At 41.1% G+C, this 61,813-nt stretch overlaps 6 protein-coding genes and 1 pseudogene across 10 annotated transcripts in view; 4 read left to right on the plus strand and 3 right to left on the minus strand.

Annotated features, from left to right (window-relative positions):
- Positions 1 to 3,839, minus strand: part of brap (BRCA1 associated protein) — a 6,245-nt gene extending 2,406 nt beyond the window's left edge. Inside the window, exons 1-6 of one of the 3 annotated variants that reach the window (XM_030769376.1) lie at positions 3,605 to 3,839; positions 2,935 to 3,090; positions 2,554 to 2,746; positions 1,948 to 2,137; positions 1,399 to 1,512; positions 873 to 1,021 (exon numbers count right to left, since the gene is read on the minus strand). In XM_030769376.1, the coding sequence (XP_030625236.1) occupies positions 873 to 1,021; positions 1,399 to 1,512; positions 1,948 to 2,137; positions 2,554 to 2,746; positions 2,935 to 3,090; positions 3,605 to 3,683 (881 nt within the window). In that variant the 5' untranslated portion in view covers positions 3,684 to 3,839. Of the gene's footprint in view, positions 1 to 872; positions 1,022 to 1,398; positions 1,513 to 1,947; positions 2,138 to 2,553; positions 2,750 to 2,928; positions 3,091 to 3,604 lie in introns of all 3 variants that reach the window. The other 2 variants (XM_030769375.1, XM_030769374.1) reach the window with 2 other exon arrangements.
- A 2,848-nt stretch (positions 3,840 to 6,687) lies between these two features.
- tor4aa (torsin family 4, member Aa) lies at positions 6,688 to 10,849 on the plus strand. The gene is made up of 2 exons (XM_030770108.1): positions 6,688 to 6,773; positions 9,632 to 10,849. The coding sequence occupies exon 2, from the start codon at positions 9,632 to 9,634 to the stop codon at positions 10,847 to 10,849; it is 1,218 nt and encodes a 405-aa protein (XP_030625968.1). The 5' UTR covers positions 6,688 to 6,773.
- Positions 10,850 to 11,613: 764 nt separating this feature from the next.
- Positions 11,614 to 17,355, minus strand: zgc:56235 (Voltage-dependent anion-selective channel protein 2-like). Of its 3 annotated transcripts, none has more exons than XM_030768248.1 (10): positions 17,275 to 17,355; positions 15,963 to 16,034; positions 15,737 to 15,786; positions 14,772 to 14,924; positions 14,552 to 14,604; positions 14,225 to 14,446; positions 13,705 to 13,855; positions 12,749 to 12,806; positions 12,476 to 12,537; positions 11,614 to 11,694 (listed from the first exon to the last, which is right to left on the minus strand). In XM_030768248.1, exons 2-10 carry the CDS (start codon positions 16,027 to 16,029, stop codon positions 11,641 to 11,643), a joined length of 870 nt encoding a protein of 289 aa, XP_030624108.1. In that variant the 5' UTR covers positions 16,030 to 16,034; positions 17,275 to 17,355; the 3' UTR covers positions 11,614 to 11,640. The 3 variants fall into 3 exon arrangements, with proteins under 3 accessions (XP_030624108.1, XP_030624110.1, XP_030624109.1); XM_030768250.1 differs by adding an exon at positions 15,381 to 15,383 and having other exon boundaries at positions 11,614 to 12,537; XM_030768249.1 differs by having other exon boundaries at positions 11,614 to 12,537.
- A 3,473-nt stretch (positions 17,356 to 20,828) lies between these two features.
- Positions 20,829 to 23,792, plus strand: LOC115807207 (apolipoprotein L2-like). The gene is made up of 5 exons (XM_030768079.1): positions 20,829 to 20,848; positions 21,591 to 22,213; positions 22,405 to 22,423; positions 22,638 to 22,736; positions 22,853 to 23,792. Exons 1-5 carry the CDS (start codon positions 20,829 to 20,831, stop codon positions 23,790 to 23,792), a joined length of 1,701 nt encoding a protein of 566 aa, XP_030623939.1.
- A 7,971-nt stretch (positions 23,793 to 31,763) lies between these two features.
- On the minus strand, positions 31,764 to 32,706 carry LOC115806354 (apolipoprotein L3-like; annotated as a pseudogene).
- A 1,245-nt stretch (positions 32,707 to 33,951) lies between these two features.
- On the plus strand, positions 33,952 to 37,702 carry LOC115807208 (apolipoprotein L4-like). Its single transcript, XM_030768080.1, has 5 exons — positions 33,952 to 33,971; positions 35,560 to 36,147; positions 36,347 to 36,382; positions 36,590 to 36,688; positions 36,790 to 37,702. Exons 1-5 carry the CDS (start codon positions 33,952 to 33,954, stop codon positions 37,700 to 37,702), a joined length of 1,656 nt encoding a protein of 551 aa, XP_030623940.1.
- Positions 37,703 to 41,575: 3,873 nt separating this feature from the next.
- Positions 41,576 to 44,870, plus strand: LOC115807209 (apolipoprotein L4-like). Its single transcript, XM_030768081.1, has 5 exons — positions 41,576 to 41,595; positions 42,729 to 43,316; positions 43,514 to 43,549; positions 43,758 to 43,856; positions 43,958 to 44,870. Exons 1-5 carry the CDS (start codon positions 41,576 to 41,578, stop codon positions 44,868 to 44,870), a joined length of 1,656 nt encoding a protein of 551 aa, XP_030623941.1.
- The last annotated feature ends 16,943 nt before the right edge of the window (positions 44,871 to 61,813 follow it).

Consider the following 61,813-nt stretch of genomic DNA (forward strand, 5'->3'; position numbering starts at 1 on the left):
TGTCACACACGCACACACACACGCACACATACAAAACATTCACTCAAAACTCTTAGTGTTGGCTATTCTTTTGTAATCCTTTGGAATGACAACATAGCATGGTTCATTTGCTATGTCAAGGGTCAACAGCAGCCAAAAGAACAATACCAACAGAACACACATGACAGGGATTTGTTTGAGTCTTTGCCAAAAACAAGAGTGAACAGAGACATGTCCAGTAAAGCTTTATGACATGGTGATGAAAAATCCGGAAGAGTTAAAAAAAAAAAAAAAAAAAAAAAAAGGGTCATATAGAGATGAATGACAGTGAACACACACACACACACACACACACACTCACACACACAGTTGTTTCTGGGTGAGTGAGGAAAAATTGAGAACAACAAATGAACACAATCTGAATTTAACTGATCATTCAAAACAAAACCCAAGTTCATAACGAGCAAGGAGGTGTAATTCTCTCAGCCTCGACTCCGGGGGCGGCGACACAGCCAGAACGCGTGACTTCACAGGCAGATAACCGCAGCCAAAACGTAGGGCTGACCAATCAGGACGCTCCTCGACTGTTCTCCCATTGGACAGTTGTGACTTTTGGTTAAAGTCATCTGGCTCACTACAGTACATGCCCTGGAGTACCCCGCTCCCCCCCGCCCCCGGGAAGCCTTCTAAACAGATTAATCTTTCGGTTTTACAAGAGGGAAACGAAAAGCATTTGCATCCTCAAACAGTGAACTCCAGTGAATGGACTAGAAACTAAATGAGGAGATGACACGAGGATTTACGTGAACCCCAGTGAACTTTTTTTTTGGTTTGTTCAAAGCCGTGTAAATGTTATACAGGTTTACGGTTATACGGCTAAGACCAGCACTCACGAGGCGTCCTCCCAACGCTGGAGACACTGGCTGTGGAAACTGTGGTTGCAGAGAGTGGTTAGAACCCCATTCACCGATTCATCCATGCGTTCCAGACACACCGTACACTTAGGCAGCTCCGTGAGGTCCATCACCGGTAAACTAGCCCCCTGAAATGATCAATAAGGCAATAAAGATGAACATCACCATCAACGGGCCGGGACATCAGAGTCAAATGATACCGTATAAAGACGATCGATAAAACAAACTATCATTTTTCTACAGACTCAGTACAAAAAAAAAGTGCTGAGTTGGTTGCAGAGAAGCGTTAAGGGAACAGGCCTGGCAACTGGAGGGTTGTGGGTGCAAATCCCAAACTTGGCAACTCACTGGTAATGCTTTCCAAAGCAAAAGCCTGAACCATATGGTTCTCACAGAGGCACGGACCCTCTGACATAGACAGCAATAACTATTAATAATTGTAAGTGCATCATTCAAACGAATTAAAGCGAAACAGCAAACAGCTGTTTAAACGTCCCAACTGTACCTCTTCAGATTTGATGACCTCTGCCCTTTCCACATACACTAGCTGACACACCGCCTCTTCGATGGAGTTAAACTGACGGCCGTTACATGCAGTGTAGAAACTGTCAGCCTCGGCCTGTGATGGAGAAAAAAAGACACAGAACATAATCTGATGGAGAAGTCTCAGTGTTACCGTGTGTCAATCAAGCCTGGATTTAAGACATGAATCAAACCTGTGTGACCTAGAACTTCAAAACTGGAGAAGCAAAATCTCCCTATTAGCCAGACAACTAGAGTCATAAGTCAAAACCATCCAATAAGAAAACAGCTAAGGAACCTTCCTGTCGGACATTTTTGGATTTTGGCTTTAACTCTCTGCCTAAAAGAGTAATCCTGCTTTGTGAAACATCCCACATATTAATGTTCAGAGTAAAGGCAAAACAACAAGGCATTAGCTTCTCATTGGAGAGAAAAGAAATTGGCCATATTTGTGTTAGGTCTCGCACTTGAGTGTGAAGAACCAGACAATGGTAACTATCTAACACCCACAACCAGGGCACTAGAACCATACCTGGGAACTAAACTTGACCAGCACCATGTACTGGTTGGGTGTGGAGTCCCGGATAATCTTCATATGCTCCATGACGTCGTTAAAAGGCGCCACAAACTTCATGAGGTCGTGACTGGTCATGGTGGCAGGCACTGTGAGGATACACAGCATGGCGCTACGCCTCACCTCCTCCGTCAAAGATGTCATCTTGCTGCAGCGGTCATACAAAATAAAAACCATTTCCCTTTTTGTTTGTCTCTATGTTTGCTTTCAACTTTTCGGGTAAACGTATAAGCATGCGCTGCGGTGATAAACAAACACAATACGTCATAAACTGATTTCACGTGTCTATAACTAGTAATTTCGTACTTTCTTAGTTTCCATTTACATTTGAATGTTTAACGTTCTTGGTAGTGTAATACTCTCGAACTGAGCGCTTGTTGAAAGTCAACAACGATATTCGACAGCTGCTTTAACTTACAAAGTTGAGACTTTGGGTCAGTTTGACCAATACAGGCTTTTACTTAACTCAGAACTTAATTCAGACTGAATCGCAAGACTTTCACCTTCATCAACACCCCCGCCCCCACCCCCCTGCCACATTTTACTGGGTCAGCTCTGACTCACTTTGTTTTATATAGATGCATGATTCCATGGACAATCTCTACGGATGGATTCCCGCTGAAGAAAGAGATCTGATCCGGCAGCTGCTTGGAGGGGGAGTCAGGAACAGTGCCCGCTTCTGAGGCCTCCTCAGTGCTCCTACTGCTCCGTCCATCCTGAGTCTCAGCGGCCTCCTCTCCTTCTCCCTGCCCAGGGTCTCCTTTAATTTAAAGAATTTAGTAAAAAACTTTTTTTGGGGCTTGAAGATAAGTGATTGTATCTTTAGTTAAATACTACTACTGCACTGCAGGAGTTTGATAAACGGAGGCTGGAGAGAGAATAGTTTTACTTCTCCACCCTTCACAGAAAGAAATGCGTGGAGATTTAAAATCCTGTTACCTGGGCTGGGAGCAAAGGATTCGATAACCATATCTGCCATGGCCCTGCTGCCAATATGTTGGTGTAGTATTGCCGCCTTCTCCAACTCTGTCTTGCCACTCAGGGAAACTTTGGCAGTGCCCAGGGCTTTCTCTCGAAATTCTTCTTCCGACATATCCTCATCTGTGAAGAGCGTGACAGAGAGAGCAGAGTGTACAGCGGCAGTATACTGACTGTTAGCTGCACCCCCTCCGCGTGCCAGGTCACTTAGCTACGTCACGATTCCCAGTGGCCAGCAAAACACCTCTCGCGTAGAGGGGGGTTAAAAAGGTGCCAGTCACGCTGTTAAAAGGGAGATTCTAGAACAGGTGAACAGAGTTCACGAAAAGAGAGAAATAGACCTGGGCTTTGACGACAGGTCGTCTGAATATGTAGCTACGCAACAGTCACTACCCACTAGCTCAGAAAAGGTGCTAGGTAGTGGCAGACCCCAAACAAATGCACTTAGCTAAGGCAGTTATGACTGATTCAGCTGTCAGTGGTTTCGGAGGCTAACCCTAACACTGGTTTAGTTCATTTAAAAAATATATCAATTCATTTAGTTAACTTAAGTAGTCTGCGTTTAGGTTGTTGTCATGCGAGGAACGCAACTTATATAACGTTAGCAGTGGTCCTGTTAGCTAAGACATACACTCACCTGCACAGTACTGAAAATCTTGTGGAAAGTGAGACTGGTCTGCTAGCTCCAGACGAATCACAACAAGTGACACACTCATGTGTTAACAGATAAATTGGCAATTTTTTTCTCTTAGAAAATCAGCAGGAGAATCTAAACAAAGGGCTAGACGACAAATAAGCCCAGGCAGTCAGAATGGTAAGACGTGACTGCATGCTAAACTAATCTAGGATCGAACACATCCCTATAACTCGGAAACGCACAGTTTCTCTCTTTTTCAGGCGCTGAGCAAAATTATCACATTAAAGCTTTAAGACAAGGCATAACACCACTGACGTGAACTATTAAAAAATATGCTATCTGAACTGAATCAACAGTGACGTATTTCCAAGATGGTCGTTGTGGACACTGTTTTCAAAATAAAAGTCTGCATCTAAGGGCGCGAGAGAGAGAGACTATATGCCTATTGACATACATGTTGCTGACGTACATTTGGTCAGTAAGGTAAAAATGAAGTTTTGACGGAATGTGCAAGGCTTGATATCTAAACACACACACACAAACAAAAACAATTTCAGTTGCAGGACTAACTGCCAGCATACCTTCTCTAACAGACGTGTCAGGCACACTGATAGTTCAACACGTGCTTTACAACTAATACATCTCTCCTCTGGTCATATTGAGTCACCGGGAACCCGAAGATAACAATCACTAAAAATATGTAATTTCTAGATTCTGTCACTCTTAACGTGACATGATGAAACATCATGTCTTCACAATAGATTAATGGAGCAGCTTTAGTGTTTGCACTGTTGTCACACCTGTTTTGTCAACTTTATAAATCATGTGTGGAGGGAATTTATGCCTGTAAAACAAAGAAAAGAGCAATGATGAGAATCAGAATAGTTAAACCTTACAAGTAATGCAAAAAGTATCTGCAAGTACACAGTCCTTCATAGCTACCCTGGTATTTAAAGCTGGTAGGTAAAAACATTGTTGTAAGTGTGCTTAACTGTTATATGTAGTTGTCATAAATAGCTATTGATGTAGTCAAATACGTGAATTCTGTCACCTGTCCATCACTTTAGTCAGACTGTCAAAGAATTCCCCGACTGTAGTTTCATTGAAGGCTGTAGCCCTTCCCAAAGATGTTGCCTCAGGCTTTTGGCAGGAGAGATCGTGGTGTGCCTTAAAATTCCTGAACCAGTCTCAACCTAAAAAAAAGTGGGCTATTATTCATTCCATCATGGCACTGTATTCAACCACTCAAGATAAGCTAGTCTATGCGAACCTACTGAGCCATGTCATTTCATGAACACCCTACCTGCTAAACCCTTCTCTTTCCAGCTGTTGGGGACAGGAATGTTGTTTCTTTCTGCCAATTCCAATGCCAGTTCACGGCATTTCTTTGGAGTAAGGCCATGCCATGGAACTGGTCGGCCAGCTTCTTTACATGGTCTGCGAGCGCCTTCTCCACCTCCTCTGTGAAGACCCTCTTTGCTTCTGCGGTTCCACTGTACCCCACTGTTTTCCTTGACCTCCTTCTTCTTTATGTACCTCTGCAGTGTTGACCTGTCAATATTTCTGCCTCTTGCCACTGATCTGATGGATTTTCCACCCTTGACATCGACGGCTGCTCTCTCCGTCTCCTTAAGGGGGAGTTGAGCCCCAGTTGGTTGTCCTCTTGGAGGTTCTTGGCATGATACCTTTTTCTGCAATGGTTAACATATGACAAACCAAGCCAGTTGTGTAACACTCAGTTGAAATACCATTTTAATACTTCAGAGACTTAACTGAACTTCCAGTGCCTTATGGTGGGGTAAGTTGAACCACTGGCTCACTTTGACCCCATAGGCTTTGGCTCACTTTGGCCTATAGCCACCACTTTGGGAAAAATGGCCCAGTTTAACAATGCGAACTTTATACAATAGCATGGTTTCACACATTAGCACATCACCAACATGTATAATACATTTTTTTAGACCTGCATAAATTTGCTTAGACATCACAGCCATTGTGCCTGACATGCAGAAAATGTACTTTTACAAGCCAAAAAAAAAAAAGTTTTTTGTGTTAAAAAAAAAACAAAAACAAAAAAACAAAACTTACCGCTTCTCTCATGTGTTTCTCTCCATCACAGCAAGATAGAAATGATAGGTGCTTCCTGAATTTATGGTCACATGACAAAACATGTGCACAGTTGCCTAGATACAGGGGGTGGGTCAACTTGCCCATTGGCTCATCTCACCCCACTCTCCCCTACATCGAAAACAGGACCGTTTCTTTCCTGTATAACTAAACCAAGTGAAGAGGCTCCACCCCCATAGATCTCTCTCTCTCAGCGATGGTTCTTTCAATCTCCTCTACAGCAAACACACTGTATTTTATTGCTTCCTGTTTCCATCATTTTTTGATTTTTTTTTTTGCGTTTTCCTTTTTACACTTTTGAGCAGGGAGATCAGGGTTTGCACTTCTCACGTCAAATATTTCCGCGATAATATGCGTCGGTTATAGCTTTGATATTTCATACAATATTGATAAGAATTGATAAGTTTGTTGGCATCAACATGAATTTTCCTCCCACAAAACAGCAGGAAATCCATTGGATTGTACACATTTTTTCACTTTGAATTGATTGAATTGATTATTATATTCTACAGTTAATGTGTTTGGGGTGGGGGGCCTGGGGGGGTGGGAGTGGTGTCTCAGTATTCCATATGAAAATGGCTTTGGCTTTTGCAAAACACTCAAACTTATGTTGATTGCATTTATAACATTTTATTAACCACAGTAGCTTATAATAATCATCATCATCATCATCATCATCATCAACAACATTACCGTTTGTCATCAGTGCAGTGAGTTTCCAAACGTCATTTTTTTATACACTGTTATATAGCTGGACCTGCATATATACATGAATGTGATGTTTCTGTGTGTGTGTGTGTGTGTGTGTGTGTGTGAGGGGAGAAGCAGGAAGACTTTGGCAGGGTTAAGTCAACACAGCTAGAGGCTGGGCGGGGGAAGATTTGGAGATAGGAGGAGTAAGCTGCTTTGCAGTTCAAACTGCGGTTCTGTCTTCATGTAACTTGGGGGAAGGAAGCGTAGTTTCTGTCTCACTGTCATGGGCCACGCTTAGTTTGAGATTTTAAAAGCAAATATTAGCTGTTTTCTGGTCTCGGCTGCAAAGGTAAGCAAACAACGTAAAAATGTCCTTTTCATCTTAGCCTCTTTTGTTCTTTCTCTGTTACCATTGCATTGCAGCCACGGGAACTGGCTGGTTTTTTTCTTTTTTTTGTGCATCTTAACTTCCCATTACACGTATCTTAACAGTTAAAGCAAGACTAGAGTCATCATTCACAGAGATATCAGATTACTGCGTTCAGTAAAGTCAGGAGAGTGGACCATAACCACACGTTCTTTGCAAGGCATGATTCTAGATATTTCTTCTCGTATTACCAAACTCTGCAATGCTTGTAACTTTAACATGTGCTGGCAGGACAGCATCTGTGTTGTACGTGTGACTGAGAGGGGTATAGTATTGTGAGAGTTCAACCGAAGAGAGAGAGAGGCACTTCCAGGAAGGAAACTGTGGCAGCTAGTGGAGGGAGAAAGACAGAATGTGAGGAATGCTGGCTGGTACTTGCAGGGAGGAGTGAAAAATTCTGTACTTCTGTGTCATTTGAAGTTTGGAAATAATTTATACTCCTGTTAGAAATTATATTTATTTATTTGTTTGTTTGTTTGTTTGTTATATTACTGTACCATGACTGGTCTGGAGAACTTATCTGCTTGTCATTATACTCATTCAGCTTATTCATGATACACCTTTTGTTAAGTCTCTTTATTTGCGGGAACAAAAGAGAGTCGTCAGACTCTCAGCCCTGTTGTTTACTTGTGTTACAGAATCTCTGAGCCCTTTTTATTGTTCAATGCAACTGTGATCCTCCCATGTTGACCTTACCCACAGTTAAGGCACGGTGTAATGTCTTACTCACAGTTAAGGCATGGTATAATCTCATACTCGCTGTTAAAGCAGATTATAACCTCTTACCCGCTGTTAAGGCACATCATAATCTCTTACCCGCTGTTAAGGCACATTATAATCTCTTACGCGCTGTTAAGGCACATTATAATCTCTTAGTCACCTTTAAGGCACATTATAATCTGTTACGCGCTGTTAAGGCACATTATAATCTCTTAGTCACCTTTAAGGCACATTATAATCTCTTACCCACTGTTAAGGCACATTATAATCTCTTACCCGCTGTTAAGACACAGTATAATCCCTTACTCACCGTTAAGGCATGGAATAATCTCTTGCAAGCAGTTAAAGCACGGTAAAATCTCTTATTCACCGTTAAGGCATGCTATAATCTCCTGTTCACCATTAAAGCATGGTATAATCTCTTGCTCATAGTTAAAGCACAGTATAATCTCATACCCACTGTTAAGGCAAAATATAATCTCTTGCTCACAGTTAAAGTGCAGCATAATGCCCCCACCATTTCTTGCAAAGTAACGACTTTCCCCCAGAGTCTGAGATCTGATCAGAACACACCCACTTTCTCTCTCTCTCTCTCTCTCTCTCTCTCTCTCTCAGAACATTTGCATACTGATAACACTTGCTCAAGAGTCCAGACTAACAGCTAACCCCGGACTTAGAGGAGGTGTTGCTTGCCTGGCAAAAAAATTGAAGAAGTCATTTTAACACATCTCCCTATTTAACCCTTGACTGTCGTGTTAGGCTGATAAGGTCATCTTCCTACTGCTATTTAAACATGTTTTGCTGTCGGCTGTTTGGCCAAGAAGTGAATACTGCTGCGCATCCTTGCAGTGCTGCTGGTAGAGACAGACAGGATGATGTCATGGCCTCTGGAAAGGATGATGAAACTCAGCGTTTCACAGTGCTGTGTGTGGGAACCCACAGTTCTTCGCATGTTAGGTCACTTCCTGTCCTGATGCACCTCATTCAGATAATCAGCTGAGAATCAAGCTGTTTATTGGCTGAGGGAGATGTGTTAGAACAGGAATAGATCTAAAATGTACAAGGTCAGGGGTCTCCAAGATAAGGAGACACTGATCTAACCGCCGCTGCAGTCCACGCAATATAGACTGTCAAGACTTCTGTGCCTGTTCAGGAAACCATTTGAAACAAACTGTTGTGAGCCTTGCTTTGCAATGACTGATCTGGCTGTAGATATTGTAAGCATACAAATGAAATGGTTGCATATCAAACTAAAACAGACTTACAGACAAACAGACAAACACTTTCTGCTTAGAGGATCATCAAGAGAAATTATATTAAACTAATTATTTAGATAAAAAGAATAAATAAATAACATTGGCACCTATATGTAGTTTTCAGTGGGCTGATGTAACCCAAGTTTCAAGTTTCAAATTTCAAGTTTATTTAGAGCCCAATAATCACTGTTTACAGTCTCAAAGGGCTTTACAGGCCATAACAGTCAAAAGCAAAACAGGACGGCACCCCTGACTTAATCCTCATGGCGGGAAAGAAAAAACTCCCCAAAAACCCAAAAGGGAAATGGGAAAATGGGAGAAATCTTGGGAAGGACCACAGAGAGAGGAAACCCCTTCTTGGCCAAACAGGTGTGCAATAGGTGCCAAACCCAGTGGGCAGTTACAATTACAAGAAACCCACCGTCCACCGGGAAGAAAAAGTGGAAATCATCTTTATTCCTCTTTTTTTCTGTCACCCGAAAACATGTTGTTGAAATTCTGTGCAAAATTAAATGAAATCTGAATGATAATTCTTAACATTTCTAAAGTCATTATATTTCATTGGAAAGACAAGAGACTGTTGTTGGGGCAAGTAAAACAGAGTCATGCTCTTTTAATAAACAAGCGGGAAAAAAAACATGTAGATATATATCACTGAACAAGAAACAGCAGGCCTGATGTGTTGAAATTAGGCATTGCGATGCTATTATTGTGCTCTGCAAAAAATTGCGGTTTTCTATTCTGTTCTTTGGTGCTTGTTGCTTTTAATTTAATACATGTTCATTTTATTCTTTCTTCCCACAGATGGGAGATGCCTCCGTCAGGCTAACGGAGGAGGAGGTGGAGGACTGTAAGGAAAATGGAGCCCCCACTTTCTCCCAGTTCTCCTCGCAGGTGCGCACCATGATGCGCATCCGTCAGAAATATCAGGCCATGAAAAAACGGCGAATGGAGCTGGCCGTCGCAGCGTCAACGCACACGATCGCCCCGCAGTCCAGAAGCCCGAAGATCTTCACCTTCGAGGGCATTTCGGCTCACGGTTCGAACCCGCCGCGAAAACGGAAGAGAAAGAAGAAGGCGCGGGTCCTGTTCCCCAGCGGCAGCCGCAAAGCAGTCCCCACCAGAGAGCACAGTCGGGCTAAGAACTGCCTGTTCCTGCTCTGCTTCATCGTCTTCCTTCAGATCTACAACGCCATCGAGAACTTAGACGATCACGTGCTTAAGTACGATCTCGAAGGACTGGAGAGGACCCTTAAGAGGGAGGTTTTCGGGCAACAAGACGCCACGGAGGGGCTCCTGGGACACCTGAATGATTATCTGTCAACTTACGTCCACAGTAAACCCCTGGTGCTGTCTCTGCACGGCCCCAGCGGTGTGGGAAAGAGCCACTTGGGCAGAGTCTTGGCTCAGCACTTCCGCTCCGTGGTCGGCGAACGGCTCGTCCTTCAGTACTTCGTGTTGCATCACTGCCCAAATGAAGAAGAAACACCACGCTGCGCCGAGAACCTGCTCTCCCAGGTCTACGAGGTGGTGACTCTGGCTGAGGAAGAGGAAAAGATCCCCATCTTCATCTTCGACGAAGTGGAGCACATGTCCGTCAAACTGCTGGACACGGTGCACAAGCTGATCCTCTCGCGCCATTCGAACGAATACCTGAACGCCATCTACATCCTCATCAGTAACCTCGGGCACGAGGACATCACCAAATTCATCCTTCATAACTCCTCCAGCACGACCATAGGGCATGTTCGCCGACTGAACTTGGAGCTGAGTCCGTTGCTACGCAACAATCTCAGGAGGCATCACTTGCTGTGGAAGGAGGCTGAATTTTTGCTCCTCACGCTGTTGGAGAAGAGCCACGTAATGGAGTGTTTTGTGGACGAAATGTCCAGAGAGGGATTCTACCCAGATCGCTCTCACATCGAGCGCCTAGCAGAGGAGCTCCCTTATTACAGCGTTGGCGGGCGCGAGTTTTCCCGTTCTGGATGCAAACAGGTGGTGGCAAAGGTCAACCTCTTGTGAAGGACACATGTCCACGACATTCGTGTAGGAGCAAATAAACAAATGAACCCGTGACGTGTTGCCAAAGGGCCGTCCACAGCAGTATGCAGAGTTTTCAGTACTGGATAAATGGCAACACCCCTCTAGGGTGTATTTTCAAATGTGAAATGACATCTATGCAATAACACGTTCTGTACTGTACATTCTTATTAGTGATGAATATGTATGTATTTTTTTTTAATTAAAGAAAAGACTGAATGTTAAAATAATTACTGTTACCATTTCTCCCCCTTTCTCATCCCCTTTATTTTAAACAACTTATTTTAATGTTTATTCCAACTGTTATATTGGATCTTTTGCTAATCAGAAGTTGCAATGACCTCTTGTAAGAAAGACCAACATATTTTTAAATCACTTTATTAGCAACCGTAAATTGTTGCCTGCTAAAAAACAAAAACAAAAATAATGATAATGAGGTACCATGTCCAAAATCAAGTCAACTTTCCAAAATACATTTAGAAATGAATATTAAATAATAATAATAATAAAAACATGATGAGCTATTGATAATTCTGTAGGCGTAAGGAACATTTACGTGTAACAGAATGAAATTATTGAACATTACAAGGGCTCAGTTCTGCCAAAAAACAACAACAAAAAAAAAAAGATTATACACTCACAGTTTATTCCTGAAATACGGGTAAAGCCATGCTTTCAGAAGGATAAAGCATCTCCGCGCCCCCCCCCCTTCCCCCCAGTGACCCGATCTGTTTAACCCTGACAGACCCGTTTGTCTTCAGATCCACACTCTTCTACAGCAGGGACAGTTCTGCTATGCTTATACTCCCAGCCACTGCAATGATATCCTACATTATGAAGAGAGAAAATGAAACCTCTGTGGGAGACAGACAGTATAATAACCGGGCAGTAAATGCACATCTAATCTCTTATGTATGCAGATTTAAATCTGTAGTCTACTGTGCCCCCCCATGCCTCAAAGCCACGGACAAGAACATTCCTTTGATGAGAGAGCGAAAAGGTCGGGTTCTCCCGGACAGCAGAAAATGCCTCTGTCTGCACAATGAACCGCCTGCTTGTCGTCTGCCGTAAATATTTACGATGCCTGGCTCTTGCCAAATCAACTAAGACAAATAACTGGCATGACTGGACATCCTTTTGAGTATGACCACTGTAATCTGTATACTGGAGTTTATTTAGGGGGGGGGGTTTCCTGTGAGACACGTGCCCCCTCTTTACACACTACTGACATCACAATGTAGATCATTAGGGAAACAGTTTGAAACATAAAAACAACAACAACAACAAAAAACAACAGTGGACTAGAGCTGACATCCAGTGGAAAAAGTCTGCCTTTGGTACTCAGATCCTCGCAATAACAAATATAAACATGGTGCTGACTTCTTTTTTCCGTTTGTCAAAAGTCCTGCTTTGGTGGCAGTGGGGGCGGAGGTGGAGGGGTGTGTGTGTGCGTGTGTGTGTGTGTGTGGTAGCTAAGAGAGCAGTAACACAGGGTGTGAGGACTAAAGGATCAGGGAGAAGACTCAGCTCTTCTTCACCATTTAGGTCTTTTCTCTCTCTCTCTGTTTTCAAATGACCTTATGCCTCAAGCTCAAAACCCAGCCCGACCTTATGCCCTCCGGTGTTGAAGTTCTTTCCGTCTATAAGGGCTGAGAGAGTGAGTTTCACTCCTGGGTGGGAGAAAAAAAAAAGAAAAAGAAAAACCAGGTTAAACACATTTAGGATTACATAGAAACAAGGGGGGGGGGGGGGTGTCTAGAACCTCATTACTGATTAATAATGCTGTTGCTATTCATTTGTATTCATTTAAACCACCACTGTGTATTGGAAACATGGTCGCTAATGTATTTTTAGATGGCAAAGACATTGTAAAGAGACTACCTGGCCTTAGATTCTGAGTGTAGCCTACTCCAACCAGACTGGCATTGTTCACTTTGGCCTACGAAAGAAAAAAAAAAAAAAAAAAAGTTGAGATGGAATGCATTATGTAATCTGAGGTTAAACTCCAGCACAGTAACAATCAAAGCATGAGCATTAGCATCCTGATACTTAACCAAAAACCAACCACGTCTGTCTTTCTCTCCCCACCCAAAGACAAAACAATGCCAGTAATGCAGCCGTGTGAACTATCAATTACATTAAGATCATGGGTCAAACTTCTCAACGCATCCAAGGCAAATGTGAAAACAAGAGAGGAATTTCAAAAGCCAGGACTCAAACGTGTTAGGCCAGCTGTCCAAAACTAGGACGTACCAGATCACGTTACAGAAACACAGTGACAAAGTCGTTTTTCTGTTGGGTGACAGTACCGGTATTCAATGAACAGAATGTTGCCCTTTTCCCTTTAAAAGCTTACATTTCAGATACGGTTTCCACGCTTCAAATCTGCGGCGAACTTAATTACATGAAGAAAACCAAATATAAAGTCTTCACTACAGACAAACTTTAACAGAGAAATGACATAAAGAGAGTGGGAGAAACTGCATACAGTCAAATACCAGCCCAAGATCCAGCCCAAGCTGCTCCCATAGAGCACACATATACTCACATAACCACTATATATAAACAGGAGAATTGGAAAGTTACGCGTCAGAATAAAAGTCCCTGATTACGGTGAAAGCGCATTAAGCTGTCCCCCTTAAGTAGAAATAAACTAATAAATTACAGATTAAGATGATAAAACATTGGGAAAAAACAAAACTATTCTCTGGTTATTACGTAACACAACAATATTGTACACGGAAGTTGCAAAAAAATGTAAACGACCTGATTTGTTTGTTTGTTTTTTTTTACTTTTCTTTTCTGTGAATAAGCTATTTGAGAAATGGCCCACTCACAGACAAGGAGGCATCCTTGTCCAGCTGGTACTTGGCGGCGATGCCAAACCGCGTGTTGTTGCTTCCAGCGGTCCAGGCCAGAGTGACCGCGGTCTCCAGCTCGTCGTTCACTCTCTGATAAATGGAGCCTCCAAACTCAGTCCCATCATTCCTGTGTCGCAGGGACAGCAAACGCTGGTAATGCATGCGCCCCAAGCAATTTTCCGTTCACACAAAAAGTCTTTTTTTGTTGTTGTTGTTGTTGTTTTGGGTACACACTGTATGACATCTGGGTATTACAATACTGTTTCACATAGTACATCACACAGCGTGTCTCTCTCTCTCTCTCTCTCTCTGGTATGTTAGAACAATCAATCATTCTCTTCACGTTTTAGTCTGCTCTTCTTTTGAGTCATAGAAAAGAGCAGTATAGTGTCTAAGAATCGCAAAAGCATGCTTATCGTATGACGTTTTAATGTTTGTTTCTTCTTTCATGCAATCAACAAAAAAAATCCGTGTTCTTTGTTACCATGCTACTTACACATTAGTGTGAAGCTGGAAGTCACCAGCCTTGTAGCCCAGTGCAAAGTTGTTCTGCACCAGTTTGGACTTGGCCGTGTCAAAGGCCAGCTGGTAGCCCGTCAGCCAGCCCTCGTAGCCCAAAACGGCGGCCGCGTGGATGATCGGGCCGTCAAAGTCCACATCGCAGCCAAGGTTCACGTAGTCCCGTTTGTAGGCAGTCTTCAGCTTCCCGCTCTTTTTGCTGGGGGGGCGTAAGGTTTAAATTTTAATTTTATTTAGACTGAAGTGCATGTCAAGCTTCTGTACACATACTAGTTTGGTGTTTCTGGACCTGAAGAGAACTCACCCTGTGTTTGGCACAAAGGACGTATCCAGGGCTACCTTCAGGCCCTGAGCTAACTGAGAGGCAAGCAAAAGAGACAGAGAGAGAGAGAGAGAGAGAGAGAGAGTTAGTTGGATATGCTCACAAGATTCTCCACAGCTGACTTGAGTCAGTGATCCTGACCAATACCAATATATCTGAATAAGAGATTCAAAGACAGGATCTAATGGGTTTATGTGCTGACCTGGTCCTCCACAGAGACTTCAGTAGCCAGAGTATTATCTGTGTTCCACTTCTGATTAAAAGTCAGTCCCAGCTCCTTCATCTTATACTTGGTTTCCAGGTGTCCACCTGCTTTTCCTGTATCAGTGTTGGTGGAACCAGAGGTGTTGAATTCCTGGGAAAGAATGCAACACGAAAAATCTTTCTCTTAAAGTGAAAGCAACAAACTGCATATGATGTCCGATAAAAAAAAAAAAAAAGATAACGAAAACTTCAGTCAAGTATGGATCAATGGAACGGAACGGAAAAGGATGCAGCTCAGGAGCCTGAGACAATGAATGAGAGGTTCACAAGAAAAGACTGAAAAGAGAAGAGAGCAAAGTCGTCACGAAGAGCAAACGTCCAGACAGCCAGACAGTCAACGAAGAGGAGGCGGATTCACATGTTACAGACGACCTGCACGACTCTCACAGGGAAACAGCAAACGACAAGAAACAGACAATAATGAAGCTGGCGTGCCGCATGTCTGAGGAGTGCACTGCATGACGAGACATCAAAAACACCGCGGATCAGACACGCAGATCGGGACTGGTCTCCAACCCACGCACAACGACTTACAAAAGAGCCTTACCATCTACGGAGGTGTCCGAAACGTTGCGAAAAAAAAAAAAAAGGGATAAAGGATATATTTAAAATACCAACACTCAAACACACACACACACAGTAAAGATCCCACTCATAGATTCAGGTTTGAATCTTCTTCAAGGACAAGCCGAGTGAAACATGTTAAATGCCAAATGACAGGTCATTCTACCAGTAGGATGGGGGGGGGGGGGGGGGCAAGTATGCAAAATCAAAGCTAGGGGAGGGGGGGGCGGAGTTTGGAGTGTAAATATAGGGAAAGCGTAATAATAGGGCAGAAAACCAGAGAATGAAGGGGACACTGAAGAAGAAGAAGAAAAACAAAAAAAAAAAACACTAACTCACCACTCCACTCTGTGACTTGGTTTTGAGATCCAGCTTCACAATCCCAAAGCCTGTGAGGTCGGCACAGAGTGAGCACAAATCAAGTCTCAAGACAAACTTTGCCTGAATAACTATTTTGCACATCAAACATCAAGTTGTACTTTTTTTTTTTTTTTTTTTTGAGGCAGGAGTAACGGAATCCATTATACAAGTTATTGGCTGGATCTGTGCGTCATAGACAACTCACCATAGCCCTTGCTGAAGATATCCTTTGCCGCTTTGCCCAGGTCCGCGTATGAAGGAGGAATTGCCATCGTTGCTGAGAAGATAAAAGACGAAATAAAGGACACACGGTGAAAGTTGAAATTCACACAGGATGACGGTCAATGCCGATGAAGCTTTTGTTTAAAAATCTTGCGCCGTAACAACAAGCACAATCCCTTGTTCACGCGCCTCCTTGCTGTCCCAAGATTAGGCTGCGTGCTTTGTTGGCAACTGACACTGATGATAATTACACACGCCTAATTAAAGCAGTCCCTAAAGATAAACCTTTTTTCAGCCCCTGGAGACAACCTTCACGTGTAGAGCAAGCAGCGACTTGAGAAGTAAATGGTTCGTGGGTGGCATTCTCGCACAATTGAAGCTTTTAAATAAGACTGCAATGTACACATATCAGTTCCGTTTTAAAATGTGAGGCTTTCCGAGTAATTAACAATTTGCAATAGAGAGGCGTCCAAGATAATATCGTCGTTTATTCATAAACATATGCAGAGCTGTTTACTTTATTTTAAATATTACAGATAAAGCGGCGTGAATAGTGCTGTGATTAAAGGTAGCCCTGCTGTTATGCAGCCAGAGAAGTCATTTGCGACACCTGACCAAACCGTCAACCGACGGCACTACTCCATGGATTAGCAGAGCGGCTGCTACATGCATAAATCCAAACAAAACACGCAACACAGACGTCCATGCGCACAATACTCCAACGCACTTAACCTGACAACTCTCATTTTAATTCTAAAGGTTCAGTGACATTGCCCATGGGTTGAGACATGGGTGCTGTCAGCAACTTCGATACGGGGTCAGCATCGGAGCTGATTTATATTGCTTCGGTTGCGACAGATAGCTAACAAGGCTTAGGTCATTGGTGGCTATCACCATATTATAATGATGATAAACAAATCAGCCAGCGTTATTAAGGCTCGACTTGATATGTGACACAGAATTAACGGAAACGTGCATAAGATCATTCAAACCTTCTAAAGAAAGTAGAAATTCACCTTGAGAATCGTTAAACTATCTGTGGTTTATTCAAATTATCGGTCTCTAAAGTTAAAACAATGTTCCTACTTTGATAGGTCAGCTAAAAGGCCTTTAACCTAAAAGCTTATACGCAATGTGAATGTCCTACCGTAGTGGCAGATAACCCCATGGGAAAGCCCGCAGAGATACTCAGCTAGCTAGCTCCCGAAGCTAACGGGATATAGCCATCTTAAGTTTGAAAAATACTACTGAAAAATGAGTAATGCTCTTATTCGGATTAACGTTCATTTTCATACCGAATTTTCGTTTGCGTCCAACTTCCACAAAGAATCAATGCACCACGGGGTCCCGATATCGGCTGCACTGGCTTAATTCGGCTTGGCAAGGTAGGGCAAATTGAAGGAGAAAAGACGGAGCTTGCGCAAAACTGAGGGGCGGGTGCATAGACATCTGCGGTATATTAAGCATCTGATTGATGATGGTTTTGTTTCGTAATCGGAATTCTGAAATCATCATTCATCCCAACGACTATTTACCGTTTACAGTAGATTGAACCAAGAGGTGGCAAATCTATTTGGCGATGTTTGAGTCGACAATTTTTAAAGCATGTTTAAAGCTTACATGGGACAGAATGTCTGTTAACAACGCAAGAAGTATAAATAACGCATGCATTGAAAAGAAACCAGTTAACAGTACAGGCTGTGGCTGAAATGTACAAATTTAATCGTATCCATTTGGTTTGTTGTTTGAGGCTTTAATTCTAATCATATTAATACAGACAAATACTGAGGTTCAATATACTGATATAGGCTAAAACATCTTTCCAGGCTGGCGAGGTTAATGATTTACTGAGCAAATATTACAAAGGAGCTAAATGATAATTTTGCAGAACGGCGACAACCTAACATCCAGAATGCTAGAGTCTAAAGAGATCAAGATGAAATGCGAATACAGGTGGTGAGAAAGAACAACTAAAGAAATGTAATCGAAGCAGATATTTTTTCTCTCCCACTCTTGAAGATGGAATGGCGCGGTCCTTTAAAAGTTGGTTATCCAAATTGTAATACTGCCTGACAGTGGAAGGGAGAGTCCTAACGAATTGCATAGCCTTTGGAATACGTAAAACACTTTTTCAAGACGACGTTTGTTGTTTCTATTCTCATTTACTAGCTTGCATTGCTTGGTAGTGATTATTCCAACTCGCCCTACGTCTACTATGTTTGTATCTATCACAGTTCGAATCGGAAAGCTGTTTTTTCATTATAAAGTGAAGCTCAAAGTTGGATGTGTCCTTGAATATATTTCGCGGTGGGAAGAATTTAGTCTGCTAACTTGTAAAATAATTCCCTCTCAATAACGATCCATTAGGCAGATGAGCTTACATAAAAAGGACAGACCTCCGTGTGAAACAAAATTTGCCAGTAGAGGTCACCGTTGTGGTAGCAAGTGTAAAATCACCACAACCAGAAAGCATAACTGAAATCGGGGATTCTATGACATTAAGAAATTACCATTCTCTACCAACAGAGGGCGGACAACTGATGCCTGACACTAACGTAGAAGCGTATTAGTTCAGACGGAAGAATACTAATATTTCTAGGAGTTTCATTCATATAAAAATCAGTCAAACTACGAGGGCTTGGCTGAATCTCCAAGGGTAAGGGGAAAAAAGACAAATATGCGAAATAAAACAATTAAAATGGCACACACCACAATCAATCCAATAAGACTGACTTATGAACAACAATCTGCGAGAGGTTGATTTGTCGTTCCATCCTTCTGCAGATGTCACCATATTAAATGAATATTCTTCTTCTTCTTCCCCATACGAGTATTTTACAGCAAAGCAGAGTGACACTTGGGTCGATCATCAGTGTGACACCAAGTCTGTGGTGGAGAATCGTAATGTTCTCATTTACAACTTTCATTTTATGAGGTCGTAATCAAATCCCTCCAGAATTATTCATGTCTTGCATGAGCAAGGGAAGGTGAGGTCGCTAATAGCAACTAAAAACGTTTTGATAAAGAGGCGTGAAATGATGAGACTTTGCTTTCTTTCTTTCTCTCTTTCTTTCTTTTTTTTTTTTTTGATAAAATTGGCCAAGGTGAAACCAATCTTCACAACAGATTACTGCGTCAGCACTCTGATGATGCACAAATTGTGGAGTAAAAATGTGAAACTATGACTCACTTTACGAAGCTCAAGCTTACTGACTGTACTTGTCAGTAAGCTTGGAGTATAAAGTAGTACATAGAACATTGTTCTTTGCCTGGTCGTTTTTAGTTTCTCAGTGAAACTTTCTTGCGAGTCACACTTTCCTTCTCTTTCTTCGTTAGATTCGTAGTCAGCAATAATGACTGGCAGCTTTACTGTAGAACGGAAACTTTACTGAAGTTGAAGCAGTGTAATACACGGAGAAACCGCTCTGAATTGCTAACTTGAGGCTGCATATCCACACACCGAAATTGTTTTTCCTTGTTACCTTACTGTGCCAAAGCATTATGGGCAATGTAATTCCCTTACACAGAATAGTTTTACTTTGTTGCCTTCAGTAAATCGAATTAAGAATAAATGAATCACATTATCATTTATAAGAAGTAAACAATAATTTATAAATAAAGCTGCACAGTACGTTCTCAAACAAAAGTTACAACACTCCCCTTTCATACACACTATCTATTACTAAAAGAATGAAACCTTAGTCCAAAGACAAAACTTTTTTACGTTATACGTTTTCCTCTCCACTAAAGCCCATCATTAGGACGTGCCTTAATGTACCCAAGCAAGTTAGGAACATGTCTGCTACACCTTGCTGTTCATCAGCGGCGTGGCGAACTTGGACTCGGGATTTTCGGGATTTTCACGACTTGTAAATGGACTCACACTTGACTTGAACACCTGTTCTTCCAGTAGAGTAGTTCTTTCTAAAATGGCTCATTGACAGCAACAGCAACAACAACAACAACAACAACAACGATAATAACAAATAAATAAATAAAGTGAATCTCTTGCTGTGTTTCTGTGTATAGTTTTTTTTCAGGTTATGAGATAAACAGAGAGTGGCATTCAGTAGTCTAACTACTACGGTGAAACAGTTACTGTCTACCTGGATGGAATGAGTCAGTATGACAGCATTTGGCCTCCTGTAGGTCTGTGCAGGATTGGTTTTGTATCTCACAAATGCAGAGCAGCATCACGCATCCTTTGGAGCAATTTGCTGCGTAGCTACAAAGACACTGTGCACCAGTTGCATTCACTGACTACATTTAAGTGCTTGGAGCAAGAAGACTCGTGTCTTCTATCTGATGATTTCTTCGGCTTGTAAGAAACCACAAACCTGACCGACTGTAAATCAGCTCTTGTGCATCACCCTGACTACTGTCGAATAGCTTCTGCTTCTAGCTGACGAGACAGCTAACATGTGTCTGCTCTGTACCGCAAGTCTGCAGAAGTTCTATTTTGATAACAAAGCACTGAGCCAGCAAACTTCAACTACATAACTGAGAGTTTTGCATCAAGGGAAATGTGTTTAGGCCTGGTGAAGAGAATGCTGTCTTGAAACGGAACCATAGTTACTGACTGAACTTGGCAAACCCCCTGCAGTCACTGGGGTGGGCTTTTAGGCAGGAGGTTAAGATGGAGAAAGCCCTTACTGATTTACTTTGTTAACCAGCGCCTTGACTTTTGAGACACATTGAACCCCTTTAACTTGTGACGGTATCGCAAGCAGTAAAAGGACAAAAATGAAAACGAAACTAGAATAGGGGGATTAGAAAGACACAGAACTCCAGTGGGAAGGGGTACTAAAAGTTTCGCAAACCGCATTTTCCGCGTACATCATGAATTCACATGGATTCCAAAACTGCAAGGTGAGACCAAATTTGTTGTTCCAGTGATGCAAAGCCCAATTTACTAATTTGTTAAGGCTTAATGAAATCGTGAAAGGTTCCGTCTCCGAAAAAAGCAGTTTATTGAATAGCTTCTTGAAATTAGTAACTTTAGACGTTTCCCCGCGCAAGTTTCCTCGATCTGTCTTTTGGGGAAGTTATAGAAATTAACTTTGATTCGAAGTAACTGCTGAAGTGTGAAAAGTTGTCGTTGTTTCATCGGCTTTCGTTCTGCATGTAGCCCCAAAGTCAGTGAAGACTCCTCTTCCTCATCAGCCATATGTACAAGTCTACTGACAAGCGTAAAACAAAAACGGTTTTCTTATTTAAATCACAAAATGTAATACCGCCATACTGCTTGATGGATTTTTTTTTAAAGGTGTATCAATAACACGAGTGGTGGTGGTGGTGATGAGATATTGAATTAGTATGTAGCCTACAGAGTGAGGATCGATTCTAATTGAAGAAAAATAGTGTGACTTCTTAATCTGAAACATTTTCTGTGAACGTCAGCCAGCATGCACTGTAGTCTTGATCAGTTCAGCTGGGTTTAGTCAGGCTGGTGGCAGCGTTCTGGAATGAGCTAGGCATCGCGATTTACATTCAGACCAATCAGTTTTTTTTTTATTCTCACATGGTTCTTAAAGTTAGGAAAATGAAAGAGGCATCAAGCATTTATTTGTGTCTGCTCATTTAAATAAAGAGGAATCTATTTTTTGTACAGAGAGGAATTCTGTGAGTTTTTGAGCCAGTATGTCTGGGAAACCCTCACCACCGTTGAAGTAGCTCGGGAATTCTGCGACAGGCAGCCAAAATGGTTCCTTCAGAGGGAGGTGGAGCTGGACATGATGCGAGACATCAAGGAGCGGCTGGATAAAATTGATTTAAAGTTTGACCATGTGAAGAAGGCTGAGGAAAAGACCAAGGCTTTTGGGGAGTATGTGTGGAGTGGACTGACTCAGGTAACAGCAGACTCCAGGCACCAGGCCCTGGAAAAGGAGCTGGGAACTGTTCTGGAGCAAACTCTGGAGGGGCTGAAGAAACTCCACCACTTTCTGGATGCAGTGGAGATCCTAGCAGTGACATCACTGTTTGTGTTTACTGAAGATAGTTTCCTGCCAAAGGGGGTGAGTGCTGCTGACGTGCGATCAGTGATCTCAGCAGCCCGACTGGCCTCTCCACTCCTGATCCACTTTAAGAGGGACCCAGCTGCCTTCTTTTCGCCTTTCCTCAGTAATGTGGAGGTCCTGGCCTTTCACCTGGACAAATACATGCGCATCTCACAACAGCTTTGTGAGAGAATGGAGAAAAGGTCAGAGCAAGTATTTAAATGTACTGTGACAACCAGTTTCTGATTTTGTGAAATCTATTGTAATTCATTCACACAAAATCTTAAAGTTCATGTACCAATATTTCTGTCTATAGAAGTACATTTTTTTCTGCAAGCAGAAATAGAATAATGGACTTTTTAATCTCACTCATCAAGGATAGTTCCTATTCTCAAAGTGATGTTGATTTTTGTCCTCTTCAGAGCTAAGACCATAATCTATTCTGGAAGCAGTCACAGGTAAGTGGCATTAAATGTAAAAGCAGTCAGAATCACTCAAAAATTACCCATAAAATTTCATAAATGAGTAATATTGTATGCAGTACCGTTGTCATACAATGTTCTTGGTCAATCCTTTGTTATTCGTATGAAATGGGGTAAAGACATTTTTTCAGATGAATGGTATGGCTCTCTCATGACTAATGGAATCTAAATCATTTTTAGAGGAAAGACTGCTCACCCTGAACTGAGAATCAATTTGGAAATGAGTGATGAATCTATTCAGAAAATGATAGACCATTTGAAACAACTGAATCAGATCAGGTAAGTAAAACTTGGAAACGTTGTTTTGTTTTGTTTGTTTGTTTATTTGTTTTTTCAATTATAACAACCATCCTGAACAATTGAGTTGCTAACATTCTCCTCTCAAACTCATCTAGAATGGACCAGGACTTCCGGATAACCCTCTTGTTTCAGGAGAAGGCTCTGAACTTCATTGGCCTCTTTAACCAGCGCTATGAGAGAATGCTGAAGTTCTTATCTGAACTTGAGGAAAGTGCTGAGCAGTTGGACAAGATGAAGAAAGGGGCCAGCATCTCCAGCGTAGCAGGAAGTTCAGTTGGTGTGGCTGGTGGAGTCCTGTCCGTTGTTGGGTTAGCACTTGCTCCTGTCACTGCAGGGGTATCTTTAGCCCTTACTCTAACAGGTGTTGGCTTAGGGGTTACGAGTGGTGTCAACAGTGTGGTCACTGGCATCACTGAGCTGGCAGTTAACAGTCGACATGGGAAAAATGCCAACGCTGTCTTCCAGAAATACATGGAGGATGTTCAGAAACTTCAGGACTTTCTGGAGCAGGTGGCCAACAGTGAAAATCCTGCAGTGGTGTCAGATCTGGTTAATGTTGTGTTGGGAGCAGGGAAAGTGCTTGCTAGAGCAGGGGCAGTGGCCAAAGGTGTCGATAGCATAGTGGATGCTGCCTCAGCAGTCAAAGTTCTCAAATCTGAGCAAGTTATTCAGAGTGCCGCTAAAATTGGGCTCCAGGAGGCTAAAGCAACAAGAAACATCCCCAATTTGGCGGCCGACCTGCCTGATATTGGACAACTAGCTAAAGGGACCCCTCTTGCCATGTCCAAATCAGCCAGATCTGGTTTCATTGCACTTAATGCCCTCTTCATTGGTCTTGATGTCCTCTTTATCTGCAAAGATAGCGTCAGCTTAGCGAAAGGAAGTAAGAGTGAAGTTTCTGAGCTCATTCACTCCAGGGTGGCACTGTTGCTCTCTGCGCTAGTGTCTTGGAAGAAAGTCAATGACTCTCTGTGCAGAGGGATATGGAGGTTCAGGAAGAGTCAGCGGATCCTCGAGGAGAAATTTCATCCATAGCTGTTAAGTAAAAATGATGTAAGAGAAAGGGTTGAGAAATAACCTATTTTTGAGTAATGATCATTCTCATGAGATCATTCTCAATACATCAGACATACTTTGGCATATCTTGCCAAAAGGTTACATTTACATTTAATTATGAAGCTCAATGATCAAAACATGTCACTGTTAGCAGTGGGAGTGCAGTGATTACTGACTGATCAAATTAAAATAAGTGATTACTGGATGATCAAATCGCATGATTGCATCTCACTTCCTTTATTTCAAATCAATACGGTTTTATATTTAAAAATATAAATGTTTACAGGTTTTTATGTACTGCACTTATGTCTCTATATTAGATCAAGTTTGATGTTTAACATGTGTACAATATCAGCTCTTTTTAGTGCATACTGTTTGTTGACAGTTTGGAACAGTTGTGATGCAGCATTTTGTCTAATTTTTGTCAGTTTTTGTCTTTTCACACTGAATAACGTAGTGAGACACATCAGATTCAGAATGCCTTGTAATATATAAAATTTGTTTTAATATGCGGCTTCCAATTTATGAGATCTTTTCGAAAAGAAATAATTATACTCATTCCAATCATGTAATGACCAATATGTTATTTTCTTCCATGATGAGCTGAGTAAAAGTTGTCTGAAAACCCTCATGTGGATATTGGTTCATGTCACATTGTGTGAAGGAGGCTGGACGCAAGTGCAGGTCAGTACTTTCTTTATTTAAACCAAACAGAAGAGAAGACTTCCAAAAGAAGGTTCAGAACTTCAGTCAAACGGGAACTCCAATGTAACACAGTGTGAACACCAAACAACACAAGACAACAAGAAAGAGGCAAACCAAGGAGTATTTATACCAAATTAAACGAGGCCTGAACAAACTAAGAACAGGTCTACACAATGATTGAACTAAAAGGGCGAAACAAAGAACGCAGAAGGCGACACTCTACCAAGACAAACTAAAAGAGGGGGAAACAAGAGGAACAAGGAGACAGAAACCAGACAAAAATGAACTAATGAAATGAAAGGGGAACAGGGAGGAACAAAAAGGGACAGGACTTGACAGCGCACTGCTTTTCTCTCAAATAAAGAAAGTTGAGATAAAGATGGATTTAAGACTTTTCATTCTCATCTTTTGCCTTTTTGTTACTCTCAGTGTGTGACTAAAGCGCCATAAAAGTTTCTTTAAAAAAAAAAAACAACAAGATTGTCTCCTTATTGTGGAGGTGATACTGACATGAACATACAAAGTAAAAATACACTTTATTCCTGGAACTGCATTTTTGGGCAAGAGTAGAGGCCTGTATTCCCACATGAATCCCTGATCTCCTGGTGCAGTATTTTGGGGTGTGGGACAAACACCTAGTGGAGACTGTGCAGGAGTGGCCAGCATGACTCAAACACTATTGTTTTTACTGTATGTCTTACTAATCACAACCTGTGCCAGTAATTATCCTTTAACCAGGCCAGTGTGACATTCCTTGGTATGGCCACTTTTATATACTTCACTTTGGGGTAATTTTATTAGTAAACTGTTAAACACATTCTCTTGCTGTAGGCTATATGATCTTAGAGCATCTGCAGAGAAAAAGGAAAGAATAGATTCAGAGTGCCTTCAACATGATTCAGAGTTGAAGTTAGGTAATGCAGTGTTGTGGCCTGCATTCTTCCAACTCTGTCTGGCATTTGGTAGTGTAAAATTATTGGGGTGAAACAGTTAACGTCTACCTGGATGGCTGGAATGAGTCAGTATGACAGCATTTGGCCTCCCGTAGGTCTGTGCAGGATTGGTTTTGTATGTCACAAATGCAGAGCAGCATCACACATCTTTTGGAGCAATTTGCTGCGTAGCTATGAAGACACTGTGCACCAGTTGCATTCACTGACTACAACTAACTGCTTGGAGCAAGAAGGCCAGTGTTTTCTATCTGATGATTTCTTCAGCTTTTAAGAAACCACAAACCTGACTGACTGTAAATCAGCCCTTGTGCATCACCCTGACTACTGTTGAATAGCTGCGGCTTCTAGCTGAGGGAACAGCTAACATGTGTCTGCTCTGTAATGCAAGTCTGCAGAAGTTTGCTTTTAATAACACAGTGCTGAGCCAGCAGACTTCAACTACATCACTGAGAGTTTTGCATCAAGGGAAATGTGTTTAGGCCTGGTGAAGAGAATGCTGTCTTGAAGCGGAACCATAGTTACTGACTGAACTTGGCAAACCCCCTGCAGTCACTGGGGTGGCCTATGAGACAGGAGCTTGAGATGGAGAAAGCCCTTATTGATTTACTTTGTCAACCAGTGCCTTGACTTTTGAGACATATTGAACCCCTTTAACTTGTGACGGTATCGCAAGCAGTTAAAAGGAGAAAAATGAAAACGAAACTAGAATAGGGGGATTAGAAAGACACAGAACCCCTCCCTTTTCCAGTGGGAAGTTATAGAAAATATCTTTTATTCAAAGTAACTGCTGAAGTGTGAAAAGTTGTCATTGTTTCATCGGCTTTCATTCTGCATGTAGCCCCAAAGTCAGTGAAGACTCCTCTTCCTCATCAGCCATATGTACAAGTCTACTGACAAGAGTAAAACAGTAACGGTTTTCTTATTTAAATCACAAAATGTCATAGTGCCATACTGCTTAGATGGTGGGGCACTGGGAAACTTTATTTTTAAAAGGTGTATTGATAACACGAGAGAAATATCCATGACGAGTCTAATCAACGAGTTGGTGTTAATGACGGTGAAAGGATATTGAATTCACAAAAAAAATAGCCTAAGATGTTTGCATGCTCCTTCCTAAAATCTCTGCTCTTTTTTTCATCTACAGGTGGAAACCTGATTCTTCACTACCTGGGTCCTATAGAAGTCACTATTTCAGATTAGTGATATTTATGCAGTAGGTGTGATAGATGTTTAAGATATCATCAAAAATTCAAGTGCATCCTTTTTGATATGAGAACCCCAAATTGGCTCACTAACCTGAGAATCCTGCCTCATAGCCCACCCCTTTAACTGCAGGGAGTTCGACAAGTTCAGTCAGTAACTATGGATCTGCTTCCAGACTGCATTCTCTCCAGCAGGTGTAAACACATTTCCCTTGATGCAGAACTCTCAGTGATGGAGTTGAGGTCTGCTGGCTCAGCACTGTGTTATTAAAAGCAAACTTCTGCAGGCTAGCATTGCTGAGAAGACAGTGTGCACATTTGAGTTGAGAATGTAAGCACCTTAAGCAGAAGCCGTTTGAAAGCAGTCAGGATGATGCAGAAGGGCTGAAAACAAGTTAGACAGCTTTTGCAGTTTCTTATTTGTAGTGGAAACCACCTCAAAGAAAACACTGGTCTCTCTACCTGATGCAGGCAGATGGTAGTCAAGTCCAAAACAAACCAGTGGTCCAAAACAAACCCAAGACCAGGACTAGTTGAGGTCAAGTTAAACCTGAATCTAAAAGGGCGCTGAGACCAAATCAAGACTGAGTACAAATGAGAGTGAGGACAAGTCAAGATCAACACAGAAAACAGTTGTCTTGAAGGATCTCCAGGTTCACTGCCCCCAAAAAAGCAATACTTCAGCTGTACCAGACACAGCCCTAAAAATGTACCTGGATTCGATCCTTGCTTAACAATGCTATGTTAGAATAGACCACTGCTAGACTGAATAAAGCTAGTTTATCCACACTTCATGCTTGGAAGGGACTTTGCTTATCTATTACAAATACTCTGTGCTGTTAAAATGACATCATCACCATTGTGATGTCCTTACTAAGACTTGTGTATATTTTGCGATCTGCCCCCTTGTTTATTTTCTCCTTTTCTGTCTTTTATCATAGATAGATAGATAGATATAGAGATAATATATCTTTTTTTCCTTGTTACATTTAACTATGTTTGTACATGTCTTTCTGGAAATATTAATAAAAAGTATAATCACAGAAAAAAAAACCCAAAAGCAAAACCATAAAAGGTTCTCCAGGGTTCTCGGCATTGCCATTGCGTTGTCTGAGGAAGGTGAATGAATAGCAGAGAGACCTGGAGGTAAAGGAGAACTTGGGGGTGGAGCTAACGAGGCTGACGTAGTTGGGGTAACCAGAGAAACCGTATGTGTTTGATGGACTTATGGTGGGGCATTTGGGGAAAAAAATGACCTTGTTGGTCTTGTGTGGTCAATCAGTTTGAAAAGATAGTCGGAACAGATTCAGTTCCAGTTATAAATCTTCTGAATTTTTCTCAATGCTTTGCATCACTTTCATGGGGAAAGCCTCCATCAACATGTGACTTATTTCAACGGTGAAAATCTGCAGTGTTTTGCCAGACGACTAAGTTGACTGATCTAACTTGTGCTGGTCACTGACTAGGACTGAATAACAAGGTATGCTCAGTAACAAGCATGAGCTCGCTAGTTTTGTACATCTGTGTTCAGGTTCCTCAGAAAAGTTTTCACCCTGACTGAGCAAATGCAGCATCCATTCTGAACGTAGTGCTATAGCACAGAAGACCTATCTACCACCCATTAAAAAAACCCAGGAGCAGTATACCTTCCTTTTCTCTGCAGATGCCTGAAAAGGTGTGTACGAGCATTGCACAAACAGGAGTGGCCGTCTGGATCTCACTGATCGCTTGTTTCCCACCTGCAGCACGAAATGTTAGTTACAAGCTGCAAAATATTGTGTCAGATCCTGAGGGCTTCACATAGGATTGTCAGCCTCTAGTTTCAAGTTTCCTGCTGGTACAGGTCCGGATGCTCCTGTCGAGTCCGTCAGACAACACCGACTTGCATTCCTGACTCTGTGTTCATCAAATACTGTTTTTGATTTTAAATGCAGTTCCAGATTTACGACTCTTTGAAGAATTACATGATATGGCAGGCTCCTTTATTTCTGAGCTCGTGTTCAGTGTTTTCTTTGCTTTGATGTAAAGTGTGCTTGTAAGGGTTGACAGGCCAAGACCCAATTGCAGACCCTGTAGAGGGGGGAAAAAATCAGGTTTATTTGAAAAATCAAGGGATCTCAGAAACAAAGTCCAGTCAAAACCAAAAAAATCCACAGAGCAAACAAATCCAAAACGTAAGGCAAAAGGTTGTTCAGAACTAAATCAGTCGAGGTCAAAGCCAGTAATCCACAAGGTAACAAACCCAGATCGCCAGGCAAACACAGGTCAAGGCAAACACGGTCAGAAATCACAAATGGCAGTAACTCCCAAAGACAGGAACAGGTAATAATGGTCACAATCTGATAAAGAACAGGGACAAACACAGGACTTTCATGCACAGAACAATTAACAGCAGAGACAGATGATTGGATGAAACAAACCAGGTAATAATAGGGATCGGGTGGGGGGGCAGGGACAGGAGTACACAGGAACATACAGAAGCACATGGCAATACCAAAACAAACAAAAGCACAAGGCATGACAATACAAAGAATGGCCAACAGGGCAGCCAAACTCCCCAGTCCCGGCAGAAGTACTGACAGTACCTTCACAGAGCATGTTGATGTAGATGGGCAAAACTTCACCATAAAGGTACAATCTTGGGTTTTTTTTCAAACAAATTTTGTATTGGAGTTTCAGGTTGAGAAATCAATCAAAAGAGAAAATGTGCAGAGAATAAAAAGCCCATGATCCTTCTTTTATCTGAATTTCCTTATGTTTATCTTAGAGGAAAGGACAGGATGACTCACTCCCACATAGTTCAGAAACCTCATTCTGTCATTCTTGCAACCGAATGCAACATGCGTGCTGTATAGAAATGAATTTGCTGACCAGCCCTGATCATTTTCTTATCTAGAATACTCCCTCAATTTTGAGCGCCTATACATTTCTTTTTGTGCAGTGCCAGTCATGCCATGGCTCTGGTCAGCAGGTAAAGAGCAAATAGTAAGACATCATATACCTGGTATTAATGGTTCCTTGAGACAATCTTGTTTTTTTTTTTCAAAAGAAAGTTTTATAGCTCTTTAGTTGCACGCTGAGAGATTAACGAAAAGGCAAAAGATGAGAACAAAAAGTCTTAAATCCATTTTTATCTCAACTTTCTTTATCTGAGAGAAAAGCAGAACACAAATATCTAAATGAAGGTTTTCAGACAACTTTTATTCAGCTCATCATGGAAGAAAATGACATGTTGGTCATTACATGATTGGAATCTGTATTTTTTTTCGGTACCACTTCACAATGAGACTCCCTTATAAAGGATTCATAAATGGCTTAGAATGGCATCAAAGGATTCCCTTACAAGAATCCCTTATAAAGGATTCATAAGTGGCCTACAATTAGGTTATTAATTAGATTGTAGACACTTTACAAACAATTAATGAACACTTACAAACAAGTTATAACACAGTTTTCATACATGGATGTGAGCTCACTATTTGGTAAGATCAAGCCACTGCTGCACTTTTGATCTATCTATTCTGTTAAATCTCCGATCTTGCTAGTTGCTTAGCTTACTTTATACTGTCCCTTTATCAGTGAGCATGTTAAACTGTCAGCTTCATCTCATTTTTATGACCATTTATATATTAGTTACTAATGTTTATAACTGCCAAAAGGGAGCCTTACTGTACAGTGTGAAACACATCACCATTTATTAATGAGTTGTTGGGTTTTCTCTTGAGCAATAACACTACCTTTTATTTTGCAGCAGCACAAACCAAGAAATAACATAGTTAATGTGCTGACATGAGAGGAGGGAAGTACATCATTCTCATTCACGCAGACAATTAAATTTACAGTACACCGATAACATTACACTATGACCAGAGTTAACAACACAACACAAAGACTACATGATGAACTAGATACATACACTTCTACTAGACGCAACGTAGGAAACATAAACTGAACAATAACAAACTGGGGCTGAACAACAGTCCATGATCCCAAGGCATGCTGGGAAGCTCTGCCCATCTATGCCCAGCATGCATCACAATATACCACTTTAATATGATAGCATATGTCATATTAAAACCTGTAATAATAATGAGGATGGCTGCTAATAGCATGCTGAATATGTCAAGTTAGATAATATTACCAAAGCCTTAGCGTATGAATCTGGTAATTTGATATGAAAATTTAATATGCAATAATCTGATATGCCAAATGAAACCTTTTTGACTGTCAAGATATGCTGTTGGTGGTTAAATACTAGTAACTCATTCACAAATATCTGATGACACTGAGAGGTATAAATGCTGGCTGATGGAGAAGACAAAGTAACCTAATTAACCGATGAGATCAGAGTCTTAGCAGTACGGATAAATGTGGGATCACTATTTGGCAAGCAACAGGTGACTGCTGCACTTTTTATCTAACATTTATAACAGCTTATGAATGATTTATAAAGTGTTCACGACCAATTTTATAAACTAATTAAAAATCATTCACAAACCCTTTATAAGGGTAGTCTTATTGTAAAGTGGTACTCTTTTTCTTTTTGAAAACGTCTCATAAATTGGAAGCAGTATATTAAAACAAATGCTATATATTACAAAACATTCTGAATCTGATGTATCTCATTAAGTTATTCAGTGTGAAAAGACAAAAACTGACAAAAATGAGACAAAATACTGCATCACAACTGTTCCAAACTGTCAACAAACAGTATGCACTTTAAAGAGCTGATATTGTACATATGGTAAAGAGCAAATCTGATATAGAGACATAAGTGCAGTTCATAAAAACCTGTAAACATTTATATTTTCAAATATAAAACCGTATTGGTTTGAAATAAAGGAAGTGAGATGCAATCATGCGATTTGATCATCCAATAACCACTCATTTTAATTTGATCAGTCAGTAATCACTGCACTCCCTGCTAACAGTGAGATGTTTTGATCAGTGATCGTCATAATTAAATGTAACATTTTAGCAAGATATGCCAAACTGTGTCTGAAGAACTGAGAACAATCTCATGAGAATGATCACTCCTCAAAAATAGGTTATTTCTCAACCTTTTCTCTTATATCATTTTTACTGAACAGCTATGGATGAAATTTCTCCTCGAGGATCCGCTGACTCTTCCTGAACCTCCATATCCCTCTGCACAGAGAGTCATCGACTTTCTTCCAAGACTCTAGCTCAGAGAGCAACAGTGCCACCCTGGAACGAATGAGCTCAGAAACTTCGCTCTTACTTCCTTTCGCTAGGCTGACGCTATCTTTGCAGATAAAGAGGACATCAAGACCAATGAAGAGGGCATTGAGTGCAATGAAACCAAATCTGGCTGATTTGGACATGGCAAGAGGGGTACCTTTAGCTAGTTGTCCAATATCAGGCAGGTCGGCTGCCAACTTGGGGATGCTCCCTGTTGCTTCAGCCTCCTGGAGCCTCATACTAGGTACCCTCTGAATAAATCCCTCTGACCTGAGCTTTTTGACTGCCAAGACATTGTCCTTTATGTATGTTAATAGCCACTCCACACACTGCAACAAATATGTTCATAACTTTCCCTAAAGAATCAACCAGATCCGGGTCCACTACAGGAACCTCTCTGTCGGCAACCTGCTCCAGACAGTCCTGAAGCTCCTGAACAGGTTTGATGTATCTCCGAAAGATGTTGCTGGCATTTTTCCCATGTCGACTGTTAACTGCCAGCTCAGTGATGCCAGTGACCACACTGTTGACACCACTCGTAACCCCTAAGCCAACACCTGTTAGAGTAAGGGCTAAAGATACCCCTGCAGTGACAGGGGCAAGTGCTAACCCAACAAGGGACAGCACTCCACCAGCCGCACCAACTGAACCTCCTGCTATGCTGGAGATGCTGGCCCCTTTCTTCATCTTGTCCAACTGCTCAGCAGTTCAGATAAGAACTTCAGCAATTGGTTTTTAACAAAACAAAACAACGTTTCTATGATATACTTACCTGATTTGGTTCAGTTGTTTCAAATGGTCTAGCATTTTCTGAACAGATTCATCACTCATTTCCAAATTGATTTTCAGTTCAGGGTGAGCATTCTTCCCATTGCAAGAAAATTGGTACTGCATACAATATTGCACAGTTATAACATTTTATGAGTAAAATTTGATTGATTCTGACTGCTTTTACATTTAATAATACTTACCTATATCTTGTTCCAGAATATGATATGGTCTTCGCTCTAAAGAGGACAAAAAACAGCATCATTTTGAGAATAGGAACTACACTTGATGAGTGAGATTAAAAACTCTATTGCTGTACTTCTGTTTACAAAAACGTTTTGTGTGTATGATTAAAATAGATTTCACAAAATCAGAAACTGCTTGTCACAGTACATTTAAATACTTGCTCTGACCTTTTCTCCATTCTCTCACAAAGCTGTTGTGAGATGCGCATGTATTTGTCCAGGTGAAAGGCCAGGACCTCCACATTACTGAGGAAAGGTGAAAAGAAGGCAGCTGGGTCCCTCTTAAGTATGACTGATGAGTGACAAATATAGATTAATGTTTTCGTTCTGATTAGTCATTTTCAATCTACCGTCTTTCATATCTTTCCTGATTTCTGTAAGGAACACCCTCTACTATTTCTGCGTCTATCCAGACTATGGGATCAGGGAAATGTTAACACCAGGAATATAATGTCTTAGTGTTTGCTTTTAATCCGCTGGCCAGACCGATGGTGTGGTTGGCACTGCGCAAAAAGAAATGTATCGGCCCATAACGTTTATTCAGTATCGTTGATAAGAAAATGACTGGGGTTGTTCGTCAAACTCATTTTTATACAATACTGCTTCATAAACTACAAATGGTCTTCATATAATATCACAAAAATAGCAAGACTAGAATTAGAAGTTCTTGCTGATGTCCTCGTTTGGAGTTACCGTTCCATACAGTCGGATATTTCTTACTAGGCTACTCTTCGTCTCGGCAGCAGTTACTGTAGCCCTGTTTTTTCCAGTCATGACGATTTTAAATTTCTCACATTTTCTCCACTTTTTGAGTTTTGCATGTTTAAGTGAGGTGGATGGAGAAAGCCCTTACTGATTTATCTTGTTAACCAGCGTCTTGACTTTAGAGACACATTGAATGTCATTAACTTGAGACTATATCGCAAGCAGTAAAAGAAAAACGAAAGTAGAGCAGAGAGATTAGAAGGCAACGGAACTCCTTTTCCAGTGGAAACAGGTATAAAAAGCTTCGCGCCTAAGCAGCAAATCACATTTTACGTATAGGCCTACACCATAAAGTCCCATGGATTCCAAAACTGCAAGGTGAGACAAAATTTGTTTTTCCTATGAGACAAAGTCCAGTTCACTAAAGCATTTTGATGAATAGCTTCTTGAAATCAGTAATTAAAGAAAAGAAAGGACGCGCAAGTTTCCCCGATCCTTCTTTGGGGGAAATTCTAGAAAATATCTTTTATTAGAAGTAACGGCTGAAGTGTGAAAAGTTGTCACTGTTTCGTTCGGGTATGGTTCTGCATGTAGTTCCGATGGCGGTAAAGATTCCTCTTCGGCACCAGCCTTATGTGCAAGTCTACTGACCAGCGTAGACTAAGGTCTGAGATGTCCTCGATAAAAAAACAACGGCAAACAAACAAACAAAAAAAATACTATTTTCTTATTTAAATCACAAAATGTCATAGTGCCATACTGCTTAGACGGTGAAACTTTATTTTTAAGATGCACTGGGAAACTTTATTTTTAAGAGATGTATGAATAAAACGAGAGAAATATCCATGACGAGTCTGATCACTGGTGCCTATGAAATCCACTTGGAGTTATTGTTGGTGAAGGTGGTGGAGACGGGATATTGAATTGACATGTACAGAGTGGAGATCGATTTTAAAGGTAAAAACAATGCATTTCCTTTTTTTGATCTGAGAATAAAATCGAAAGTACGAAAAACAAAGGCGCAGCACCTGGCCCGTTTTTTCCTTTTTGATCTGAGCATAAAATCGAAAGTACGAAAAACAAACCGTTATCTATTTGTTGCTTGGTATCGGATTCCTAAACGAATAACGAAATAACGTATCGTTTTTTCACTTAGGCTACCGATTTTGGATTCTCAGTTGAATATGAAAAGAACAAATGATACACTGATTAACCGGTTTAAATCGTCGAATGCTTCGCGGTGGGCAATAAAGGGAGAAAAGTGAAAAATAAGAAGCTGGAAGAGTTGATTTAGAATGACAAGGAACATCATTTCCCAGTGGGAAGAGGAATAAAATTTTCGAGCCTGTGTAGGGAACCACATATCCATGACTCTAGTCCTTGATGGCTATCTAATCCACTTGCGCTTAACCTTGAGAAGTGGTTGTTTAGATTATATTTTCAGAATTATTCTGGTGATGTTGTTGGTGTTCTGGTGGTGATAGGAAATTGGATTACTGTGAGCAGACGGAGGATTGATTCTAAATGTAGAAAAATACTGTGACTTCTTGTTTACACAGTTAACGCCGATCAGCATACATACATCATATTTTCACAATTTTCACAATTTGTGTGTGTTTCACGTTGGTAATTTGGATACGAATACGATGGATACGATTTTATGCGAATAGACAGAGGATCGATTCTAATTGTAGAAAACTAGGGTGACGTCTTTATCTGAAACATTTCCTGTGAACGTCAGCCAGTATGCACTGCAGACGTGAAGAGTTCTGTTGGGCTTCCTCAAATTGGTGGCGTCGTTCTGGAATGAACTATGGAGCATTAGTTACAAGTTCATAATGCATTCAGACCAGTCACAGGTTTTTTTTATTCTCACATGGTTCTTATAGTTGGGAAAAGGAAAGAGACATCACGCATTTATTTGTGTCTGCTCATTTAAATAAAGAGAATACTGTTTTTTGTACAGAGAGGAATTCTATGAGCTTTTGAGCCAGTATGTCTGGGAAACCCTCAGCAACATTGACGTTGTTCAGGAATTCTGCAGCGAACAGCAAAAATGGTTCCTTCAGAGGAAGAAAGAGCGAGACATGATGCGAGACATCAAGGAGCAGCTGGATAAAATTGATTTAAAGTTTGACCATGTGAAGAAGGCTGAGAAAAAGGGCAAGGCTTTCAGGGAGTATGTGTGGAGCAGACTGACTCAGGTAACAGCACACTCCAGGCGCAAGGCCCTGGAAAAGAAGCTGGGAACTGTTCTGGAGCAAACTCTGGAGGGGCTGAAGAAACTCCACCCCTTTCTGGATGCGGTGGAGATCCTAGCAGTGACATCACTGTTTGTGTTTACCGAAGACAGTTTCCTTCCAAAGGGGGTGAGTGCTGCTGACGTGCGATCAGTGATCTCAGCAGCCCGAGTGGCCTCTCCACTCCTCATCCACTTTAAGAGGGACCCAGCTGCCCTCCTTTCAATTTTCCTCAGTAATATGGAGGTCCTCGCTTTTCATCTGGACAAATACATAAGCATCTCACAACAGCTTTGTGAGACAATGGAGAAAAGGTCAGAGCAACTATTTCAATGTGATCTGACAACCAGTTTCTGATTTTGTGAAATCTATTTTAATTCACACACAAAAAAAAACTTTAAATAAGGTGCAGCAACATTTTCTGCCAACAGAAGTACAGTCATAGAGTTTTCAATCTCACTCATCAAGTGTAGTTCTTGTTCTCAAAATGATGTTGATTTTTGTCCTCTTCAGAGCAAAGACCATATTATATTCTGAAAGCAGACACAGGTAAGTGACATTAAATGTAAAAGCAGTGAGAATCAATCAAGTTTTACTCATAAAATGTTATAACTGAGCAATATTGTATGCAGTACCAATGTCATGCAATGTTCTTGATTGGTCCTTTTTCTGTAAAAAATGAAATGGGGCAAAGAAATTGTTTTCAGATGAATGTTGTGGCTATTTCACAAAGAATGAAAACAAAACTATTTCTAGCCGGAAGAATGGTCACCCTGAACTGAAAATCAATTTGGAAATGAGTGATGAATCTATTCAGAAAATGGTAGACCATTTAAAACAACTGAACCAAATCAGGTAAGTATATCTTAGAAACGCTGTTTTGTGTTCTTTTTTTCAATTGTAAAAACCCTCTTTGATTAATGAGTTGCTTACACTCACCTTTCAAACTCCTTTAGGATGGATCAAGACCTCCGGATAACTCTCTTGTTTCAGGGGAAGGCTCAGAACTTCACTGATCTCTTTAACGAGTGCCATGACACAATGCTGAAGTGCTTATCTGAACTTGAGGAAAGCGCTGAGAAGTTGGACAAGATGAAGAAAAGGGCCAGCATCTCTCGCGTAACAGGAGGTTCAGTTGGTGTGGCTGGTGGAATCTTGACCATTGTTGGGTTAGCACTTACCCCTGTCACTGCAGGGGTATCTTTAGCCCTTACTCTAACAGGTGTTAGCTTAGGGGTTACGAGTGGTGTCAACAGTGTGGTCACTGGCATCACTGAGCTGGCAGTTAACAGTCGACATGGGAAAAATGCCAATGCTGTCTCCCAGAAATACATGGAAGATGTTTGGACGCTTCAGGACTTTCTGGAGCAGGTGGCCAACGGTGAAGGTCCTGCAGTGGAGTCAGATCTGGTTAATGTTGTGTTGGGAGCAGGGAAAGTGGCTGCTAGAGCAGGGGCAGTGGCCAAAGGTGTCGATAGCATAGTGGATGCTGCCTCAGCAGTCAACGTTCTCATATCTGAGCAAGTTATTCAGAATGTCGCTAAAACTGGGCTCCAGGAGGATAAAGCAACAAGAAACATCCCCGATTTGGCGGCCGACCTGCCTGATATTGCCATGTCCACACCAGTCAGATCTGGTTTAATCACATTTAATGCCCTCTTCTTTGGTCTTGATGTCCTCTTTATCTGCAAAGATACCGTCAGCTTAGCGAAAGGAAGTAAGAGTGAAATTTCTGAGCTTATTCACTCCAGGGTGGCACTGTTGCGCTCTGAGCTAGAGTCTTGGAAGAAAGTCAACGACTCTCTGTGCAGAGGGATATGGGGGTTCAGGAAGAGTCAGCGGATCCTCGAGGAGAAATTTCATCCATAGCTGTGCAGTAAAAATGATATAAGAGAAAGGGTTGAGAAATAACCTATTTTGAGTAGTGATCATTCTCATGAGATCATTCTCAATACTTCAGACACACTTTGGCATATCTTGCCAAAATCTTACATTTACATTTAATTATGAAGATCAATGATCAAAACATCTCACTGTTAGCAGTGGGAGTGCAGTGATTACTGACTGATCAAATTAAAATGAGTGATTATTGGATGATCAAATCACATGATTGCATCTCACTTCCTTTATTTCAAATCAATACAGTTTTATATTTAAAAATATAAATGTTTACACGTTTTTATGTACTGCACTTATGTCTCTACATCAGATCAAATTTGATGTTTACCATGTGTACAATATCAGCTCTTTTTAGTGCATACTGTTTGTTGACAGTTTGGAACAGTTGTGATGTAGCATTTTGTCTCATTTTTGTCAGTTTTTGTCTTTTCACACTGAATAACCTAATGAGACACATCAGATTCCAAATGCCTTTTAATATATAAAATTTGTTTTAATATGTGGCTTCCAATTTATGAGATCTCTTCGAAAAGAAATAATGTAATGACCAATATGTTATTTTCTTCCATGATGAACTGAATAAATGTTGTCTGAAAACCCTCATGTGGATATAGGTTCATGTCACATTGTGTGAAGGAGGCTGGATGCAAGTGCAGGTCAGTACTTTCTTTATTTAAACCAACATAAGAGAAGACTTCCAAAAGAAGGTTCAGAACTTCAGTCAAACGGGAACTCCAACGTAACACAGCGTGAACACCAAACAACACAAGACAAAGAAAGAGGCAAACCAAGGAGTATTTATACCAAATGAAATGAGGCTTAAACAAACTAAGAACAGGTCTACACAATGATTGAATTAAAAGGGCGAAACAAAGAACTCAGAAGGCGACACTCTACCAAGACAAACTAAAAGAGGGGGAAACGAGGAACAGGGAAACAGAAACCAGACTCATCACTAGAGGGGGACAAAAATGAACTAATGAAATGAAAAGGGAACAGAGAGGAACACAAAGGGACAGGACGTGACAGTGGACTGCTTTTCTCTCAGATAAAGAAAGTTGAGATAAAGATGGATTGTGGACTTTTTGTTCTCATCTTTTGCCTTTTCGTTAATCTCTCAGTAGGTAACTAAAGAGCCATAAAATTTCTTTAAAAAAAAAAAAAACAGAACAAGATTGTCTCCTTATTGTGGCGGTGATAATGACATCAGCTTACAAAGTGACAATACATTTTATTCCTGGAACTATATTTTTGGGCAAGAGTGGAGGCCTGCATTCCCACATGAATCCCTGATCTCCTGGTGCAGTGTTTTGGGGTGTGAGACAAACACTTAGTGGAGACTGTGCAGCAGTGGCCAGTATGACACAAACACTATTGTTTTTACTGTATGTCTTACTAACCACAACCTGTGCCAGTGTGACATTCCTCGTTATGGCCACACTACTTTTATATACTTCATTTTGGAGTAATTTTATTAGTAAATTGTTAAACACATTCTCTTGCTGTAGGCTATGTGATTTCAGTGCATCTGCAGAGAAAAAGGAAAGAATACATTCAGAGTGCCTTCAACATGCTTCAGAGTTGAAGTTAAGATATACAGTGTTGTGGCCTGCATTCTTCCAACCCTATCTGGCATTTGGTAATGTAATTATTAGGGTGAAACAGTTACTGTCTACGTGGATGGATGGAATGAGACATTATGACAGCATTTGGCCTCCTGTAGGTCTGTGCAAGATTGGTTTTGTATGTCACAAATGCAGAGCAGCATCACACATCTTTTGGAGTTATTTGCTGCGTAGTTTCAAAGACACTGTGCACCAGTTGCATTCACTGGCCTGCTTGGAGCAAAAGTAGTCAAGTGAGTGCAATATCAATATTTCAGTCAATATACAGAATGCAATAGTTTCTATCTGATGATTTCTTCAGCTTATAAGAAATCACAAACCTGAACAACTATGTATCAGCCCTTGAGTATTATCCTGACTGCGGGTGAATGGCTTCTGCTTCTAGCTGAGGTGACAGCTCACATCCCAGCCGGCACATGACCGACCCTCAGCATCGAAATGTGGTTGCAATAATGTCAGTTGTTGTATCAACATTGAAAAAACGTTGAAACAACGTTTAATGTCAATGGCTGAAAAAATGTTAACACAATACTTATAAGTCAAAGTTGAAATTTCAAAGTTGAAAGATCTGTACGTTGAATTGACATAATGTCTTCAACAATAAGCAAAAGAAAATTGTAACAGCTGCTGTCCCTCATATTTATATCTTTTTCCAGGGAGCCTCAACTGATCACATTCAAGTTTTACTACTGACTTATTTAGATCTGCTCATTTCTGTGTTTATAGTATTGGGATAGAAGTATTGCAAGTTATGCACAGCGAGTTGCATTACATATAACAGTTGCAATGAAAACATATGACATGCACTGCAAATTCCTGATTCAGACAGTATTGTCATGTTGATCTAACTGCAAACTAGGTTATAATATTGTAGCGTCGGAGAGTGGTCGTTGGCCCCACCCCTTTTGTTCTGTTGGGCAAGTTTCACTGTTTGTTTGTTAGATAACGTGTTTGAAGTAGATGTGTGTTGGGGGATGTTTACCGGTGTTTTTGGGATATCTGTTTCTATGTTTTAAGTTTTTGTGTTGCAGATAGTAATTTGGGACATCACCATTTTGGTGAAGTGTAGTCACAGGTATCAGGGTGGTTGTTCTACATTAAAAAAAAAACCAACTTCTAGCGTTAGAATGTATAAGTGTCATCATAGCATCAAATTAGAATATCAATAGATATACAAATTTTTGCATTAGAAAGCAAACGAAGTCCAATTTCCAGTGAAATCTTTCTATTTAGAGATTTTGGAGCAACGTCGCGGTATCAAAGTAGATTCGATCTTTAATATCAACACATAATTCAATATTGACGCAACACCTTCAACCATGTTGAAAAGTAAGACGTTGAACGTCGCGACATCAACTTTGATTCGATTTTCAAGATCAATACTTAATTCATCGTTAATTTAGCGTCGAAGCAAGACCTTACATTCAACAAACTAGAGGCTGACAATCCTATGTGAAGCCCTCAGGATCTGACACAACATTTTGCAGCTCGTAACTAACATTTCGTGCTGCAGGTGGGAAACAAGCGATCAGTGAGATCCAGACGGCCACTCCTGTTTGTGCAATATTCGTACACACCTTTTGGGGCATCTGCAGAAAAAAGGGAGGTATATTGGTTCTTGTTTTTTTTTTAATGGGTGGTAGGTAGGTCTTAAGTAAGTATCGTTGATAAAAAAAAATGAGTGGGGTTGCTCATCAAACTCATTTTTATACAATACTGCTTCATAAACTACAAATGGTCTATATATAATATCGCAAAAATAGCAAGACTAGAATTAGAAGTGCTTGCTGATGTCCTCCTTTGGAGTTACCGTTCCATACAGTCGGATATTTCTTACTAGGCTACTCTTCGTCTCGGCAGTAGTAACTGTAGTCCTGTTTTTTCCAATCATGACAATTTTAAATTTCTCAAAACCCGTAACTGATTACACTCTGAAGTGAATGTCGACAGCACACATTTTCTCCACATTTTGAGTTTTGCATGTTAAAGTGAGGTGGACGGAGAAAGCCCTTATTGATTTATCTTGTTTACCAGCGTCTTGACCTCAGAGTCACATTGAATGCCATCAACTTGAGACTGTATCGCAAGCACTAAAAGAAAAATGAAAGTAGAACAGAGAGATTAGAGGTCAACGGAACTCCTTTTCCTGTGGAAACAGGTATAAAAAGCTTCGCGCCTGAGTAGCAAACCACATTTTCCGTGTACACCATAAATTCCCATGGATTCCAAAACTGCAAGGTGAGACTAAATTTGTTGTTCCTATGAGACAAAGTCCAGTTTACTAATTTGTAAATGTTTTTATGAAATCGTGAAAGGTTCCGTCTCAGAAAAAAAAACAGTTTGTTGAATAGCTTCTTGAAATCAATAATTAAAGAGAAGAAAGGACGCGCAAGTTTCCTCGATCCTTCTTTTAGGGGAATTCTAGAAAATATCTTTTATTAGAAGTAACGGCTGAAGTGTGAAAAGTTGTCACTGTTTCATTCGGCTATCGTTCTATATGTAGTTCCAAAGGCGGCGAATATTCCTCTTCTGCACCAGCCTTATGTACAAGTCGACTTCTGCACCAGCCTTATGTACAAGTCGACTGAGTTCTGAGATGTCCTCGATAAAAACAAACAAACAAACAAACAAAAAAACCGATTTTCTTATTTAAATCACAAAATGTCATAGTGCCATACTGCTTAGTTGGTGATGCACTGGGAAACTTTATTTTTAAGAGGTGTATGAATAAATCGAGAGAAATATCCATGACGAGTCTGATCACTGGTGGCTATCAAATCCCCCTGGAGTTGTTGATGGTGAAGGTGGTGGTGACGGGATGTTGAATTAATATGTACAGAGTGACGATCGATTTTAATGGTAAAAATAATGCATTTCCTGTTTTTGATCTGAGAATAAAATCGAAACTACGAAAAAAATTACCGTGAGCAGACGGAGGATTGATTCTAAATGTAGAAAAACAGGAAGCATTTAACGTCGGTCAGCATACATAAACCATATTTTCAGCATTCGTCTAGTGTTGCACGTTGGTAATTGGGTACGAATACGATGGATACGATTTTATGCGAACAGACAGAGGATCGATTCTAATTGTAGAAAAATAGCGTGACGTCTTTATCTGAAACATTCCCTGTGAACGTCAGCTAGTATGCACTGCAGACGTGAAGAGTTTTGTTGGGCTCCCTCAAGTTGGTGGCAGCGTTCTGGAATGAACTATGGAGCATAGTTACAAGTGCATAATGCATTCAGACCAGTTACAGGTTTGTTTGTTTTATTCTCACCTGGTGTTTATAGTTGGGAAAAGGAAAGAGGTATCAAGCATTTATATGTGTCTGCTCATTTAAATAAAGAGAAAACTGTTTTTTGTACAGAGAGGAATTCTGTGAGCTTTACAGCCAGTATGTCTGGGAAACCCTCAGCAACATTGAAGTAGTTCAGGAATTCTGCAGCGAACAACAAAAATGGTTCCTTCAGAGGAAGAAAGAGCGAGACATGATGCGAGACATCAAGGAGCGGCTGGATAAAATTGATTTAAAGTTTGACCATGTGAAGAAGGCTGAGAAAAAGACCAAGGCTTTCAGGGAGTATGTGTGGAGTGGACTGACTCAGTTAACAGCAGACTCCAGGCGCCAGGCTCTGGAAAAGGAGCTGGGAACTGTTCTGGAGCAAACTCTGGAGGGGCTGAAGAAACTCCACCTCTTACTGGATGCGGTGGAGATCCTAGCAGTGACATCACTGTCTGTGTTTACCGAAGACAGTTTCCTTCCAAAGGGGGTGAGTGCTGCTGACGTGCGATCAGTGATCTCAGCAGCCCGACTGGCCTCTCCACTCCTCATCCACTTTAAGAGGGACCCAGCTGCCCTCCTTTCAATTTTCCTCAGTAATGTGGAGGTCCTGGCCTTTCACCTTGACAAATACATAAGCATCTCACAACAGCTTTGTGAGAGAATGGAGAAAAGGTCAGAGCAACTATTTAAATGTGATCTGACAACCAGTTTCTGATTTTGTGAAATCTATTGTAATTCATACACAAAAAAACTTTAAATAAGGTGCAGTAACATTTTGTGCCAACAGAAGTACAGTCATAGAGTTTTCAATCTCACTCATCAAGTGTAGTTCTTGTTCTCAAAATGATGTTGATTTTTGTCCTCTTCAGAGCAAAGACCATATTATATTCTGAAAGCAGACACAGGTAAGTGACATTAAATGTAAAAGCAGTGAGAATCAATCAAGTTTTACTCATAAAATGTTATAACTGAGCAATATTGTACGCAGTACCAATGTCATGCAATGTTCTTGATTGGTCCTTTTTCTGTAAAAAAATGAAATGGGGCAAAGAAATTGTTTTCAGATGAATGTTGTGGCTATTTCACAAAGAATGAAAACAAAACTATTTCTAGCGGGAAGAATGGTCACCCTGAACTGAAAATCAATTGGGAAATGAGTGATGAATCTATTCAGAAAATGCTAAACCATTTAAAACAACTGAACCAAATCAGGTAAGTATATCTTAGAAACGTTGTTTTGTGTTCTTTTTTCCAATTGTAAAAACCCTCTTTGATTAATGAGTTGCTTACACTCACCCTTCAAACTCCTTTAGGATGGATCAAGACTTCCGGATAACCCTCTTGTTTCAGGGGAAGGCTCAGGACTTCATTGGCCTCTTTAACAAGTGCCATGACACAATGCTGGAGTGCTTATCTGAGCTTGAGGAAAGCGCTGAGAAGTTGGACAAGATGAAGAAAGGGGCCAGCATCTCCCGCATAGCAGGAGGTTCAGTTGGTGTGGCTGGTGGAATCTTGACCATTGTTGGGTTAGCACTTGCCCCTGTCACTGCTGGGGTATCTTTAGCCCTTACTCTAACAGGTGTTAGCTTAGGGGTTACGAGCGGTGTCAACAGCGTGGTCACTGGCATCACTGAGCTGGCAGTTAACAGTCGACATGGGAAAAATGCCAATGTCATCTCCCAGAGATACATGGAAGATGTTCAGACGCTTCAAGACTTTCTGGAGCAGGTGGCCAACATTGAACACCCTGCAGTGGAATCAGATCTGTTTAATGATATGTTGGGAGCAGGGAAAGTGGTTGCTAGAGCAGGGGCAGTGGCCAAAGGTGTCGATAGCATCGTGGATGCTGCCTCAGCAGTCAAAGTTCTCAAATCTGAGCAAGTTATTCAGAGTGCAGCTAAAACGGGGCTCCAGGAGGCTAAAGCAACAAGAAACATCCCCAGTTTGGCGGCCGACCTGCCTGATATTGCCATGTCCAAACCAGTCAGATCTGGTTTAATCGCATTTAATGCCCTCTTCTTTGGTCTTGATGTCCTCTTTATCTGCAAAGATACCGTCAGCTTAGCGAAAGGAAGTAAGAGCAAAATTTCTGAGCTCATTTGTTCCAGGGCAGCACGGTTGCGCTCTGCGCTAGTGTCTTGGAAGAAAGTCGATGACTCTCTGTGCAGAGGGATATGGAGGTTCAGGAAGAGTCAGCGGATCCTCGAGGAGAAATTTCATCCATAGCTGTTAAGTAAAAATGATGTAAGAGAAAGGGTTGAGAAATAAATTATTCTGAGTAGTGATCATCCTCATGAGATCATTCTCAATACATCAGACACACTTTGGCATATTTTGCCAAAATGTTAAATTTACATTTAATTATGAAGATCAATGATCAAAACATCTCACTCTTAGCAGTGGGAGTGCAGTGATTACTGACTGATCAAATTAAAATAAGTGATTATTGGATGATCAAATCACATGATTGCATCTCACTTCCTTTATTTCAAATCAATACAGTTTTATATTAAAAAATATAAATGTTTACAGGTTTTTATGTACTGCACTTATGTCTCTATATCAGATCAAATTTGATGTTTACCATGTGTACAATATCAGCTCTTTTTAGTGCATACTGTTTGTTGACAGTTTGGAACAGTTGTGATGCAGCATTTTGTTTAATTTTTGTCAGTTTTTGTCTTTTCACACTCAATAACCTAATGAGACACATCAGATTCAGAATGCCTTGTAATATATAAGAATTGTTTTAATATGTGGCTTCCAATTTATGAGATCTTTTCGAAAAGAAATAAATATACTCATTCCAATCATGTAATGACCAATATGTTATTTTCTTCCATGATGAACTGAATAAAAGTTGTCTGAAAACCCTCATGTGGATGTTGGTTCATGTCACATTGTATGAAGGAGGCTGGATGCAAGTGCAGGTCTGTACTTTCTTTATTTAAACCAACATAAGAGTAGACTTCCAAAAGAAGGTTCAGAACTTCAGTCAAACGGGAACTCCAACGTAACACAGCGTGAATTCCAAACAACGCAAGACAAAGAAAGAGGCAAACCAAGGAGTATTTATACCAAATTAAACGAAGCTTAAACAAACTAAGAACAGGTCTACACAATGATTGAATTAAAAGGGCGAAACAAAGAACTCAGAAGGCGACACTCTACCAAGACAAACTAAAAGAGGAGGAAACAAGAGGAACAGGGAGACAGGAACCAGACTCATCAGTAGAGGGGGACAAAAATGAACTAATGAAATGAAAAGGGAACAGAGAGGAACAAAAAGGGACAGGACGTGACAGTGCACTGCTTTTCTCTCAGATAAAGAAAGTTGAGATAAAGATGGATTGTGGACTTTTTGTTCTCATCTTTTGCCTTTTCGTTAATCTCTCAGTGTGTAACTAAAGAGCCATAAACTTCTTTAAAAAAACAAAAACAAAACAAGATTGTCTCCTTATTGTGGCGGTGATACTGACATCAGCTTACAAAGTGAAAATACACTTTATTCCTGGAACTATATTTTTGGGCAAGAGTGGAGGCCTGCATTCCCACATGAATCCCTGATCTCCTGGTGCAGTGTTTTGGGGTGTGAGACAAACACCTAGTGGAGACTGTGCAGCAGTGGCCAGTATGACACAAACACTATTGTTTTTACTGTATGTCTTACTAACCACAACCTGTGCCAGTGTGACATTCCTCGTTATGGCCACTCTACTTTTATATACTTCATTTTGGGGTAATTTTATTAGTAAATTGTTAAACACATTCTCTTGCTATAGGCTTTGTGATTTCAGTGCATCTGCAGAGAAAAAGGAAAGAATACATTCAGAGTGCCTTCAACATGCTTCAGAGTTGAAGTTAAGATATACAGTGTTGTGGCCTGCATTCTTCCAACCCTATCTGGCATTTGGTAATGTAATTATTGGGATGAAACAGTTAATGTCTACCTGGATGGTTGGAATGAGACATTATGACAGCATTTGGCCTCCTGTAGGTCTGTGCAAGATTGGTTTTGTATCTCACAAATGCAGAGCAGCATCACACATCTTTTGGAGTTATTTGCTGCGTAGCTTCAAAGACACTGTGCACCAGTTGCATTCACCTGCCTGCTTGGAGCAAAAGTAGTCAAGTGAGTGCAATATCAATATTTCAATCAATATACAGAATGCAATAGTTTCTATCTGATGATTTCTTCAGCTTATGAGAAATCACAAACCTGAGCAACTATGTATCAGCCCTTGAGCATTATCCAGACTGCTAGTGAATGGCTTCTGCTTCTAGCTGAGGTGACAGCTCACATCCCAGCCGGCACATGACCGACCTGCAGCATTGAAATGTGGTTGCAATAATGTCAGTTGTTGTTTCAACATTGAAAAAATGTTGAAATAACGTTTAATGCCAATGGTTGTAAAAATGTTAACCCAATACTTATCAAGTTGAAAGTTGAAATTTCGACGTTGAAAGATCTGTACGTGGAATCGACATAATGTCTTCAACAACAAGCAAAAGAAAATTGTAACAGCTGCTTTCCCTCATATCTATTCAGGAAAGTGCCATAATATCTTTTTCCAGGGAGTCTCATCTGATCACATTCAAGCTTTACTACTGACTTATTTAGATCTGCTTATATCTGTGTTTATAGTATTGGGATAGAAGTATTGCAAGTTATGCACAGCGAGTTGCATTACATATAACAGTTGCAATGAAAACATATGACATGCACTGCAAATTCCTGATTCAGACAGTATTGTCATGTTGATCCAATTGCAAACTAGGTTGTAATATTGTAGCGTCGGAGAGTGGTCGTTGGCCCCGCCCCTTTTGCTCTGTTGGGCAAGTTCCACCGTTTGTTTGTTAGATAACGTGTTTGAAGTAGATGTGTGTTGGGGGATGTTTACCGGTGTTTTTGGGATAACTGTTTCTATGTTTTAAGTTTCTCTGTTGCAGATAGTAATTTGGGACGTCACTATTTTGGTGAAGTGTAGTCACAGGTATCAGGGTGGTTGTTGTAGTTTAAAACGACAATTTTCAATGCAATCAAAATACCTTGATTTAAATTCTGAAGTATTTTTAGAGTTAGAATATATAAATGTCACTAAAAATACTAATTTTTAGCTTAGAAGGAAAATAAAATTCACTTCCCAGTAAAATTTTTTCATTGAGAGACGTTGGAGCGACGTCGCGATATCAATGAAGATTCTATTCTCAATATCAACACATAATTCAATATTGACGCAACACCATCACCCATGTTGAAAAGTAAGACGTTGAAACAACATCGCGATATCAACTTTGATTCGATTTTCAAGATCAATACTTAATTCATCGTTAATTTAGCGTCGAAGCAAGACCTTGTGTTCACCAAACTAGAGGCTGACAATCCTGTGTGAAGCCCTCAGGATCTGACACAACATTTTGCAGCTCGTAACTAACATTTCGTGCTGCAGGTGGGAAACAAGCCATCAGTGAGATCCAGACGGGCACTCCTGTTTGTGCAATATTCGTACACACCTTTTGGGGCATCTGCAGAAAAAAGGAAGGTATACTGCTCCTGGGGTTTTTTAATGGGTGGTAGATAGGTCTTTTGTGCCTTTGGATGGCGCACACTATTCAGAAGAACCTGATCACAGAGATGTACAAAACTAGCGAGCTCATGCTTGTTACTGAGCATACCTTGTTATTCAATCCTAGTCAGTGACCAGGACAAGTTATATCAATCCACTTACTGGTCTGCCTGGCAAAACACTGCAGATTTTCAATGCTGAAATAAACTACTTGTTGATGGGGGCTTTCCAAATGAAAGTAATGCAAAGCATGGAGAAAAATTCAGAAGATTTATAACTGGAACTGAAACTGTTCTAACACTATCGTTCCACACTGACTGACAACACAAGACCAACAAGGTCATTTTTTTCCCCAAATGCTCTGCTGTCAGCCCATCAAACACATACGGTTTCTCTGGTCACCCCGCCTCCGGCAGCCTCGTTAGCTCCACCCCCAATTTTTCCTTTACCTCCAGGTCTCTCTGCTACTCATTCACCTTAGATAACGCAATGAAAATGCCGAGAACCCTGGAGAACCTTTTATGTTTTTGCTTTTGTTTTTTAATTTTGGTGATTATACTTTTTATTAATATTTCCAGAAAGGCATGTACAAACATAGTTAAATGTAACGAGGAAAAAAATATAGACAAGATAAAAGAAAATAAAAGATAGAAAATGAGAAAATAAACAAGGGGGCAGATCGCAAAATATACAAAAATCTTAGTAAGGACATCACAATGGTAATGCCATCATTTGTAATAGATAAGCAAAGTCCCTTCCATGCATGAAGTGTGGATAAACTAGCTTTATTCAGTCTAGCAACTGTCTATTCTAACATAGTGATGTTAAGCAAGGATCTAATCTTTGCTTTGAAACGGCAAAAGCTGTCTAATTTGTTTTCAGCCCCTCTGCATCATTCTGACTACTGTCAAAGTGCTTCTACTTAAGGTGCTTACACTCTCAACTCAGATGTGCACGCTGTTTTTTCAGCAATGCCAGCCTGCAGAAGTTTTCTTTTAGTAACACAGTGCTGAGCCAGCAGACCTCAACTCCATCACTGAGAATTCAGCATCAAGGGAAATGTGTTTACACCTGCTGCAGAGAATGCAATCTGGAGGCAGATCATTAGTTACTGACTGAACTTGGCTAAGTCCTTGCTGTCAGGGGGTGGGCTATGAGGCACGATTCTCAGGTTAGCTAGCCAATTTGGGGTTCTCATGTCAAAAAGGATACACTTGAATTTTTGTTTATATGCTATCGCACCTACTGCAAAAATACCACTAATCTAAAATGGTGGCCTCTGTAGTTCTGTAAGACCCAGGTAGTGAAGGATCAGGTTTTCACCTTTAGATGAAAAACGAGCAGAGATTTTAGGATTCAGCATTCAAACATTTTAGGCTATTTTTTGTTAAGTATGACTGATGAATGACAAATATAAATTAATGTTTTCGTTCTGATTAGTCATTCTCAATCTTGCGTATTTCATATCTTTCTTGATTTCTGTAAGGAACACCCCGTACTATTTCTGTGTCAATCCAGACTATGGGATCAGGGAAATGTTAACATCTGGAATATAATGTCTTAGTGTTTGCTTTTTATCCGCTGGCCAGACCAATGGTATGGTTGGCACTGCGTAAAAAGAAATGTATCGGCCCGTAACGTTTATTAAGTATCATTGATAAGAAAATGACTGCAGTTGTTCATCAAATTCATTTTTATACAATACTGCTTCATAAACTACAAATGGTCTACACACAATATCACAAGAATAGCAAGACTAGAATTAGAAGTGCTTGCTGATGCCCTCATTTGGAGTTACCGTTCCATACAGTCGGATATTTCTTATGAAGCTACTACTCTTCGTCTCAGCAGCAGTTACTGTAGCCCTGTTTTTCCAGTCATGACGATTTTAAATTTCTCAAAACCCATAACTGATTACACTCTGAAGTGAAGCGCAAATTCTCCACTTTGAGTTTTGCATGTTTAAATGAAGTGGATGGAGAAACTCCTTATGGATTTACCTTGTGTGACCGGGTGAGGAGGAGGAGGCCAGGATAGATGGGTAGGTAAAAGGGCACCCCCTGGGACAACATATATACAGACAATGCCACTTTGGGAATTTCGCCCAAAGAAATAGTTTTATACCTAATCCTTTGGCAAACAGCAAGTAAAGCAAGAGCAGAGACATGGTTCTCAAGTATCAGGGTAAAGTTTATTCAAATTGCTGTAGTGGAAGAAAAAGAGCTGCAAGAGTTATCATGCAAGGAGAAGCAACACTTTATTCAAATACTACAGAATTTAATTTACTGTTTAATAAACCAATAAAAATTTTAAACAAAGTGTTTATGCTTACAACTGTCACTAAGGTTACCAGAGTGCTATAAAAGAGGGGCACCAAAAAAAGGCCAGGCTGGCCGCTGAGGGGACTAATGGTAGAGTTACCTGGTTGGAGAAGGATCTACTTACCACTGCCACACACACAGCAAAGAAGGTGCAAACAGAGGTTAGGTGCACGAAAAGCACACCAATTAAGCATGCAGTGGCAAGGGTTAATAGTGGGGAACCCAACGATAAAACTTCCCCTTAGCACGACCGCCAGACACTGAACACTTGCATCCGTCAGAAAAACAAACTGATGCTAAAAGAGACAAGAGCAGCTGGTTTACAAAATAAACAAACAACAACAAAAAAAACCCCTCAAGTAACGCAGTAAATGGTAATTCATGCAAAGCAGGCAAAACAATTAAATAGTAAAACAGACAAAGAAATAAATCCAAACAAGCAAAACAAACAGTAAAGCCAGCAACACAATCAAGCAAAACCACAAACGTGCAGGACAATACAAGCCAACTCAAACTCAGATAAAATAAACTGAATGAGAAGGGAACAAAAACTCTAAACAAATGCTACAAGCAAACAAAAACAAAAAGAAATAAAACTCAAGGCACACAAAGCTAAGAGCAAAGCCGTAAGGCCAAGCAATTGGCCAGCAAAGCAAACATTTCCGAAGCGAAAAGCAAAAGGACAAATCAAGTACAAAGAAGGAAAAAAACAATAAGGCAAAACTGATAAGTAAAGCAAACAATAAGCAAGGCAAAACTGATAAGTAAAGCAAACCAATAAAGCAAAACAGCAGTGGCTGTAACCCTAAGAGACAACAAAACTCTGATTAAAACTTAAGTCCATTCCAATAAAATAAACACTGGTAAATAGTTCAAGTCCATTTACCTTGGTGCCGTAGGGTAGTGCCACGCCGTCGTGAGCAACCGCTCTATAAAACTAGGTCGGCTAAAACAAAACCACAGTAAGTAACAAGTTGGCCAACATGAGGTACTCAATTAACCTTAAAACATACCTCCCCGAACAGGACTACCAGTGCGAACCACGAGGTGAGCAGAATCACGGATCCTGCAAAACATTAGTGGTTAGCTTATGCAATAAACCCCATTCCGATAAACAATGGCTACACAGCACCTACCTATGGTAAAAGTTGCTCAACCAAAACCATGACGTTACTTAACTTCTGGCAGCCCGACTGTTCATAAAAACAATCACCATCTGCAGCACTGGAAACGTTCCATAAACTGGATGGTGTGGCTATTTATAAAGTGGAATTAAAATTGGGTAATTGAGTGGGCATTCCTGAGGTAAAAGTATTGACAAACAGAACTTGCCATTAGAGGGAAACCTTCTCCCTATTACAATCGACTCCCCCTCTTCGTATCGGCGTCCCGACGATCAGACGAAGCACACTAGTTCCAAGGTCTAAAAATAACAGAGGTCATATTATTGGAGCCAGTAACCCGAGAGGTTGAAGCCCCATTTGCCCTACTCCCTACCGCCACAGGCAGATGAACGTTAGTATGTTTCCCTGCAGCCTTATGTGGTCCTCCTGAGGGGTCCTCCCTGTGGTACCCAGTCAATTACGGCTGCCATTACTGGAGGTGATGGAATCAACTGTTGCTCTGTAGGTCCTGTGGGCATGGGAGAAGCAGCAGCAGTATTGGTTGGCACACCGTCTATTGTTACCTGTTCCGGGGGCCATGTGATTAACCACCATTCGTCATCTTCTGAATGGTCCTCCTCTTCCTTAGCAGTGTCCAGGGGCTCAACTAGCTCTACAGGGGCAGGTTCAGAACAGTTCAATGGGACCAGCCTCAGCATTGTGCGATGCACATGCCTTACCTGCTCACCGACCCACCATTTGTAGGTGCCTTTAAAATCTTGTACACGGTTGAGCTCCAAGCGTCTTGAATTTTATTTCTACCTCGAATGGAATGATCATGCAAGCAGACCAACTGACCAACTCCGAGACCCTCATCGGTTACCTTCTGGTCATTCCGGTTTTTCCACCGATTGGCTACAATCCTTAATCTTTCTCTAGCACCATCAAAAGCGGTTTGGAGGCGTCGCTGGTGATCCTACACCCACTCACTGACATGGCCCTCAGTTGGTTCCAACACCCTACCAAGGAGAAAATCATTGGGCAATTGAGGTTCCTGATCACACATAAGAAAATGGGGTGACTCACCGGTAGACTGGTGCATAGTAGTATTGTAAGAGAAAATCACTTGGGGGAGGTACTTAGGCCTGTCCAGTTTCTTATCTGGGGGAAGTGAACGCAAAAGACCATGCAAGGTCCGGTTAAACCTTTCACATTGGCCATTCCCTTGGGAATGGCCAATGTAGTGTGCTTCTTCTGAACTCCATAGAGGGCGCAAAGCTTCTGGATAAGCGCGCTTCCAAAATTCCGGCCTTAGTCGGAATGAACTCTGGCAGGTACTCCAAACTTATAAAACCAATGTTTCGCAGGCTCTACTGTCGAGGCTCGCTGGTCCCTGGTGGGAATTGCCTGGGTACATTTAGAGAAAACATCAGTCATGATTAGTGCATGCTCCCTCCCGTCTCGTGAACGCTCAAACAATGTAAAATCAATAGCAAGCACTTGATTAGGTTTTGAAGCTATTAAGTGCCCCATAGAGGCTCGGACAGCAGGCTGTATAGGTTTTGCCAGGACACACCGTTCACATTGCTGACACCAAACCTTGATATCCCGATGCATCCTGGGCCAGTAGCAGCTTAGCCTGACCAGCTCTGTTGTCCTCTCGATCCCCTGATGCCAATGACCTTGATGCAATTGCCACAACAGCTGTACCTTAAAAGACTCCGGGAGGAGGATCTGTCGGACCTCTTCTCCACCATCAGCCCTAAAAACACGTCGATAAAGAAGGCCATTCTCTTTAACCACCCGCTCCCACTGGCGTATCAATTCACGCACAGAGCCGGACAGGGCCTTGCGCTTGATAGCATCTGGAACCCTCCCTTCTTGCCAGAACCAAAGGAAGGTGCTAATGGTAGGACCGGCTTTCTGAAGGGCAATTAAATCATCCATAGAATAAGATGGTAAAGCAGATATAGCTGCTTGAATTAGTTGTTGAGACCTGCATTCTCCATTAGACTGCGTCAAAGGTACAAGAACAGTGATTCCGGGGAAAACCTGTCCTAGGGCGACAGGTGGGTCAGGTGGAGGGTGCTGCCTAGACAGAGCATCTGCATTCCCATTAGAACGACCAGAACGATATTTAATAGTAAAATCAAAGGCGGCAAGTTGAGCAGCCCAACACTGTTCTGTAGCCCCTAATTTGGCAGTATCAAGATGACTTAGTGGGTTATTGTCAGGGCAGAAGTGTATGTTGTGGACTATCAAGTACTCTCTGAATTTCTCTGTCATGGCCCATTTCAAGGCCAGGAATTCTTATTTCATAGAGCTGTAATTAGGCATATTCTTCTCAGACTGAGTAAGAGCCCTACTTGCATAAGCAATAGGCCTTACCTTGCCATCCTGGTCTTGAGAGATTACTGCTCCCAAACCACTGTGACTCGCATCCACCTCGAGAATAAAGGGGAGGGAAAAATTAGCATATGCTAAAACTGGGGCTTTCACTAACCTGGCCTTGATCTCCTGAAAACTCTGCTCGCAGTCCTCGGTCCTTGCGTCTCTCAACTGCTCCTTACTGCTTCTCCCTGTCCGTGTTGCAGCCAACTCTGCAACGAGACAATGAAGTGGGGCAGCAAGCTTGGCAAACCCCTTTACAAAACGTCTGTAGTAACTTGCAAACCCCAAGAATGACCTCAGCTCAGACACAGTCATTGCACGTTCCCACCTGGAGACAGCAGAGATTTTATCAGGGTCTGTAGAGACCCCCTCTTTTGAGACGACATTTCCCAGGTATTTTACCTCAGTCCTGAAAAAGCAGCATTTCTCCAATTTGGCCTTGAGACCCTCCTGATGCAAGCGACTCAGCACAGAGTCCAGGTGCTGCAAGTGCTCATCTACGGTAGGAGAAAATACCACCACATCATCAAGGTACAAGAGCAAAGTTACAAAGGCCAAAGGGCATTCTATTGAATTCAAAAAAGCCAAAAGGAGTGCAGAAAGCAGTTTATTTGATCTTGTTCAGCAGCGGATACCTGACTGTAGCCACTGGCCAAATCCATGGTAGAGAACCGTTTGCTCCTGACAAAGCGTCTGATTCCTCAATCCGAGGAAGGGGAAATGAATCTCATCTGGTCTTACGGTTCAGCTGACGATAGTCTACACGCATGCGGAGGCTGCCATCCTTTTTAACCAGAATGTTAGGAGAGGCATAAGGGCTACAACTCTCTTGAATTACCTAACTGTCCAATAACTGATGAATATGGGCTTTGACTGCATCATAATATGAGGGGGGAATTCGCCTGTACCTCTGACGGACAGGAACATCGTCAAGCAAGGGGATTTCATGAGAGATGAGATTGGTACAACCTAAATCTCCCTCTTGAGCAGAGAACACAGCTGCATGCTTCAGCAACAAAGACCTCACCCTACTCTGGTCAGGCTCTGCAAGGGAGGATAAATCAATGGAACCTATAATATCAAGCCTATTTGTTGCCTTTAGCTGCAACCACTGACAGGAATGAGGCTTCTCTTTAAAAGACTGGGAAAAAAAGTTTGAGACAGTAGAAACCATAGACCCAGTATCAAGAAGACATTGTACATCTACCCCACCCAGTTTTACCATTACATGTGTGCATGACCTCAACAAACGTGAAACAGCTTGGATGTTCACGGAAATTGGGTTACCTGAGCCAATGGGGCCCCCTTCTGAAATGTGGCTCCGCAATTCAGACTGCACTAGTTTTCCGGCTGCTGGCCATGGATGGCCTCTCTCTGTAAGGGGCGGGGCTGCAGGGGCGGAGCCTGAGGAACAACTCGTTCATCACAATTACTTGCAAAATGCCCTGACTGTTGACAATGTTTACATATTACTGGCCCCTGGTTGGGGTGGGGACGTCTTGGGGGGTTTTGCAGAAGGGTTTTGCAGAAGACAGAAGGCATTCAGACAGTTGGATAAGCTGTTCTTGTTGTTTCCTCACCATTTCTTTCAGTTCAGCCATTTCAGAATACTGACTAGATGTACTGTAGGAACTTTCTGTTCCCTTGTGCAATGTTGTGCACACAAGGGACGTTTTCATCGTCGTCCATGAAACCCCTGCATGGGGACGGTTTAGACTTTTTTCTCCACTCCACACCGTCGACCAGGAAAGGAGCAAACTCGTGGTCAAGCAACAGTATATATAAAAGATTCTGACGACGGCTCTCGAAGGAGTTCACAGTCTCAATTTTAGTTAAGTACCACTGCTTTGGTGCTCTGTATGTAATCGCCATAGTGCTCACTTAATCCCGTTTCGTTCTGACAGTAGAATAGCTCCACAATGTGTCTCTCTTGAAGGAATATTGCAACAAACTAGGAATGTAATCTCTCTTCAGGACAAAACGCAAGTCCGGAAAATGCTGCCACCACACCAGTTTAGATGGAGGGCGTCAATAAATCACAAAACATGAGGCGAGAGGTTGTGTAGAAGTAACTGTTTTTACTGAAGCAGAAAACCAGGAAAAACAGAGAGAGAGAGAGAGAGCTAAGAACATCTGGCGCACAGGGTTAATATATCAATAACACTCCTGGTGCTCCTCATGTTTGGCCATCTTTTATGTCGGCATTTCTACCATTGCGCGACCAAGAATGTACTCCTGCAGTGTGTGCAGAACGCGGCATTTTCGTTGCTGGCTAATTCACAAAGAAATGGGTAGCCTTCTGGGGGACTTTAGAAAAGACTGACTTTCTCTTTGGCATGATGCTAACCATTAGCGTACTGACAGATTTTGTCAGACAGAGCCACAAGCGTCATAGCAACACCATAGCAACAACACATGGATTGACTGACACACATACAGACAAATCACCATTGACTTCAGACACGTGGTGCATTGTTGATTGTGTTTTTTGATTGAGCTAGGTAATGAGGAGTGGGACAGAACAGGATAAACGTCTATGTAAGTGTAACCAAATGACAGTATGTAGTAGAAATGAACAGACTGGATTAATTTACTGAAATGGAGAATTTATTCAGGGTTTGGTAGTCGTTTACTACCTGAATCCAACAAAATTACTGGACTGGAACATATCCCTCTCTGATAATATAAAGTAAATTATGCATCAAAATAAAGATTGGTTCCACCCATAAACAAAGTCTTTTTATGGTCCCTCTGTTTATATTGCGCTAGTTTTGTTCAAAAAAAAAAAAAAAAAAAGGATTCTTAAAACCTTTGAATTCACCTACAAATAACACTTTGAATGCTCCCGTTAAGCACAACTCAATTAATGAGTCATTTGCTTAGTCCATTCTACCAAAAATTTGTGCCATAAACGTCTCTCTCCTATGAAGAAATTATTTCTTCAACTGCAGGTGTCCTTATCACCACACCTTAGTTCAAACATAAAAATTTGAGGAGAGAGGCAGGAAGAGAAAGAAGAAGAAAACAAACAAACAAACAAACAAAAAAAGGGGTATCCCCCCCCCCCAAAAAAAAATTTGTGTAGAGCTCTATGTGAAAAAAGTTGTCCCGGTGGGGTGACCAGTACAAATCCGTCTGCTCCACTCCTCAGCATGTCCAGGAATGCAGGACTACTGAGGGTGGACAGTCCATCTAGCAAGAGAATATTGCACAGTTATGGGTGATAGTGAAGCTTAGGCGAGGACCACACTACTCTACAGACGTGCTCTCTGCCTTCGCATAGACCCTTCCGACCCCTTACTCTCTTACTAGAGTTATTTTCTAACACAGCATAAAGAAACACATAGCTTAGTGTGCCTTAAGGAATCCACTCATACTCAAGTACCTAAACTTAGAAAGTAATATAATACCGTTTACCATATCAAATTTCCGTAAAATACTTTCACATTTTCTCAACGTACACATTCCAACAAAATATTCATTAGTTAGCTTAAACATTTAACGTAACCCGCATGGAAAATGCATGCTAATACAATGGAATAGCTCAAAACCCGCTTTAATGAGACTGCTTACTTCAAAAATCAGCAGACGGTTTACATTTAGTCTATTATCGTTACAATTCTCAAATACTCATGTTCGAAGCTACTATACTTAACACACAGCATACTGCACCACATACAGAAATAACCATGCTCACCTAGCAGTAGAATATTGCACAGTTATGGGTGATAGTGAAGCTTAGGTGAGGACCACACTACTCTTCAGACGTGCTCTCTGGCATACTAGCATACTGCATACTAGCCTAGTATACACTGCGTACTGCACACTACTCCACATGCTAGTATACAGTATGGTACGCAATTATGAGAACTTTCGTGTAGTGTACTACACGTTTGCTATCGGTTGGGCTATCTGCTCTGTTAAAATCGAACAACACACGACTACAACAAATATCTATCCAAAGTAGCCCTATAAGAAAGCCTATGAAGACTTATTACACCAAAATATGCAACTGATACATTTATATTCGGAATTGCAGCTGCAGTTGAAGTTGAAGCCACTTCTGTCGCTGTCCGCCATGTTTTTAAAATTTTTTGACAGTTGGAAATCACCGCGCTGCTTCATGGGATGCAGTACCTAACGAAGTGAGCTCTGGATGTATACTGCAAATTTACGCCAGAGTAGTACATCATCCGGGTAACTGTCGTGTACCGCAAAATTTTTATTTTTCACGTACTGCATACTACTTACTACTTTTACGTCAAAATTAGTATGCGAGTAGTATGTAGTATGCCATTTCGGACACAGCCTCTGTCTTCGCATAGACCCTTCTGATCCCGCGTGTTCTCCCGCCAATGCATTCATATGGAAGCTTCCCAACCTTACCGGAAAGCGGTTTCTACTGTCGTTTACCAGTGTTAAAGTGACAGCAACTATTTAATAACGAAAACAATCAACGAACACAAGCTGACTAAATTACAGCTGGGTTACATAAGCACTGAAAACGAGTTTAGTATTATAATTTTTATTTACATTGGTGGACAATTTGGTAGTGAATGTTGAAAACTGGGATATTTTAGTGTTTTACAGATATTTGTCGAGACTCAGGACACTCAACCTGTCTGCATCTTCACAACATAAAGTAAGTGAGTTTGGTGACCTATGGCTCAGCGTTTTGCACGTGGGACTGCTATGGTTGGTGGAATTCACGGAAAACTACAATGATTGGTCAAATTTGCAGAAAAGTTGCGGTGATTGGACAAAATTGCTAGGGCACGCAGAATTCAGGAGACTGGTTGAATTTGCGTTAATTGTTGCGATCGCGACATTGCAAAATCCTGGAGGGACTGGTTTGTGTAGCTCCTCATTCTTTTTAAGTAACCTGTAGCACCGAGCTTGTGTTACGACACTACTGTCTACTATGTTGGACACTACACCAAAAAGAACATGCATGTAACAACATGAATGAACTATCATGGCATAAGTTATGACAATGAACAATTGGATGATTTCATTACACAGCTTTATTGAAGTGCATTTACAGCCTCTAGGTGGTTTGTTCTGACGTTAGCCATCTCTCTGTAGCTAGCTGACATTACTATCATAATTAAAGATAACATATTCATGGAATAGTTTACATCCACGATCCAGTTTGGTTCGTTTTGTTTTCCAACATATATTCACCATTTCAGCAACTTGTGAGAGTTGGAATTTTGGTAGATTTCTTACAGATCAGGAGAACATCAGAGAGACACATGCATCTTCGGCAATGGTAGCCATTGTTGACCGGAAGTAACTTTACCCCCTGCTGCTTTCCAATATGGCAGCGTGAAAAAGGCCTTCCTCTGCCTCGTCCTCCAGTACTTCTGTTTTCTTCTTTTCCGTTATTACTTACTTTGTCTCGCGTACCCCGTTATCCTTCAAAGATTCGCCCAAAGGAGCGCTGGTCAAATACAAATTAAAGCTCCAACCTTGGCCCCCATTACATTAGCCTACTGCGTGAGAAAAAGGTCTGATTGGACGTGGCTCAGATTTTACTCTTAACAAAATGGACATATGGATTTTACGTCGTTTCCTTGTCCGCTTGACTGGCAGGGTGCGGATGTCAGAAACCGTTGTGCTGATAGCCTACTGTGCGACAAAAAGGTGTGATTGTAGGCGACAGGTGTGGGAATGGTTAATGAAAGGTTGGTGTGATGTCCAGGCATGTCGGGATATGCACTGACCAGTCCTGATAAATGTGTTGGACTGGGAATTGACATTCTGTTCGTTTTCGCTTTGCGTGCAGCTAAGTCTAACTAGTTAGATGTTTGAAAATGTCAGAATCTACACTAATAGAGAGTGTAAAGAGGGCACCTCTCACTAGGCCTGGTATTTCTACCACTATTGCGGACGACAAAATGACTTTTTCGCCAAAAAAGGAGAAATCCGAGAGTTTGATCCGCTTTCTTCAAAATGTGAAGGAGGCTGTGGAATATGAATGGCTGTTGCCTGATGGCCATGTTGCTAGATATGTTTTTGACAAGGCTGCTCGTTCTCAGAAGTGGGTAGTAACGCATGACGTGTACTCCTTTACATGCATTTAAGTAACTTTTTCCAGTTAATTGTACTTACAATGCACAATACTTTTCACTCTTGAATACATTTATGGTTTAAAAAAATGTACTTGTATTCTGTTACATTAAACTACACGCTTCTCGCTGCTTTTATTTAATTTTTTATATTATCTTTATTTGCACGCACACAACTTCTACAACATTGACTGCTTTGATACACGTTTATATGACTGTGTTTGGCTCACTGTTTTAAATAAACCACACCCATCCACTGGTATACAGTAGAACGTATACACATTGTTAATACAGTAGCATTATGAGTGAGAGAGAGAGAGCATGGAGATAGCCAGCTTCATCAAACTGAACTTCATGAAACAGAAGAGTGTTGCTATAGTGCTTGATCAACAATGGAGAAGTGATTTCGAAGATTTCGGATGTTACACCAAATTTTCAGTAAGCTCTCCACATGCATCCTCTGGTCTCTGTCTCATGCAATGGAATAGTAGCAACATTCTCCGTTTAGTATTCTAACGCAACAGCGAAGAGATCTTCTTACTGGTTGCTTTATGTTATGAAATAAACTCAAGAAAGATTGTTAGCCACAACCCACCCCTTGGTAATGGAGCATGGGGGCTAAGAATTCTTAGCTACAACCCTGTGTCAGGTTTGAATGGAGAACTGGACCCAAAAGCAGATTTAATTCAGTTATTTAATGAAGAGGAGATCTCACTCAAACAACTAACACAAAAATCTCCAGTCTTGCCAGGAAAAAGCAAAAACAGCACCCTAAATTGCTGAAGACCAAAAAACAAGGGGAAAAATGCAAAACGGACAAACCCAAAAACAGTGCAAAAGAAATCCAGGTGCAGGCAAAGGCAGACAAACTTTCCAAAACAGCAGGCAGAAAATCACAATCTGAAAACTGGCAGGGTTCAAACAGGCAGAATACAAAAGCAGGTTAACAGTCCAGATGAGCACAGTCAAGAGGCTGGGACAAACTGACAAATAGGGACTACCAGAGGAAGATATAAATAGGCTGAGTGATACAACCAAAATGAGAAACAGGTGAACTCAGAGGGTGGGAAACACAAATGGCAGGAAGTTAAACACAAGTGAGGGCCGGGGTCAGAACCACAAGGAAAAATAAAACAAGCAAAAGCACATGGTAAAACAAAACACAGAATGACCAGCAGGAGGCCACAGAGTGACTGAGCCCAAGTAGAGTTTCTGACACCCTGCACACATACATACCCTTTTAAAACAAATGTAAAGTTGCCGAGAAAATCACCAAAAGACAAGGTGTTGCCAATTTTAGATGAGTTTGTAATGAATGTCTGTCGCACTGCTGATATTTCAGTAGTGCATCTGCAAATTTTTATTTGGGTCATAATAGATATTCTGATACATTGACATTATGACATTATAGATGTAATAAATCATCATATGAAGTAACTACTTGAGTAGTCATTTTATGAGATTCTTTTTTACTCAGGTCGTTATTTTGATGAATAGTTTTACTTCTACTTGAGTCATTACTGATATAAAGTAACAATACTTTTACTTGAGTACAGTTTTTGCTTACTCTCACCTCTGCACATTTTGTGAAACTGTACAATGTTGAATCTGGAGGACATGTTGCACATTCCATTCCTTGCTAGACTGGAGTTTGTTTAGAAGCAAAATTCGGAGAGACCTTGAAGTTCCTGGTTTGGACAGTGTCTACAACATTGC

This window comes from Chanos chanos, chromosome 3 (genome assembly GCF_902362185.1).
Source record: "Chanos chanos chromosome 3, fChaCha1.1, whole genome shotgun sequence".
Lineage (NCBI taxonomy): Eukaryota > Metazoa > Chordata > Actinopteri > Gonorynchiformes > Chanidae > Chanos > Chanos chanos.

Coding starts and splice junctions, on each gene's coding strand:
- tor4aa (XM_030770108.1), top strand. CDS start 9,632: ATGGGAGATGCCTCCGTCAGGCTAACGGAGGAGGAGGTGGAGGACTGT.
- zgc:56235 (XM_030768248.1), bottom strand. CDS start 16,029: ATGGCAATTCCTCCTTCATACGCGGACCTGGGCAAAGCGGCAAAGGAT. Junction 14,925..15,736: donor CCAAGTCACAGAGTGGAGTG/GTGAGTTAGTGT, acceptor ATTCTTTCCCAG/GAATTCAACACCTCTGGTTC. Junction 12,807..13,704: donor ACAAGGATGCCTCCTTGTCT/GTGAGTGGGCCA, acceptor TTTCTTTCGTAG/GCCAAAGTGAACAATGCCAG.
- LOC115807207 (XM_030768079.1), top strand. CDS start 20,829: ATGGATTCCAAAACTGCAAG. Junction 20,849..21,590: donor ATGGATTCCAAAACTGCAAG/GTGAGACCAAAT, acceptor TTTTTTGTACAG/AGAGGAATTCTGTGAGTTTT. Junction 22,737..22,852: donor AAACAACTGAATCAGATCAG/GTAAGTAAAACT, acceptor AAACTCATCTAG/AATGGACCAGGACTTCCGGA.
- LOC115807208 (XM_030768080.1), top strand. CDS start 33,952: ATGGATTCCAAAACTGCAAG. Junction 36,148..36,346: donor TGTGAGACAATGGAGAAAAG/GTCAGAGCAACT, acceptor TGTCCTCTTCAG/AGCAAAGACCATATTATATT. Junction 36,383..36,589: donor TATTCTGAAAGCAGACACAG/GTAAGTGACATT, acceptor AACTATTTCTAG/CCGGAAGAATGGTCACCCTG.
- LOC115807209 (XM_030768081.1), top strand. CDS start 41,576: ATGGATTCCAAAACTGCAAG. Junction 43,317..43,513: donor TGTGAGAGAATGGAGAAAAG/GTCAGAGCAACT, acceptor TGTCCTCTTCAG/AGCAAAGACCATATTATATT. Junction 43,857..43,957: donor AAACAACTGAACCAAATCAG/GTAAGTATATCT, acceptor AAACTCCTTTAG/GATGGATCAAGACTTCCGGA.